The 71,457-nt window shown below is 37.9% G+C and overlaps 5 protein-coding genes and 2 pseudogenes across 8 annotated transcripts in view; 4 read left to right on the top strand and 3 right to left on the bottom strand.

Moving 5' to 3' along the window:
• The window catches only part of LOC141835780 (2-alkenal reductase (NADP(+)-dependent)-like), a 5,241-nt gene extending 3,606 nt beyond the window's left edge, over positions 1–1,635 (top strand). Inside the window, exons 4-5 of the mRNA XM_074723151.1 lie at positions 264–346; positions 898–1,635. Coding sequence (XP_074579252.1) covers positions 264–346; positions 898–1,276 — 462 coding nt within the window. The 3' untranslated portion in view covers positions 1,277–1,635. The remainder of the gene's footprint in view (positions 1–263; positions 347–897) is intronic.
• A 5,045-nt stretch (positions 1,636–6,680) lies between these two features.
• Positions 6,681–11,703, top strand: LOC141835922 (2-alkenal reductase (NADP(+)-dependent)-like). Its single transcript, XM_074723326.1, has 5 exons — positions 6,681–6,965; positions 8,856–9,033; positions 9,928–10,094; positions 10,464–10,546; positions 11,099–11,703. The coding sequence occupies exons 1-5, from the start codon at positions 6,720–6,722 to the stop codon at positions 11,475–11,477; spliced, it is 1,053 nt and encodes a 350-aa protein (XP_074579427.1). The 5' UTR covers positions 6,681–6,719; the 3' UTR covers positions 11,478–11,703.
• A 921-nt stretch (positions 11,704–12,624) lies between these two features.
• Positions 12,625–16,688, top strand: LOC141836375 (pentatricopeptide repeat-containing protein At5g16860-like). Of its 3 annotated transcripts, none has more exons than XR_012602447.1 (2): positions 12,625–12,740; positions 12,975–13,111. XR_012602447.1 is itself a non-coding variant. In XM_074723848.1 (2 exons), the coding sequence occupies exon 2, from the start codon at positions 13,903–13,905 to the stop codon at positions 16,531–16,533; it is 2,631 nt and encodes an 876-aa protein (XP_074579949.1). In that variant the 5' UTR covers positions 12,625–12,740; positions 13,867–13,902; the 3' UTR covers positions 16,534–16,688. The 3 variants fall into 3 exon arrangements, 2 of the variants coding, with proteins under 2 accessions (XP_074579949.1, XP_074579948.1); XM_074723848.1 differs by lacking the exon at positions 12,975–13,111 and adding an exon at positions 13,867–16,688; XM_074723847.1 differs by lacking the exon at positions 12,975–13,111 and adding an exon at positions 13,812–16,688.
• Positions 16,689–40,735: 24,047 nt separating this feature from the next.
• On the top strand, positions 40,736–42,111 carry LOC141835519 (SUPPRESSOR OF GAMMA RESPONSE 1-like; annotated as a pseudogene).
• Positions 42,112–47,770: 5,659 nt separating this feature from the next.
• Positions 47,771–53,324, bottom strand: LOC141835518 (cucumisin-like). Its single transcript, XM_074722929.1, has 9 exons — positions 53,175–53,324; positions 50,369–50,476; positions 50,191–50,297; positions 50,028–50,116; positions 49,716–49,953; positions 49,129–49,636; positions 48,970–49,046; positions 48,587–48,899; positions 47,771–48,526 (listed from the first exon to the last, which is right to left on the bottom strand). Exons 1-9 carry the CDS (start codon positions 53,322–53,324, stop codon positions 47,771–47,773), a joined length of 2,346 nt encoding a protein of 781 aa, XP_074579030.1.
• Positions 53,325–54,947: 1,623 nt separating this feature from the next.
• LOC141835976 (putative protein phosphatase 2C 33) lies at positions 54,948–59,738 on the bottom strand. 2 transcript variants are annotated; one of them, XM_074723394.1, is made up of 6 exons: positions 59,074–59,738; positions 57,373–57,717; positions 57,166–57,283; positions 55,678–55,901; positions 55,250–55,586; positions 54,948–55,180 (listed from the first exon to the last, which is right to left on the bottom strand). In XM_074723394.1, the coding sequence occupies exons 1-6, from the start codon at positions 59,323–59,325 to the stop codon at positions 55,137–55,139; spliced, it is 1,320 nt and encodes a 439-aa protein (XP_074579495.1). In that variant the 5' UTR covers positions 59,326–59,738; the 3' UTR covers positions 54,948–55,136. The 2 variants fall into 2 exon arrangements, with proteins under 2 accessions (XP_074579495.1, XP_074579494.1); XM_074723393.1 differs by having other exon boundaries at positions 54,948–55,586.
• Positions 59,739–64,597: 4,859 nt separating this feature from the next.
• On the bottom strand, positions 64,598–68,415 carry LOC141835504 (uncharacterized; annotated as a pseudogene).
• Between the last annotated feature and the right edge of the window lie 3,042 nt (positions 68,416–71,457).

Here is a 71,457-nt window from a genome sequence, read left to right as displayed (position 1 = left end):
TCAGCTCAGATTAGGAAGGCTATTCCAAACAACTTTTTTATAATAAAAAACTGAATTCAAAGATAAGGGGCTTATGTATATAGAGTACTCGTATTTATTTAATTATCTGTTGTTGAATTTCAATTCTTTCTTACTAGTATCCAACATTTGCAAGGAAAGGACTAGTATGTTGGTTTTACATATTATCATATAATAAATTTCCAAAGATTCATCATCTTATTTGTAAGTTGGCATTTACTTTTCTTTTTCTTATTGTTCATTAGGTTAATCTTCTGAAGACTAAGTTTGGCTTCGATGAGGCTTTTAATTATAAGAAGGAGCCTGATCTGACTAAAACTTTGAAAAGGTTGGCCACTTGTCTAAATATGATTTATTTTTTTGAATGTTATGTACATTAGCTGTTTTGCATAATGCATGATCTGTCATAATTAATACCGACTCTTGAGCCCCTATAAAATGTATGTGAGAATGGAAACTGCAACTGAAGTTCTGTTTCTAGGTGCATCTGAGCCTAATGTGGTGTTATAATGAAAACTAGAACTACAAAAGAATGCTAACTAGGATTATCTCTAAAAATCATCCTCCATTGCACTGAGCAATCTTGGTTCAGTTCACAAGGGTAAGATTAGGTACATTGAACTTTCATAGATTTGGCACAAACTGGAGTTTGTTGCATTTGGACACGACATCATATCTATAAATAGAGATGGGCTACAAAAAGTATAGACAGAATTTTTTCACAGTAACCTCATGGTTCAAGCTTAATAGGTTTGGTTATGGTGTGGCACTGTCTCGTTCAATACACCGGGTTTCCAATTATACATGTCAATTATTCTTTTGTTCTGTTGAAGCTAAAAGCGTCTTTAATTTGTATCCCTGTTATATTATCCTCTGCAGGTACTTCCCAGATGGCATCGATATCTATTTTGAGAATGTAGGTGGTTCAATGCTTGAAGCTGTTCTTTACAACATGAGATTAAAAGGACGAATTGCTGCATGTGGAATGATTTCTCAGTACAACCTTGAGATACCCGAAGGTGTGCACAACTTGTTCCTCATTATTGGCAAGCGCATCCGAATGGAAGGGTTCTTGGTATTCGATCACTATGGCAGCTACCTAGAGTTTGAAGAGAAGGTTGTGCAACAGATAAAGGAAGAGAAAATTAAGTATGTGGAAGACATAGTTGAAGGCCTTGAGAATGCCCCTGCGGCACTCGTAGGCCTCTTCGAAGGCCGAAATGTTGGAAAACAGTTAGTCGTAGTTGCCCGCGAGTAACAGATTCAGAAACTTTGCATTAAGCCAATATGCATGAATTATTGGAAAAATGAACTTTGTGTTTGCTATTAGGTTGGTTAAACCTTCATTGGAAAATAAAGTGTTGAAACTTTGAAGGAAGAGCAGGTTGTTCTCTTCATATATAACTTGTTGCATCTTTTTTTGCAGTTTATGGATCTTGTAGCAAGTGATAAATTAAAATTTGCAACTTGGTTTTGCAATGCCACATTTATTTTTTGTTTCTAGTTTGGCTCTAGTTTTTGATGGAATTGCTCAGATTACTGTCAGCTGGACAACTCATGTATTATATATACTGACAATGTTCTACATAATATTCTAAACTATTTATGTTATAGAAATGATTATATAATATTATTCATTGCTTAGTTTAATCAAATGCTTAATGTATTTAATAAATTGAATAGCATGCTCTGTGTGGTTAATATATATAATATAATAAGTAAATTTTAAATGGCTTGGGACAATAAACAAATGAAAAGTATATATATGTGTATTATTATTGTTATGACTGTGAGGAATAGATAGAGTAGGAGATTTAGGATTTGACATCCTATTGGACCCAACCCTCGTGTTGGCCCTCAGCAGCCGACTCGACGGATAACTCGAGTCGAATCCTTATGAAAACAGACTCTTAGACCCGAGTCGAATCCTCATGAAGACAGACTCCTAGGTCCGAGCCGACTCCTCGTGAGGACCGACTCCCAGGCTCGAGCTGACTCATTGTGAGGCCCTAATTCCTCCCAGTCAGCTTGGTTGCACCAACCTTATGCAGATTCGGCTCGGACTCGATTCAGACAACATTCAACTCAGGTGCCCTGCTTCATTAAATATTACTCTTTCCATCATACAGAAAAGTCATCCTCATGACTACGCATCATTTCTCCTATTCTGCCACCAATTATGGTGCACTAGACTTTTATAAATAAAAAATTTGAGATGTTGGTTGTTAGGCAAAGAGTCTCATGCCACCCATTTTCAGAATTAGTTGAGTGCTAAGCAAGATGCTTGGATTATTAAAGAAATTATGGACATTATATTGGTGTACCCAATGATGTGATTTAATTTTCACAAATTACATAATTAATAAATTAATTTATATTTTACATTATTGAAAAAGTTATTTTTACAAGGCACAAACCTTATCGCTTTTACACAAAGTCAAGTGTTCAGTTCTCCATTACCCACTTGGACTTCGCCCTTGTCAACTTCCTGTTGGACTTTCAACCGCCTAGAGTCTGGCCAATCATGACTCACTTAGACTTCTTATCTCATGCCAACCCCATGTTGGATTTCCGACCGTCAAATGTTTGATCTATTGTGACCTATTTGGACTTTCCATTGTCAAATATCTGGTCAACTTTGACCTACTTGATATTTTACTCAATCACATAATATATTGATCGACTGTTAAGTATCTGGTCAACCTTGACTTACTTGATGTTCGATAACATATTGATTAAACATCTAAATTCAACTCGAGTTAACTGGAACTTGATCAACCTTGACAAGAGATCGATTACACCAACATCTCTTCTACTACCTCCTTCACACCCTCTAGGCATTACTTATCCAAATCAAGCCTTCCTCTTGGTTGCCTCCTTCAATCCACTAGACTATTTCATCTTGGAGGTGACTGATTCTGTCCCACAGAAATTTCTGGCCTACCACACGATAAATTAAGAAAATACGTGACTTTAGACGTGACATCCTAGCTTGCGAGTAGTTCTAGCTCTGCAAGCATCCGAAACTGCATTGCGTGGGTCTCGAACCCCCACCACTTGGTTGACTGCCCAATCCTCCTGCCAACACGCAAAGCTCTTATGGACCTCACATCATGATTTATGACTCTTGATTTAGGTGCTTCCTCCGATCATTCTAAGGTACACAAAGTTAAATTACGGTGTAAAAATTAGGTCGTACATTCTTATCACGATATAGTGCGAGGGGACCATCTAAATAAATATGCCTTAAATAGATTTAGAATTTAAATATTAATATTAAAAGTATATTCTTCTTCAACAAGTTGTATCTTATAGTCATAGATTTATCTATAGTGTTGTGGCTCATGGTACAATTGTCTTCATCTCTAGTCATGTCATTAGCATCTAACCCCAATTTAGAGATATGCTAAAATTTATATAATTTATTATTTATTTTAATAATGATTAATGAATGTAATAATTAATACTCACTTATCCTACACTAACACAAATTATAGGAGCCATATATGGGGCCTTTAACACACATCTTATACACCAACCTCGAGAAATTTATATTATATTATACACTACAAGAAAATTGCCATATACCCACGGTAAAAAACCATAGGTAAAAGCATGAAAACCGTGGGTATAGACCTCAAAAACCTATACCCACGGGCGTCTATGCCTGTCATATTTAATATGCCTTTACCTACGGATTTTTTGCCGTGGATGTAACATATAGTGACGGTATCCATTACTGTCAGAAAATGTTTCGAATTATACCTACGGATTTCATTGCGTCACTATATGTTTTAGTGACAGAACTAAAAACTGTCATAAATAATGACTAGATAATTACCCACAATTTTTTTTCCGTGGGTATAGCTTATAGCGATATGACATTTTTTCTGTAGGTATAAATTATAATCACAATTTTATTACAAAAAATTAAAATTTAGAATTCAATTTATATATTTAAATTTACATAAAAATAACAATCATCTTAAAAAAGACTCCAATTATATTAAAAGTAAATCATATCCTAAAGTTATATGTATCAATATTACAAACAAACGGAATCATGAAAATCTAAAAAAGTACATAACATATTATGCTCCCATAAAGTACATATATATGGTGCATACAAATTACAATTCCAAAATATGATAGACATGAATCACCAACAATCAACAAAATGAGCACTTTCGCTTCTCTGTCCATCCTGACTTTGCATCTCGACCAGCCTCGAAGATTCATCCTCACTTTTATTTGTTTTGGTGAGACCATTGCCCGGCTTTCCAACCTTGCACTTCTTTACCTTGTGCACCCAACCTAGAAGCCCCTCTTGCACATGCTCATAGAAAATAGCTTTTTTGAAGTAACTCCCCATATTTAACACAAACAAAAGTTAGTTAGTTACATTGTTGTTAACAATCTACTAATACTAGATTAAGGGGGCTTCAAGTGTATCGTTGTACCTGGATGACAATAGCATAGAAAGGTAGTGTGTTGTAGCTGCAGCTGCAGAGAAGTTGAATGATGACCCTACATGAAAAAAAATCATATGGATTTAGAGCCAAAAACAAACTATGGCAACTGATCTAAGATGCCAACCATGGGTTATGTGTCAACTGATCTAAGATACCTTAGAATATTTGCAACACAAAAAATCTATGGTATTTCAAAAGAACCTATGGAAAATTCCTGCATAAATTTGCACAATCTTGAAAATTGTATCTAAACCTACTAAAAATGCAAAAGAAAACATTCACTTCTAAAGAAAACCTTTGCGGGAAATACCTTCTAGATAATCTTGCAGGAGAGAACACTCACCACAGGTACTTGTATACTATAAGTAGATGCAACTAGAAGCCTGTTCAATACTATGAAATTCCCACCTTTTCATCAATTTAACTTCCAAAGCTAATGATGTATCAGTCTACGTAGACAGTCAAACAAATGAGGAAATTTAACTTCCAAAGCTAATGATGTATATGCGTAGCTAAAGCTTACCGTGGGTATATGGCAATTTTCTTGTAGTGAATTATTATTTTATTTCAATAAAAAATGAAATTTATCATCTCAACGGCCCCACGACCACATATGAGGAAGTAAATCGAAAAACTACAGTTAACCATGACGGAGATAATATTGCCTCAACTTCGCCCTGAGACAATGTTATTACTTTATTACATTCATGTAGACTAAGTTTATAGATTATTAACAGATATCAGTTCGTTAATATGCTAAGTTTATTATATTAAATGAATAATTTTAAATATATCAATTCGTTAATATACCTGAATAAAAATTATAATATCAATGTTGAAAATATAAAAATTAAATGTATAAGTTCGAGATCAAGACAAATTTAAAATTTAAACTTAAAAAAAATCAAACGGATTTGGGTTAACTTAATTAGCTTACCGAATAAAGTTAATATAAAATTTGGCTCCGCTGGCCTGATCTTGCTTGTTTACAGCATGCCAAATTAATTGGATTAAATGGGGTTTCCATATTGTCGCATTCAATTAATTTGGTCACTTTCGCACATGATAACAAAAATGGAAAAAAAAAAAACAGGGACAACCAAAGAGCGTGTTTAAAGCTGCGGAATTATCAAGATGCATGACTTTCAGATTTTTTTAAGGACATATTTATTTTAAAATTATATTGATTTTTGAAATATAACATCCCAGTAGTATTATTTCTAACCTTCAATTTTACAATACTGGTATTTTTTGAATGCCGTATCATAATGATTAATGAGAGATAGAACGGTCAATTTAAATTGGATCCATCCTGTCAAATAATTTAGATAGATTGAATTAAAATTTGAAATATAACATCACAGTAGTATTATTTCTAAACTTCAATATTACAATAATGGTATTTTTTGAATGTCGTATCATAGTGATTAATGAGAGATAGAACGGTCAATTTAAATTGGGTCCGTCCTTGTCAAATAATTTAGATAGATTGAATTAAAATTTTATCAATCTATTTTAAGATGAATTAAGGTGGATTGATCTGTCTAGGCCTATGGCCCGTCGTATGGATTGATCCGTGACGGACTTGAATTGAGTCGCAGATTGAGAAAATTTGTTTATTTTCTTCAAAATTTAGAATTAAAGTAGAAAATTTAATAAAATAGTGATCTTGATCTATTTAAATTACAATCTAAATTTAAAAAATTTAACTTGATCTATTTAAACTGTAATCCAAATTTAAAATTTTTAATATATATTTTTTAATTTTTTAAGAGACTCGTGAATTGGCTCGCCTAACTCATAATCTATCTTGGATTGAGTTGGATTGGAGATATTTTAATTTATTAAGTTAGTGGATTTGACCCGTTCTTTTTCATCATATAATAAATTTTTAATGGATTAACCTGCTCTATCGTAAATTGATCTGTTTGTTTGATAGCTCTAGAGAGAATAAAATGAGAAACAAATTCACCTTTTGAAAAATCCAAGAGTTAGAAGGGTCTTTTAGGAATTCTTCAATTTTAAGTATTCCATTTGATCATTTGCTGAAAAAAAAATTAATTAAAAGAAAGAAATTAAGTCCCACAAATTTGAACCTTTTTTTCAAAAGGAAATATTTCAGAAGGAAGAGGTAATTTATATATTTGTTACCTGCCAACGCCAGCCGGCGGTGCGTGTATATGTGCGATCGCGATCGAGAGAGAGAGAGAGAGGAAGGTGAGGGGCGCGATGGGGTCGGCGGAGGATGTGGTGGTAGCGAACAAGAAGGTGTTGCTGAAGCATTTCATCGCGGGAGGGGCGCCCAAGGAGACGGATATGGAGCTGGTGACGACGGGCACCATCCGGCTGCGCGTGCCGGAGGGCTCCACCGCATTGATCCTCAAGAACCTCTACCTTTCCTGCGACCCGTACATGCGGATGCGCATGACCAAGCACGAGGAGGCAAGCTACGTCGATGACTTCGTCCCTGGCGAGGTATACGATCGACCGCGTGGCCCACACCGCCTCCCTTTGATGATTGATAATCATTGGAATCGGTTTGGATTTTTTTTAAAAAAATATAATTTATGTTTTTTTGGAGAATCTTGCACAGTGTGTATTCTTTTTATATTTGTAGGGGTAAAAAACGTGTGAAGAGGGGACTATTTTATGGGAAGAGTGCCAGGATCTTATGGATTAGGCACTCTCGGATTCATTTGAAAGGGGTATATATGTTGTTTTGGTATGAGGGGAAATAAACAAAGGGGAAATTCTTAAAAGAGTATGTGCATGGAAGATATTATGGATTCTTAGGGAGTTATATAGTATGTTGTTTTAGCCTGCACCAATTTCAGGGGAGTAAAACATGGACTGTTTAGTTTTGTGAACAAGCTGTTGGATTTTTAGCAAATAGTGTATGCTCTCAGCTCGCTTAGAGTGATAGTTTTTTCTTTGAAAAATTTGGAATTTTTGAATTGTCAGTGATAAGAAGAGGGATTGCTAGATCTCTAAAAGTAGGTGGTAGAACAGCCATGGTGCTCCTATGATAGAATGGGGCCTGAATTTCAAAATTCTTTCTCATAAAGATACCAGTGTTTATCTTGAGTTTTACCCATTTGATCCTCTTTGTTGGCTTGTTTGATGTCTCAGACTGAGTGAGCCTTTTGTGCTTTTACTAAAATAATTGTAGACCTATTCTTTATAAGTCATAGTTTATTGAGAGTATGTTTCTGTCATAGTCAATGGTAATACCCTAGAAATAATGAACCGTTGGAAAGTTGGATCTAATCTGATCCATGTAAAATTAGCTTTGCAGATTTAATTTCCAATGACTTGACAATAGTTCACGTAAAAGAAGTGAAAATTGAACAAAAATGGATGAATTAAGGAGATAAATATTCCAGGTATTTTCTATGATAATCTCTTGTCCTGAATAAATGTGCTAGCTCAAAATTAATGCAATTAATGCAATTGTTTGCTTTATGGACTCGACAAGATGTGAAGTAAAAAAGAATGGTACAGATTGGAGGTGATCATGTGTTTTCATTTCATAAGCATCAGCTTGTAACCGTTTGGACCATATTTCAAATGTAACAATATGCATAAATGATATAGTCCTAAAAAACACTGGATTCAATTTTCCTGTATCTTATAAGTTTCCAATGAATAACCCAATGGTGATAACATAAAAGAAGTTTGCATGTTGGCATGAGCTGCCAACTACAACTACAACCCATTTACATACAAAGACCAATATTTATCTATTTTCTACTAGGAGAAATAGTTCATTAGTGACAGGAGCAGTGGTCAGTTAGACAAGTCTATTTAAGTTTATCATATGAGGCTTTACATTATCATTTCTACATCAATTTTTGTCTTATCCTGTTAATACTAAAATTTCCATCCTTGTTTTCATATTCTTTATAGTCCAGTCAACAAATATCCATCTTCCCCACATTTTGTTTACTTAAATTTTTAGTTTTCCTCTCTCCAACTGTTTTTTTAACTCACACATAAGGATTCCTCCACTATTTTCACATTTCTAGCACAAGAAGAGCTCAGTTTAATTGAGTACATTTAATACCTCTGAAAGCTGCTTAACAACTAGCCATTTTGTTGTAGTGTAATTGTAAGACTTTAATTTTGAAAGGTTGTCTTCTGCTAACTCAGTGAAGCTCATGAGTAAATCATGATGAATGAGAATCAAATCAGTAAATTATAACATAATTCCCTTTTAAGCCCAGGTATGAAATTGTGGTGCAATTTAGATATTGTTCTGCATTAATATCGATTAAGATGAATGATAAATGTAATAGTACTACTACTAATATGCCTTTTGATTAGTTTTCATATCTGGATTTTGACATCGTATTTTTTCTTGTATAGCCAATAACTGGTTTTGGCGTTGGAAAAGTTGTAGACTCCAGCCACCCAGATTTTAAAATTGGTGACTATGTGTGGGGCTTCACTGGTTGGGAAGAGTATAGCCTGATTACAGATCCAAAACTACTATTTAAAATCCATCACACTGAAGTTCCACTTTCTTACTATACTGGTATTCTTGGTAAGTGTTGTTTCTCCATAACTTTAATGGATGTCAGACATTCCATCCTTTTTAATGTGATAACTGCATGTTAATCTGTATGCAACATGTTAATTTAGTAGTAGTCATGAGAAGACAAAAAACTTGTTGATTGCTTTCCAGTTCAATCAAAGTGGTACTAGTCAACTAAATATTGGTTACAAATTTTGTTTTCTCTTATTGTATATACTGTTGTTTTAGATTGGTCTATCCATAAACATAGAATGGAAAAACAACATTCAATGATAGAGAACACTTTCTCACACAATCAATGAACCCTGGAAGTCAAAATTGGAGAACAAAACAAGTGGGTGAAATTGAGCAATCGTCAAAGAAAACTCATGGGAACCTTTTAGAGCCTATATACTGGTGCATTCTAGTCTGCGAATGAAGTATGAAGTCAAAATCTTTTCTCTTTTTCCTCTCAGTTTTCATGCCTGTGCCCTACTTCAAGTCACTTGAGCTAAAGTGCAGAATATTACTTTCCCTTTTTTTTTGGTAGGACATTTGCTTTTCCACAAAGTAGCAACTTTACAAATATTAATCATGTCCATTCTCTTTACAACATCCATAAAGAAGCAGCCTTACTAATATTAATCACGCCCTTTATCTTTTGTGCAACATTAATCATATCCATAAAGACCATGCTACTAGTCCTATGCTAGAAGTTTTAGCTAGCTGCCAAACTAAAAGTCATTACTTTGTCCTTAGGCAGATACTTTAAGCAACAAATTGATATTCTACTAGGAATTTTTTATATGAACTTACTAAAAGGCAAACAATGATGTCACTTCAAGATGAACTACCGTTTTCAGAGTTGAAAATGAACTATCATTTTTCTCGCTTTATTAACAATTCTGCTATTGCAATCTCTAGGTATGCCAGGTCTTACAGCTTATGCTGGATTTTATGACATTTGCTCTCCAAAGAAGGGGGAGCGCGTTTTCATATCAGCTGCATCTGGTGCTGTTGGCCAAATTGTGGGACAATTTGCCAAACAATTGGGTTGCTATGTTGTCGGAAGTGCTGGTTCTGATGAGAAGGTTTGACAAGATTTGGCTTATTTTTTACTTCCATAAGTAAATTAATTTGCAGCTTAGCCCTTTTTAATGCTGAATTATTGATGCATATTCAGATCCAAATACTGCATCAGCTCAGATTAGGAAGGCTATTCCAAACAACTTTTTTATAATAAAAAACTGAATTCAAAGATAAGGGGCTTATGTATATAGAGTACTCGTATTTATTTAATTATCTGTTGTTGAATTTCAATTCTTTCTTACTAGTATCCAACATTTGCAAGGAAAGGACTAGTATGTTGGTTTTACATATTATCATATAATAAATTTCCAAAGATTCATCATCTTATTTGTAAGTTGGCATTTACTTTTCTTTTTCTTATTGTTCATTAGGTTAATCTTCTGAAGACTAAGTTTGGCTTCGATGAGGCTTTTAATTATAAGAAGGAGCCTGATCTGACTAAAACTTTGAAAAGGTTGGCCATTTGTCTAAATATGATTTATTTTTTTTGAATGTTATGTACATTAGCTGTTTTGCATAATGCATGATCTGTCATAATTAATACCGACTCTTGAGCCCCTTTAAAATGTATGTGAGAATGGAAACTGCAACTAAAGTTCTGTTTCTAGGTGCATCTGAGCCTAATGTGGTGTTATAATGAAAACTAGAACTACAAAAGAATGCTAACTAGGATTATCTCTAAAAATCATCCTCCATTGCACTGAGCAATCTTGGTTCAATTCACAAGGGTAAGATTAGGTACATTGAACTTTCATAGATTTGGCACAAACTGGAGTTTGTTGCATTTGGACACGACATCATATCTATAAATAGAGATGGGCTACAAAAAGTATAGACAGAATTTTTTCACAGTAACCTCATGGTTCAAGCTTAATAGGTTTGGTTATGGTGTGGCACTGTCTCGTTCAATACACCGGGTTTCCAATTATACATGTCAATTATTCTTTTGTTCTGTTGAAGCTAAAAGCGTCTTTAATTTGTATCCCTGTTATATTATCCTCTGCAGGTACTTCCCAGATGGCATCGATATCTATTTTGAGAATGTAGGTGGTTCAATGCTTGAAGCTGTTCTTTACAACATGAGATTAAAAGGACGAATTGCTGCATGTGGAATGATTTCTCAGTACAACCTTGAAATACCCGAAGGTGTGCACAACTTGTTCCTCATTATTGGCAAGCGGATCCGAATGGAAGGGTTCTTGGTATTCGATCACTATGGCAGCTACCTAGAGTTTGAAGAGAAGGTTGTGCAACTGATAAAGGAAGAGAAAATTAAGTATGTGGAAGACATAGTTGAAGGCCTTGAGAATGCCCCTGCGGCACTCGTAGGCCTCTTCGAAGGCCGAAATGTTGGAAAACAGTTAGTCGTAGTTGCCCGCGAGTAACAGATTCAGAAACTTTGCATTAAGCCAATATGCATGAATTATTGGAAAAATGAACTTTGTGTTTGCTATTAGGTAGGTTAAACCTTCATTGGAAAATAAAGTGTTGAAACTTTGAAGGAAGAGCAGGTTGTTCTCTTCATATATAACTTGTTGCATCTTTTTTTGCAGTTTATGGATCTTGTAGCAAGTGATAAATTAAAATTTGCAACTTGGTTTTGCAATGTCACATTATTTTTTGTTTCTAGTTTGGCTCTAGTTTTTGATGGAATTGCTCAGATTACTGTCAGCTGGACAACTCATGTATTATATATACTGACAATGTTCTACATAATATTCTAAACTATTTATGTTATAGAAATGATTATATAATATTATTCATTGCTTAGTTTAATCAAATGCTTAATGTATTTAATAAATTGAATAGCATGCTCTGTGTGGTTAATATATATAATATAATAAGTAAATTTTAAATGGCTTGGGACAATAAACAAATGAAAAGTATATATATGTGTTATTATTATTGTTTTGACTGTCGAGGAATAAATCAAACAAAGTAGTTATTTTTGAAATTTCTTATTCATTTTATTGTAATTACTATAATATAAATATTTTTTAACGTTAAATATATTTGACTCGTTATAATAATTACGAAATCGTATCCTCATTTTAATTATAATACTCATTATCGATGTAGAAATTATAATTTAAAATTTAGATAGATTTAATAATATTAAATATCAAAATAGTATATAATAATATTGAAAGATATTTGAATAAATAAAAACACATAAGGTAGATTGGGTCACTCCTTTTAATAAAAAAAATACACTGAACGTCCTTCCTTATTATCTCTCCATGATTTAAAAATAAAGAAGGGTCTTTTTGACTTTTGCACAAAAATAAGTTAAAACTTTGTAGGCATTTTGAAAATTTATCTTCCCATTACCCTGGTACGAGCGAGCGCACACATGACACGCCCAACCGCCGCCGCCTCACGCCGTCACTCACCTCAACTCGCAGCCTCGCCGCCCGCGCGGCGATCACAGTAATCTTTTCCTCCAGCCGCCTCTCCTCACCTCAACTCGCAGCCATCGCCACCGCCTCTCCGGCCATCGCCACCGGCCGTCCCTCCGCCTCCTTCCCCCAACTCCCGGCGTCATATAATCCGCCTGTGGACGACTCCGACCTCTCACGCCATACCCTACCGCAATATTCCTCGAAGACGACGACAAATGACCAGCACCAAAAGGAACAGCCGAACAGGTCTCCTTCCGTCCTTCCCCTCCTTTTTTTCAGTCACTTTTGAGGAAGTGCATTATATCGGACTTGGATGCCTTTAGGTTCATATTGCTTGTCTGTTTATAGGATTATATAGAGAGAACTAGTAGATTTAGTTAGCTTTGTTACAAGGTCTGCAGACCAATTATATTACTTTAACATCTTCTGTAATGACCAGTATGTAACTGTAATTAGTTGGTTACTCCCCTTTTGAGCTAGGTCCATGTGGTTGATTGGTTGCTCTTTCGTTTGGCCTGTTTCTTTTGTTCCTCCATCTCAAGCTTGGCATATGTGGAGACCAATCACGTACCACCACTCCACTCCCAAAGATGCAAGTCAAGTCCGGGTGTCTTTGCTGGAGCTTTAGTGCTTATGTCTTTGGTGAGTGGAACGTTATGGAATACTACATTAGAGTCAATTTTTTTTAATGATTCTTGAAGTTGTGGAATTGTCATTTTACCTTGGTTACCTTGTAGAATCAGAATTGCAGTGACATGGCTTTGAAATCCCAACTACTAGGTCTGCTTTTTCCTCAACCAATTTAATCCTAGAAATTAATCATTTAGACAATCAATTAAACTAGAATTTTGGATAATCAAACTAATAGAAAAAAAAACATTAATTGAATTCAGCTTGACAGGCTTTGATGCTTGTTGAGTGGTTTTACCAGGATAGTATTCTGGCTATGTTGCCAGCATGGCGTGAAATTTTGAACAATTCAATGCTCAATCATTTTGCCTTGAAATTCCAGATAGGTGCAAGTATGAACCAATGGTATTTGCTAGACTGTTTTCTTTTGATGTATATTTCACTGCTATTGTGCTTATTTGTTTAAATATTTTGAACTTATATTAAATTTTTGTTCTACTAGTTCTTTTCTGTTCCTCTTGTTCTTATTGAAGAATTTTCTATTTGAATGGCAATGGGCATGGAGAACTTGCAAAAGTTTGAATTTTTTATTATGTAGTTTGCCTACTTACTTTGATGCAATAGTATATCCATTGTCAATAACACAGCATCAACATATTTGATTTTTTTTTTAATGTTCTTTTCCAGGGAGAAAAGAAGGCTTTTTGCTGATTCATTTTTCATGCTTTTATTTGGACTGCAGTGAGCTATGACTGCTATCTGAGTGGTTAAGGTGTCTATGAGTTTCAGCTGTAGTTATCTTCTCGGCTTCCTCAAGACGTCTTCAAGAAGCAGAATCAGACTCTTCTCAACATTAAACCTTTCAACACTCTCAACAGTGTCTCAGTACGCTTCCTGGTTGAAGGATTGCAAGACGGTGTTCACCACCAGACAACTCCATCAACAGATCATTAGCCTTGGTCTCCTCCATTCATCTCTGCACTTCTCTGTTACTTCACAGTCATCTGCATCATCATTAGGTGTTGGCATTGTAGCTTCATACCTTGCTTGTGGTGCTCTAACTGATGCGCTCGCCTTGTTGGAACGTCTCTCGCCCTCGCCTGTGCTTTGGTGGAATTTGCTTATAAGGCAATATGTGAAGGAAGGCCACCTTGACCATGCCCTGATACTCTGTCGCTGCATGCAGCGTGTGGGAACTAGGCCAGACCATTATACCTTCCCCTTTGCTTTAAAGGCATGTGGAGAGCTACCTTCATACCGACGAGGGATTGTCCTCCATGCAGTTGTTTGTCGCAATGGCTTTGAGTCTAATGTTTTTATTTGCAATTCAATGGTAGCCATGTACTCCCGTTGTGGTGCTCTGGATGAAGCTTCCCATGTGTTTGAAGAAATTCTATCAAGGGGAATAGACGATGTAACATCTTGGAATTCAATGATGGCAGCGCATGTAAAGAGCAATAACCCACAGCTTGCATTAGAATTGTTCTCTGAGATGTCACAAAAGGCTAGTAATATTGAGAGTCTAGGGAGGTCAGATGTCATAAGTCTTGTTAACATTCTTCCTGCTTGTGCCTCCCTGAGGGCACTGTCTCAGGCAAGAGAAATACATGGATATGCTATAAGAACTTGCCTTTTTGTTGATATCTTTGTGGGTAATGCATTAATTGATGTATATGCAAAGTGTGGACTGATGGGTGATGCTTTTAAGGTTTTCAATATCATGGAGATTAAAGATGTAGTTTCTTGGAATGCAATGGTCACCGGATATTCACAGAATGGTGATTTTGACCATGCCAAAGAGCTTTTTGAGAAAATGACTAAGGAGAACATGGCATTGAATGTTGTGACATGGAGTGCAGTAATTTCTGGGTATGCCCAGAGGGGACATGGGCATGAGGCCCTTAAAGTTTTTAGGCAGATGCAATTCTCTGGCTCAGAACCTAATGCTGTTACCATTATTTCTCTTCTCTCTGCATGTGCTTCTGTTGGTGCTATTTCTCAGGGAATGGAGACTCATGCTTATTCGCTTAGAAAATGCCTCCTTATGTGGGATAACAGTTATTGTGATGGGGAGGATCTAATGGTGCAAAATGCGCTGATAGACATGTATTCTAAATGCAAGAATTTTAAATCAGCACACTCATTATTTGATTCTATACCCTTGAATGAGAGGACGGTTGTTACTTGGACTGTCATGATTGGTGGTTTTGCACAACATGGAGATGCCAATGATGCATTAGGGCTCTTCTCTCAGATGTTAACACAGAGTCACTCAGTACCTAATGTTTTCACCATATCTTGTGCTCTTATGGCTTCTGCTCGCCTTTCAGCATTGCGGCTTGGAAAACAAATACATGCTTATGTGATCCGCAACAGCGTCCGGGGCACTATGCTATTTGTAGCCAATTGCCTCATCGACATGTATTCTAAGTGTGGAGATGTCAATGCAGCTCAAACTGTGTTTAATGTGATATTAGATAAAAATTTTGTTTCCTGGACATCCCTAATGACTTGTTATGGGATGCATGGCTATGGTAAAGTTACCCTTCATCTCTTTGAGGAGATGCAAAAGGCAGGGTTTGTTCCTGATGGCATCACTTTCCTAGTTGTGCTCTATGCCTGTAGCCATTCTGGCATGGTTGATGAGGGGTTAGAATACTTTGATAGCATGAGCAAGAAATATGGGGTTACTGCTGAAGCTGAACATTATGCTTGTGTAATTGATTTGTTGGCTCGTGCTGGTCGCTTAGAGAAAGCATGGGAGATGATAAAAACCATGCCAATGGAACCCACATCTGTGGTTTGGGTTGCCTTGCTTAGTGCATGTAGAATCCATTCTAATGTGGAGCTTGGTGAATATGCTCTCCATAAGTTGCTAGAGTTAGAGCCCGGAAATGATGGTGCATACACATTGCTGTCCAACATATATGCAAATGCAGGGCGGTGGAAAGACGTAGCCAGGATCAGATCTCTAATGAAGAAGCAAGGAGTCAAAAAGAGGCCAGGGTGCAGTTGGATTCAGGAAAAGAAAGGAACTGTCACATTCTTTGTTGGAGATAGAGCTCACCTGCGATCTAAAGAGATCTATGGGCTTCTTGCCTCATTGATTGAACGAATCAAAGCCCTTGGCTATGTGCCGCAGACAGATTTTGCATTGCATGACGTGGACGATGAAGAGAGAAGTAACCTTCTATCTGAGCACAGTGAAAAACTTGCTGTTGCATATGGCATCCTCACCACCTCCCCTGGAACTCCCATCCGTATTACAAAAAACCTGCGAATTTGTGGAGATTGCCACAGTGCCATCACCTTCATCTCTATGATTGTTGACCACGAGATCATACTGAGGGATTCAAGTCGTTTCCATCACTTTGAGAAAGGTTCTTGTTCATGTGGTGGTTACTGGTGATTTTTTTATAGATTCTGCTCTAATGGAGCGTATGCATCAATCAGTTTCATTTATATTATTTTCTTTACCCTTCTTGAATGCTTATAGAGACAGAATTATATTTCTTGCCCTGTGGTTGAAAATGCCCTGCTGGATCTAACTTATTGTACTATTTGTACCCTTAAACAAAATACAGAATGATTTTTTTTTTTTACTTTTATTTCTTTTGATTCTTGCTTGAATAAGAATCTTGCACTTTTCTTGTTTGAAACAGAAAACAGAAGCCTTTTCTCTTTAGTAAGAAATAAATTTCACAGTGCTTGTATAAATTCTTGCAAGATTTATGCTATCTACCAACACACAAACATTTAGACCAGAGCTTGGTTGCTTAGATATTTAAACCATGGCTTTTATATATATATATATATTGGTTGCTTAGATATTTAAACCATGGCTTGTTAGCTTCATAAAGCTTCTAGAGTTATTGAACCGCTTGGTGCTCCAAGCAAGTTTATCATCTTAAGGTTTGTATCATGAATATGTAAAATGATATGGAGATCATATTCATTGCATGCTTTGACCAATTGTATTGTTTCCTTGTGTATTCCTATATGAAGTTTTTGTATATGTGTTTTTGGGTATTCCTTTATCATTTCATCCAATAGGAATAGTTCTTCTAATTCTATAAATCTTTTTAGCACGTTTTTCTCTTGAATATGATTTAAAAAAGTTTCGGGTTGTCTGCTATTCCACCAATAAGTAACCCAAGATTCCAGACATTTATTAAAAGAGAAAGAGACCCCCCAGGGCAAAAATACCTTTCTGCAGATTTTTAATTTGCAAACTGTATCAAATCGTATTTGAGAATTGTATCTTGAGCTACTCTTGGGTTTCCAGGTGTCGAGCAATATTCTAATAAACAGCTTTGAATCAGATTTATTTTGTGTTATTCAGATTGGCTGGATACTAGATGTAATCTTTGACTAGATCAACCTAAATCAGCTTTATCTTAGCGATTGTATCCAGTATTCAGTGGCAACATAAGTGTACTTTAGTCCATGACAGTCTGTTGATATGCAGCATAAGGAAGTTGTGCCACCCAAAGTACAAACTTAAGAGGAAGACGAGGTGAGTTTTGATTCTTTTATTATGAATGCTGACAAGATTTTGCACCTTGTAATCTAATTGGTTGCTTTGCTGGTAATTTGCCGGTTAAACCATTGATGATGTAATATAATAGATAAGTGATATTGCATTCAGCTACAATCTTTTGGCAAGGGCTAACATTTACACTATGATTGTTATGACAGTTAATTTTTACAAGCCAGCACATTCTTAACCTCTTTTCATTAGTTGTATACTTTTCATCATCTAATGTTCATTTTGCCACAGGTATTAGAAACACTGCAGTAAAGTTGTTATTTGCCAAGAGTTATTTTCCGGCATTTGGAAAGCATCTGGTACTAATTTGACTGCCTAGTTAAGATGCTTTTGGAAGTCTTTCAGGCTTTGCTTGAAGGATTTCAAGTGACTGATAATCTTTGGTCGTTGTGATAGCTTGGGGACTGATGTTGTACCAGCAAGGCTTAAATCACCAAAGTCATCTAGTTCTTCAGGGTTGAAATCCTATTTAGAAGAAGACTAGAAACTTCTTCTGTCAGATTCATCTATCATTAAGTAGGTTTCATTCTGGCCAAAATCTTTTCATCAGATTTAAGCAAAGTGCTGATGTAGAAATTAGGATATTATGGATAGGCTGAAAGTTTACCTTTCCGTTATTACTGAGGGTAATATCGAGTTTAAGTCTTATATTGTGTTTTTCTTGTAAATAGACAAGAAAACTTTTAGTGAAAAAATCTGGATAGTATATTAGCTAAAGAATTATTTATGCCTTTAATATGTTCCCAATTTATTTTTAATCCTTTGTTTATAATAGTATTTGTGAATTTTATTCATCTTTTGGCACCTAGGCCTTTTCAAAGTCCCTTAGTTTGATGACTATACTTAACAATGAATTCGTAGTCAGTTTTGATAGTGATTTCCTGTTTGTTGCAAATAAAAAGCATGAAAGCATCATGATAGTAGATTACTGCTAAGATCTCATAATCTAATGAGGTTAAGTGCCCTTTTTTCTTGTATTTTCCTGAAGCATAATGACAAAGCGATTCTGAAATTTTTGGATCATATTTTGATTTTTTTCGAAATAAGACTCCTCCCCATCCTATTTCACATCCATTTGTTTCAATAACTAGATAGTCTGAATCGAGCGGTAATGTAAGTACTGGAAGATTTTTAACCAAAGTTTTGATTTATCTGACCAAATCTATATCTTGTTGGTTAAAATATCTTTGTCTAGTTATTGAAGTTTTGTTATATAGAGACCCATTAATTTTTGCTATATTTTTTAAAATAAGGTCTTACATGATTGAGAAGTCCAAGAAAGGATCTAAGAGTTTTTTGTTCTTCCATTTTGTCCGGAAAATCAAGTATTTTAGAAGAGATATGGGGTTGAAGAGAAATCTTTCCTTGTCCAATCTCCTAGAAAGTCTATATGATTAGTGGCTAGTTTCATTTTTTTCTGTAAAACTATCAATCCGTATTTTCAAATAAATTAAAAATTATATGAAGATGTGCATAGTATTCTTCTTTAATTTTAGAGAAGACTAGAATATCGTCAATATAGACACAAATAAAAGTAGATACCCTTCTAAAATATCATCCATTTTTCATTGGAAGATTTGAGGAGCTATTTTAAATCCGAAAAGGCATAACCACCCATTCAAAATGTCCTTCAGGACAAGAGAATGTTGGCCATTCGATAGAGTCAGGATGCATTTTGACCTGTCAAAATTCATATTTCATGCCTAATTTAGAATACCATTTTGAATTCTAGATCTTGTTTAGAAGTTGATCCTTGTTTGGTATTTTATAATCATCTTCCAGACAATTATCATTTAGACGTTTATAACTGAATATCATTCTAGACTTCCTCTTTTTGTTCTGCTCCTGTTACTATAAAGATCGGGCTTCTATGTCTAGATACAAATCTTTGTATGGCGCCAAGATTTAATAATTGGTTGATATGCATAGTACATTTTCAGTTTCCCAAATAGTGTATTTTAGGTCTTGTGCTTTTATGGTGAGATCAAGATTAATGATAGATAACTTATAGTATATCTTATCTCTTTTCTAATATTTGATTGGATTTTCTCCTATAATTTTTAATTTTTTTGTCTAGAAATTAAGGAATCTAAGTTTTTTTGAATTGTTGATTAAGTGAAGTAAATAGGTTGGGTTTACTAGGTCCATAGGGATCTCAGTTTTCTGAGAGCATAATAGATTTTCTAAGTCAAAGTAATCAAGGTCATCAAAGTAATCTTTCATTAGGATATTATCACCAAATATTGCTAGTTTTCCTTCTGGCAGGTTCCAGATGTACATGAACCCTTAATGGGGCAATGACATTCCTCAGTACTAATACTAGGACTCTTACTAGGGGGATCACCACGCTTCCCAATGGATACCTCTGAGGGGTAGTTGGAGAGGATAGGAGCAATAACAGGTGTGGATAAAAACAAAGCATAGTCTTTAGCAAGGAGCAACGCTCGATCTGGGGCGATAGAAAATTGAGCCCAAAGATAAGATGAATATTTTTGTGAGGAAGTGGATGAACCCATAGTTGAGTAAGAGGGAGTGGATGACTAAACGTACCATAGTTTGTGTAAAAACGAAGATGGACGTTTTTAATAAAATTATGACAAGTTTTTATCATCAAATTACGTACTAACTACGGATTGATTAGTGGATTTGATGAAATGTGTTGGAAGGATAGAAGTTAGAGTGTCTTCATCTATAGTAGAATTGGTAGATCCACTGTCAAGAAAAGCATGTAGAGTAAGTTTGTGTCCATGAATATTTACAATACATTGGACCCCAATATCGACTGCATGCCCTATATTACAGATACTTGAGGTTTTAATAAACACCATATCAGTTTCTATGTCAGGATCAAAGATCATCAGTCCTTTCCCTTGTTAGTAGGACGAGGAAAAGTATCTAAAGTCTCGGTTTTAAGGCTAGCTACTTTAGCCTCAAGTATGTTAATTCAAGTTTCTAAAATTGAAACGCTAGTTTCAAGTAGTACATTACACGTATTGCTTCGAACCGTATGAGTTGTAGGAATAGTGATATTAAAAATCTGTTGTAGGCAGAGATTGCAAACTTGTTTTCGATAGAGTTTACAAGTGCCTCTTTTATTTATGGAGTGGTAGAACCCACAAATAAAGCAGGGAGCATTATCTGTTCCTTCTCGAAAGATCTAGTCATGAGAGCAATCTTGTTGATCAAATGTTAAGTCCGTTAGATTTTGGGGTATGAATTGCGAATATATAAGATCAAGATCCTCAGTTGGTATATTGTCGAGTTGAGTAGTCAAAGTGTCTAGTTCTTGTTGGAATTGGGAACTTGTAATCTTGTATTTATCAATTAACCCATAGGGGCTAGTGAGGAAAGAATTGATCAGGGTGTAATTAGAAGATGGAATTTCTTCCATATCATCTACAGAAATAATGGAGTAAATGGAGGAGGGATTTGAGATGTTAGATTGAACTTCTACTAAGTTTAGATTGGTACATGTAACTAATTTTGCTTCTTTGGTATATAAATTTTTCCTATTTAGGCAAGCAGAGCACAAATGACCTAGTTCATTACAGGCGAAACATGTTATAATATTAGCATAAATTTTCTTAGGTTTAAATTTTCTAACATGTTTATCCTTATTAAGATAAGGCTTCTTTGCCTTGCTCTTTCTTAGGTGATAAGTAACTTTGGGCTTGTATTAGGGTCATGGCACGATTGACTGTATTTTTCTTCTATGGATAGTGGTCGTGTCATATTGTTGAGAAGTGTAAATTTGGCTACAGAAATCATATTGTTTCTATATTTGAAGAGGAGTCTTGGCGCAACGATAAAGTTATTGCCATGTGACCTAGAAGTCATGGATTCGAGTTTCAGAAATAGTCTCTTGCAAAGCAGGGTAAGGCTGCGTACAGTAGACTCCTTCCTGGGACTCCGCATCGGCAGGAGCTTTGTGCACCGGGCTGCCCTTTCTGTATTTGAATGCAAGTACATTTTTCTTTTAGCTTATAAGAATGTGTTGTATTCTTACTCCAATGTTATCATAAAGTGGGGGTATATTCATATCTGTCCAAGCTTTGTGTATCTCTTTACCTAAATATCTAGGTAATTTACTAAACAACCTTTCCCTAGAGCGGGGTTATAGTAATTTCCTAAAATTGCTATAAGAGCCAAAAAGACATTACAGAAAGGTTTGATCCAATTCCAACTATAAAGTTGGAGTTGCTCTAAATCCCTCATGGCTTCTTTTTGTCTTAAGTCAAGTCTAGTTTTACTATCTCTAGCCGTTAATAGCCTATGGATTGATATTGTTTCATTGAGATGCTAACCTATGTACTTTGTCTGGTAATTTTAATTTAAAAGCTTCCCAAGCTATCCTGGCTACATCTCTTATTTAGTTTTCTCCTATTTGGATCATGGCCTCACCTGCTTCAATGCCAAGTTCATGTTTGGATTGATAGTCTCTTTTGACTGAGATAATCCACTGCTCTAAGTATGTATCATATAATTGAAAGTCACATTCAGTTATATTTAGTAAGACAGAGTCTTTTTCGAAAAAAGTGATTTTTGATGGCCTTCTTTTACCTATGGTTCTTAGGAAAGGATTATTATTGATATACATAGTTACTTCTTTTCTACGAGAGTGTCCCTGTCCATAATCCATGGTATGCATGGAGCTTTCTGGATAGTGGCCAGTAAAAGGATGTTTAGAAGTAGCAGATAATTCTACTGCATTCATTAGATTAATTTCTGATGGTGCAAAAATACTTATGGTTTTCTTTCTTATATTTTTGTCAGTTATGTTTTGGTCCTCATCAAAATATAATTCTCAATCTTTCTCAAGTTTTTGATGTCTTTTGTCAAATTGTTCACGTTCAACTAAGTCTTCTAGAGTTAGATGAATAGCAACTTCTACCGGTAAATAAATGTATTCATCTAAGTGATCAAAAAAATATTCCTCCTTGGATCTATTCATGAAGTCATAGGCTTTCATGCTGGCCTGTTGAAGTCTATTTTGTCTTTCTAGCTTCAAGTGCCTCTTCACTAATTGTTAAAGTAATTTTAAAGGATATGTATTTTCAATATGCATTAAGTCAAGGCTATTATCCTCTAATTCTTCTTCATTCTAAGAAGTGGAAGACTGATATCTTGAAAATCTAACCGTGAGGCTTTCATTTCTATCTTTATACATTAGATACTCTGTTGGTTTAAGTGTTGGTTCTGTAGTTTCTAAGTTGATATTCCACTGTAATCTCGCTAGAATTTCGGAATCAAAGTTTCTTGGTTTAAGGAAATATATTCCTTTTGAAGTAAGTGCTTCAATCATATTTGTAACTTTGATTTTGAAATAATTATTGATATGATTCATGGGTTCTCAAAAATACAATATCTAATTGAATATTGTTATTTTGAAAGTTTTCGTACCCTCTTTCTTGGACCAAAATTTTAATATGCTTGACAAAATCTTTGATTGTCATACTAAAATTTAGGCAAAGGTAAGTAGTTCCTAAATTGTTATTCATGTCAACTTCTATAAGTCTTATGACTGCCTTTTCTTTATCAGAAAAATGAGAATCATATAATACCAGTAAGACTTCCACCTATTCTTATTCTGGTTAAGCCTCTAAGTCCATACTATTAATCCTAAATGGATGTAATTTTGTTTTCTTTGTTGAAGTAACCTAGCTGACTCTTCAGTCGTTAGGCAAAGCTTTCCTTCTCCACCATCTGGAAGATGAAGAGGTTCTGTCCTATGGTGTCTGAAAACAGATGTAGCCATAGAAAGTATCCCTTATCCATATAACCTTCTGGGATTAAGTGTTGTTAATTGTTCATTTGAAAAGATAGTTAAATCCTGATCAATGTCTATAAGTTCTTCTAATCAATAATTAGAGAAACTATTTTGTCTAGCTAGAAAATTATTTAACTATGTTGAAGTATTTGTTTCATTCCATTCTCTCACAGTGTGAGAAGGGCCGATAAATATTTCTGTTTGAGTCCTTTGGTTACTCATTTTGATGGGTCTTGATTATAAGTTAAAAAGGGGTTGCTTCTTGGAAACGGTATTTCTTGTGGATAACTTTCCGAGACCTTTGTTTATGTTTTCAAGAGTTCAATCCAGTATGTAGAAGTAGTTCTTTGAATTTGTCTCTCAATTTCTAATAGTTTATTTTCTATGAGTGTGAATCTATGATGAAGAGAAGTTATCAAGGCTATTATAGTGTTGTTTTACTGGGTTTGTATTTGATCGCTTTTCCTAGTTAAGTCAACCTTATAATATCCATCTTCCTTAGTTTTCGAATATTGTTTTGTATAATCTAAGGCTTCATCATAATAAGTATTTTCAAATTGTATTTTGTTCATTTATAGCATGAAGAGTTTTAAGTTCTTCATCTATCTGAATTCTATTACTGGTAATCAAACTTTTGATTTGAAGTGATTGAGCTTCTAAGTTCCTTAGTTTGTTTTCTTCAATTAATTTAGAAAGTATCGATATGTCCTTTTTATTAGGAGCACTATCTTATTTGAAAAGACTAATTAAAGAATCTTGAGATTCTTTAAGGCAGTCTAAATTTCTTTTAATCTTGACTAATATCTGGTTTTTAGTTATAGGCTATTAGTGATCTTTTCTTGTATGTGCAAAATGTTCTTTTGTTGTGCTTCCAAAGAACTTCCTAGACTAATAAGTCGGTAATAGAGTTTAGATGTGATTTGTGTGAGTGCAAACAATGATTGTGGATTTTGGTTCTACAGTGACAACCACGCTTATTTTGATCAGAAGTAATTATTCTTCTTGCAGGGTGTTGTAGAGCTAAATCCAAGTAGTCTAATCTTCTATTTTCTTGTAAAGAGTTTGAGGGAATCATAAACTAAAGGTCTTAGAAACAACAAGGCTCTGATACCATTTTTTTTGTTTGTAAAAATGGGTTTGTGGAACAGCGAAACTAGAGGATTTTGAGTAGATTAGTTATCTAAGAGTGACCAAAGAAATAAGCCTAAAAGCTTACCCTAGGTTTTTCTAGATCTTCTCTCGTTAAGGTTCGTTAAATGGAGGAGTGAAATATGTTTGTCTTGTATGAGATAAGGCCAATTTTGAAAGGATGCAATTTTATTTTTACAAATTTTCTTATTTCAGCGAGCCTCACTTATTTAAGGAAATGAGAACAGCCTTGTATTTCTTCTTAGCCTTGGCTATCTTTAGGTTTTGCTTTGGCCTCATGTCTAACTGTTTTACTTTAGCCCGCACAAGTCTTATAAGCAGCAATACCAAGCTGTTATGATCTCGTTCCTTATATAGTTATCGTTCTACTGAGTATACTAGGAGGAGTAAGGAACTAGGATGATAAAGAAATTTATGAAAATAAAATAACAGAGCCTTTCTTGACCTAAAATTTATTAAGTTGTCATGGAAATGCTGGAAAGTAAAATACGATTGGTGTTCCGGTTGAAACCAGCTTCGGGACACGTCACCGGACCTCCTCCCTGTTGGCTCTAAACAGTAGCAGGCGGTGTAGACAACGAGAGCTTTGCGGTCGCCGTAGACTTCACCGGAGTCGATGATGAACGGCAGCAACCTCAAGGATGGCCTGAGAACACAAGGATCGTCAGTAGGAAGGCCAGGGGGGTGCCCTGGCGCGACCACTCCGACGCTCAAGTCAAGGACGGCGAGAGGAAGAAGATGAACAGTGTAATGAACTTGAGCATAAAGAGAAGAGTATTAGTGGAAGAAGCTACCTGTGGAGGAGGGAGTGGTCGTTTGATAGAGAGATGAGTGTGTACCTGTCACGTCATCATTAAAGGAGATCCCATCACAATTAATGAGGTGAAGGAACAATTGAGTTATCTGTCCCATCGTTGCTAGTAACCATCTTGTCATGACCCATGTGGGTGTCAGAAGGATGGCGATAATAAATGAAGGGCGTGGGCCAGTCAGAGAACATGATGGGACATGCCAGGGCACTGTAAGGCGAGTCTGCTGAGGACTCGGATTCGGCAGGATTCGGCGAGGCTCCTGCCGAATGGATGGATTCGGCGAGTTATCTGCCGAATGGGTGTACTTCGTCGGTATACGCCTAAACTACTTGAGGTTACAGACTCAATGAGTTGAACTTGTGCGTTGGGACCAGACTTAGACTCGAGTTCGACCATGATGAGCCCATTGGATTATCCCCCGGAACATAAGCCTCCCCACTAGTCTAGTCGAAGGGAGCGTGAGTCGGACTGACTAGACTGAGTTGGACTCGAGTCTGAGTCAGGTCCGTAGACTCAGCTGATCAAGTGGGAGAGAGTGAAACCTGGAGTCCGAGAGGATAGGGGCGATGATAACCCGTAGGTAGAATACTTTGCAAGTCCGGTGAAGGAGCTGGTACAAATCCAAGATAGTCTTCAAAATGAGACCAGGGGTATGAGGCCGAGAGGGCTGTAGAGAAGCCTTGGAAGAATGGCTGAGAAGCCTTCCTGGAAGGATGGCTGATACGCCTGGAAGGAAGGCTGAGAAGCCTTCCTGGAAGGAAGGATGAGAAGCCTTCCTGGAAGGAAGGATGGCTGAGAAGCCTGGAAGGAAGGCTGAGGAACCTTCCTGGAAGGATGGCTGAGAAGCTTGGAAGGAAGGCTGAGGAGCCTTCCTAGAAGGATGGCTAAGAAGCCTGGAAGGAAGGATGAGAAACCTTCCTGTAAGGATGGCTGAGAAGCCTGGAAGGAAGGCTGAGAAGCCTGGAAGGAAGGCTGAGGAGCCTTCCTGGAAGGATGGATGGTTGAGGAGCCTGGAAGGAAGGATGAGAAGCCTTCCTGGAAGGAAGGCTGAGAAGCCTTCCTGGAAGGATGGCTGTGAAGCCTGGAAGGAAGGATGAGAAGCCTTCCTGGAAGGATGGCTGAGAAGCCTGGAAGGAAGGCTGAGAAGCCTTCCTGGAAGGATGACTGAGAAGTCTGGAAGGAAGGATGGCTGAGAAGCCTGGAAGGAAGGCTGAGAAGCCTTCTTTGAAGGAAGGATGAGAAGCCTTCCTAGAAGGATGGCTGAGACGCCTGGAAGGAAGGCTGAGAAGCCTTCCTGGAAGGAAGGATGAGAAGCCTTCCTGGAAGGATGGCTGAGAAGCCTGGAAGGAAGGATGAGAAGCCTTCCTGGAAGGATGGCTGAGAAGCCTGAAAGGAAGGCTGAGAAGCCTTCCTTAAAGGATGGCTGTGCAGAATGGCCGACTGGCCGAGTAGAGTGGCCGACTGGCCGAATGACTGTGCAGGATGGCCGACTGGCCAAGCAGAGTGGCCGACTGGCCGAATGACTGTGCAGGATGGCCGACTGGCCGAGCAGAGTGGCCGACTGGCCGAATGGCTATGCAGGATGGCCGACTGGCCAAGCAGAGTGGCCGACTGGCCGAATGACTGTGTAGGATGGCCGACTGGCCAAGCAGAGTGGCCGACTGGCCGAATGACTGTGCAGGATGGCCGACTGGCCAAGCAAAGTGGCCGACTGGCCGAATGACTGTGCAGGATGGCCGACTGGCCAAGCAGAGTGGCCGACTGGCCGAATGACTGAGCAGAGTAGCCAACTGACTGAGCAGAATGACCGAATGACTGAGCAGAGTGGCCAACTGACTGAGCAGAATGGCCGAATGACTGAGCAGAGTGGCCAACTGACTGAGCAGAATAACCGAATGACTGAGCAGAGTGGCCAACTGACTGAGCAGAATGACCGAATGATTGAGCAGAGTGGCCAACTGACTGAGCAGAATGGCCGAATGACTGAGCAGAGTGGCCAACTGACTGAGCAGAATGACCGACTGTTTGAGCAAAGTCCCTGTATGAATGAAGGTGAAGCCGAGATGGCGGCAGAGAGACCGAGTGCTCATGAGATTAACTGAGCCACTGACTGAATGAGGCCAAGAGGCCTGTAGAGAGGCTCAGAGGTTGAATTTGAGCTCGATCCCGACTATGTTCGAGTCGGGAGAGTAGTGTCGATGGCGTAGGTCCGAGACCTAAGTTTGTCGATGGAGTAGGTCCGAGACCTAATTATGTCGATAGAGTAGGTCCGAGACTTAGTTATGTCGGTGGAGTAGGTCCGAGACCTATGCAGAGTCGATGGAGTAGGTCCGAGACCTAATTATGTCGGTGGAGTAGGTCCGAGACCTATGCAGAGTCGATGGAGTAGGTCTGAGACCTAATTATGTCGGTGGAGTAGGTCCGAGACCTATGCAGAGTCGATGGAGTAGGTTCGAGACCTAATTATGTCGGTGGAGTAGGTCCGAGACCTAAGTTTGTCTTGATCCGCGACTATGTTCGAGTCGGGAAAGTGTTGAGAATGGCTGAAAAGCCTTAGCACGGGGAGGGCCTGTAGAAGCACCACAGTTATTCAAGTGTAAGAAAAGTAAAATATTTACCGTAACATTTAGCGCTCTTGGCCGCTAAATGTGGTAAGGCTGGAGATGTGTAGCGTTCCATGGCCTGGTGAACCTGGGCCTGGTAGGCTTGGCCCCTGGTGGGCCTCCGCAGATTCGAACAGCTTGAGGATCGGCGCCGGCGGAGCTTTCGCGGAAAGAGAGGGAAGTCGTGAAGGAGAGGCCGGCGCTTCCAGCGGCTGTCCGGAGATCGCGAGGACGGCGGCGGCCACCGCCTTGTCGAAGTCTTACTGCATCATGGTGATGAGGTGAGATGGAGGAGGTTGGGGAGGTTCGTCCGTCGGCATCTCAAATCCGGGCAAAGAGGTTCCCACAGACGGCGCTAAATTATGTTCCGGTTAAAACCAGCTTCGGGACACGTCACCGGACCTCCTCCCTGTTGGCTCTAAACAGTAGCAGGCGGTGTAGACAACGAGAGCTTTGCGGTCGCCGTAGACTTCACCGGAGTCGATGATGAACGGCAGCAACCTCAAGGATGGCCTGAGAACACAAGGATCGTCAGTAGGAAGGCCAGGGGGTGCCCTGGCGCGACCACTCCGACGCTCAAGTCAAGGACGGCGAGAGGAAGAAGATGAACAGTGTAATGAACTTGAGCATAAAGAGAAGAGTATTAGTGGAAGAAGCTACCTGTGGAGGAGGGAGTGGTCGTTTTATAGAGAGATGAGTGTGTACCTGTCACGTCATCATTAAAGGAGATCCCATCACAATTAATGAGGTGAAGGAACAATTGAGTTATCTGTCCCATCGTTGCTAGTAACCATCTTGTCATGGCCCATGTAGGTGTCAGAAGGATGACGATAATAAATGAAGGGTGTGGGCCAGTCAGAGAACATGATGGGACATGCCAGGGCACTGTAAGGCGAGTCTGCTGAGGACTCGGATTCGGCAGGATTCGGTGAGGCTCCTGCCGAATGGAAGGATTCGGCGAGTTATCTGCCGAATGGGTGTACTTCGTCGGTATACGCCTAAACTACTTGAGGTTACAGACTCAATGAGTTGAACTTGTGCGTTGGGACCAGACTTAGACTCGAGTTCGACCATGATGAGCCCATTGGATTATCCCCCGGAACAATTGGTTTTGTTACCTTTGATGAGGCAATTATCTCTATGACTTGCCATGAATTGGTGTTGTACCCAAGGATTAAAATACAAAGCTGTATCACGTGATATGGACAAAATTTTTCGTTCCGCCATGGTATCGGCACCGACACAGCACCGGCACCGCGGTTTCGGCATGAAAACGCCGCCGGAGGCGGCGCGCGGGGCCGGGAGTCGCCTCCGCGCGTGGGCAACGCGCGATCAATTTTTGATTTTTTTTATTTTTTAACTTACGGTTTAATTAAGTTTTAATAATCAACTCCTAGTTATTGTTCGAGATAATTTAAATAGGCTTTAATAAAATCCATAAAATTAGTTTATTATTTTTAAAAAATATTTTATTTTTTATTTTTAAATATTTAGATTAAATATTTTATTTTAGTTAATATATTATATATTTTAAAAATACCGAAACTATACCAGCACGGTACGATACGGTACCGAAACTGTATCGTTCCGGTCCGGGACCGAAACTCCGATACGACTCGATATTTTAAACCTTGGCTATACCTCAAAAGCATTAGAGTGCGTTTGGTTGGGGGTCATCCGTGATTATCTTGGTTATATGATTACCAAGTAATCACATAACCAAGGTTATAAGGAATAAAACATAACCTATGTTGTTTGGTTTAATCCTAGGTAATGAGACAAAACCTTGTTTGTTTGAAGGTTTTAATACATTACTTACTTGAACATTTACTATATTACCCCTAGTTCAATTATAATCATTTTTTACAACTAAATTAATTTAATATTTATATTTTAAAACATTAAATTATTAATTATAATATTAATAATATAGTATAATATATTAATATATAATATTAATATATAATATAATATAATATATTATATATATAATATATATATATATATATATATATATATAATATTAATATTTATAAATTAATTTGATCTTTTTGGCACAATTAATATTTATAAATTAATTTGTTCAATGCAAAAGTTAAAGAGGTTTCCAAACTAAAATTCGCACCATTAAATTTGCACAAACACTACGTTTTGCAGCGAGTTGAATTTCACTAAGAAAACACAAATTAAATGATTCAGAATTTCAACAAGGTGCATCCACTGGAATGCAGAATAAACCACCAGAATCCTGAGTTAACAGGTGCAATCAGTTAAAAAGGTTTGACAAGCATATATAAACCTTTTAAATATATAGTAATTGTACAATGGACGGACGTTCAAGTATTAGTAGTTCCCCTTAATATACTCTTTCAAACTCTGCACTTCCTAGTGTTGCTGTTCTATTATGATTCGAACAACGTCCACTATTGAGATCATGCCAACTAGCCTCTTGTCAATTACTGGGACATGCCGAATGTGATTGTCTGCAAAAACAAAAAAAAAACAACACATGATCAATCATGTGCCTGATATTCTCAATGAGTTATTCAGTATCATGCAAGGAACAATTAGATATTGCCTGTCATTAACTGCATTGCTTTAACAATATTTGTATCTGAGTTCACAGTAATAAGTTTGTTCTATATATATAAATTTGGAAAGATTAACCTACATTGAAACCTACTTACCTACATTGAATTAGTTCATATCAAACTATTAGGACTACACGAACAGGGAGCTGCAAGGTGCATCAAGTTGATGTAAACTATTGTTAGAACTACATATGTAGATATTAAGGCAAAAGAGCACTAGGTATTTGGAACATTACCAGAACTGATTTTCATGAAAAAAATGTCAGGAGAGAAAAAAAGAAACATGATAGAACCACAAACATTACCAGAACTGATATTATTGGAGGACATGAGAGATTGGAGTATACACACACACACATCAAGATTGGAATTTATATTTATGAATAGGCCATCATACTTCCACTCAATTGGTTAAAAAATATCATAAAACCACAAAATTTATCACAAACATATTCAATTTTAGGATCTGTTGAAGACTTGGTAAATATGCTATGTGACAAGTGATCTCTATACTTTGTCTTCTTGTGAAAGATTGAATCTGAAGCAATGCACATGGAAGAGCACAATACTTTGTTTTTTGCTCTCATAAGATACTAGATTTCCTCCTGGAAGAGCACAATACTTCAATGCGGATTGCCTATACAGGAGACCTTGCCAAACTACATCTATGTATCCTAGAATTAGAAGATGGTCATGATCATATTCAAGGAACCTCTTTATGAGCACTTTCTTGAGGTACTGCAGAATCCTTATACCTGTCTCATAATGACAGATCATGAAGAAACTGACAAATCACATTCACAACAAATCATCAAAGTGTAGGTAAACTTGGTCATCAATTATTTGAGCTAAAGAAGCTCATATGTCATAAGAGAGATAGCCATACATTCTGTTTTGTTGTCATAAGACTCACCGTGAGGAGGAGGACGAGGCCGAGGTCAGGAATCGCTGCTAGGGTTTCGCCGGAAGGGGAAGCGTCGGATTTTGCTCGCGGAGGATTTCGCTCGGGGAGGTTTTTGCTCGGGGGAGACGAGGGCTTGCGGAGGTTTTCGCTCGGGGAAGACGAGGCCTCGCGGAGGTTTTTGCTCGGGAGAGACGGAATTGCCGCCGCTAGGTTTTGCTCGGGGGAGACGAGGGCTCGCGGAGGTCTTCGCTCGGGGAAGACGAGGCCTCGCGGAGGTGTTCGCTCGGGGAGGTTTTCGCTCGAGGGTTTTCGCTCGGGAGACGGCTCGCGGAAAATGATGGGTAATTGGGTAAACGAGATGAGGATAACCCCGGAATCCAGCATAACCTAGATTTTTCATGGTTTTTCAATTCCAGGTTGGATGCCTGATATGCTGATGTATGGTGACGTGTCGGGAATAAAACATTACTAGGGAATCCTCGATTAACTAAACCAAACAGGGTTTTATTTGATAACTTTGGATGAATAACCAAGGTAATCATGGATTACCCCTAACCAAACACCCCCTAAGGGTGATCGGTTCGCAGTGGCCAGCCCAGACGTCCAACATCTTTTGATTGCGCTCCCCATTTGGAGAAATTTTTTTGTAAATATGTTGTAGCTGGGGATCGAATCGTAGGTGTCTGGGTGACAACCTGGATGTCCTACCGCGACACCATTGTCCCGGGGACAACAATATACAACAATAATGGATGTGTGAATATGATGACTTTCAAAGCCTAATTATTGCGATTCTAGAATTGACAATGATAGTAGATAGAACGACATCAAGAGCAAAGGCATCTTTTCTTTAGAAACTATAAAATGAGTTTTATAGTTTATAAGAAAGTTATTATGCTTGTACCAATTCACCAAAGTAGAATTCATAATGTGTAGATCTCAAATACCATAACTTGTTTTTTTTTTAAAAAGAAAAGTAGGAAATGAGTAATGGAAAAATAATTAGCTAAAGAAATTTTCATGGATAATAAAATTATTTATATTTTGTTTGGTATTTTGTTTTGAATTAGTTTGTGATATGGAAATGTGTGGTCGGTGTGAAAGATGGGCTTGTGAGTGGTGAGCCGAATTAATTGAAATTAAAAGTTCAATAGATTTGGTTTCTATTACTGTTACAAAATCTATAGATCTGGACCACCTTGTAAATGACAATCTTGTCAAAGCTCATCAAGAAAAGCAACATGTGGCAAAAAAAAAGAAGATCTCAACTACCGAGTGCTTTTGGAATGTCAACGGTTGAGCATCTCTCACCTTCTCCATATCCAATAGAAGAATTTTTACTCAAAATTAATACTAAATTAGAGGATGTCAGTCTAATCCCGATGAGACGCGGATCCTCCGATGTTTAAATCAAATGACAGGAAGAAGGTATTAGATAGTAGAAATGTGTGAGAAAATGAGCATGATGCTACCTTTGGATCATCGTTCTTCTGTTATAACTTTCACCACGTAACGATAATTTTTATATTATTAAATTCTTTGATTGTAACATTTGTTTTTACTCCTCGTTATAGATTCGTTTTCATTCCACAACAACCTTATGGTCTCATCTCTTGGTAATGTCTCATTAACCATTGATCTTTGTCATCATGAATTGCTATTATTTTCGCTGACCACTACTTGGAGGGGCATTTAATAATGATTAATGAATGTAATAATTAATGTTTAACACTTGTCCTACACTAACACAAAAGAAAAAAACAGGGACAACCAAAGGGCGTATTTAAAGCTGCGAAATTACCAAGATGCATGACTTTCAGATTTTTTTAAAGGATATATTTATTTTTTATTTTTGTATAAATTTTAAAATTAGTATTATAGTGATATTGATTTTTGAAATGTAATATTACAGTAGTATTATTTTTAAAATTTAATATTACAATGATGATATTTTTTGAACGTTGTATCACAGTGATTAATGAGAGAGATAAAATGGAAAAAAAAATGCACCTTTTAAAAAATCTAGGAGGACGTTTGATTCAGAGTTATGAAGAGTATCAATAATCTTATTTAATTTAGATTATAATTAATTTTTAAATAATATAATATTATTATCAAGAAATAAATTATAATCTAAGAATAATTTCATTTAATCAATTGCTGAAAAAAAAAGGAAGTAATTGAGTCCACAAATTTGAACCTTTTTTCCTCAGAAGGAAAATTTGCCACGATTTTAATTAGAAGGAAGAGGTAATTTTATATATTTATTACCTGCCAACGGCAGCCGGCTGTGTGCGTGTATAGGTGCGATCGCTGCGATCGCGATCGCGATCGCGAGAGAGAGAAGGTGAGGGGCGCGATGGGGTCGGCGGAGGATGTGGTGGTGGCGAACAAGAAGGTGTTGCTGAAGCATTTCATCGCGGGAGGGGCGCCCAAGGAGACGGATATGGAGCTGGTGACGACGGGCACCATCCGGCTGCGCGTGCCGGAGGGCTCCACCGCATTGATCCTCAAGAACCTCTACCTTTCCTGCGACCCGTACATGCGGATGCGCATGACCAAGCACGAGGAGGCGAGCTACGTCGATGACTTCGTCCCTGGCGAGGTATACGATCGACCGCGTGGCCCACACCAGCTCCCTTTGATGATTGATAATCATTGGAATCGGTTTGGATTTTTTTTTAAAAAAATATAATTTATGTTTTTTTGGAGAATCTTGCACAGTGTGTATTCTTTTTATATATGAAGTTACGGGATATTTGTAGAGGGAAAAACGTGTGAAGAGGGGACTATTTTATGGGAAGAGTGCCAGGATCTTATGGATTAGGCACTCTCCGATTCATTTGAAAGGGGTATGTTGTTTTGGTATGAGGGGAAATAAACAAAGGGGAAATTCTTAAAAGAGTATGTGCATGGAAGATATTCTGGATTCTTAGGGAGTTAGTATGTTGTTTTAGCCTGCACCAATTTCAGGGGAGTAAAACATGGACTGTTTTAGTTTTGTGAACAAGCTGTTGGATTTTTAGCAAATAGTGTATGCTCTCAGCTCGCTTAGAGTGATATTTTTTTTCTTTGAAAAATTTGGAATTTTTGAATTGTCAGTAGTAAGAAGAGGGATTGCTAGATCTCTAAAAGTAGGTGGTAGAACAGCCATGGTGCTCCTATGATAGAATGGGGCCTGAATATCAAAATTCTTTCTCATAAAGATACCAGTGTTTATCTTGAGTTTTACCCATTTGATCCTCTTTGTTGGCTTGTTTGATGTCTCAGACTGAGTGAGCCTTTTGTGCTTTTACTAAAATAATTGTAGACCTATTCTTTATAAGTCATAGTTTATTGAGAGTATGTTTCTGTCATAGTCAATGGTAATCCCCTAAAAATAATGAACCGTTGGATAGTTGGATCAAATCTGATCCATGTAAAATTAGCTTTGCAGATTTAATTTCCAATGACTTGACAATAGTTCACGTAAAAGAAGTGAAAATTGAACAAAAATGGATGAATTAAGGAGATAAATATTCCAGGTATTTTCTATGTGGAACAATCACGCTACTAAATCTGTCTAAATGTCCTGAATCAAATGTTGTTTCCATTTAGAGGGCAAAAAACATGTGTACATGTGCTTCTGGTTTCAGGATCAGCAGGTTGATAATTTCTTAATAGTGATTGCTCAAAATTAATGCAATTGTTTGCTTTATGGACTCGACAAGATGTGAAGTAAAAAAGAATGGTACAGATTGGAGGTGATCATGTGTTTTCATTTCATAAGCATCAGCTTGTAACCGTTTGGACCATATTTCAAATGTAACAATATGCATAAATGATATAGTTCTAAAAAACACTGGATTCAATTTTCCTGTATCTTATAAGTTTCCAATGAATAACCCAATGGTGATAACATAAAAGAAGTTTGCATATTGGCATGAGCTGCCAACTACAACTACAACCCATTTACATACAAAGACCAATATTTATCTATTTTCTACTAGGAGAAATAGTTCATTAGTGACAGGAGCAGTGGTCAGTTAGACAAGTCTATTTAAGTTTATCATATGAGGCTTTACATTATCATTTCTACATCAATTTTTGTCTTATCCTGTTAATACTAAAATTTCCATCCTTGTTTTCATATTCTTTATAGTCCAGTCAACAAATATCCATCTTCCCCACATTTTGTTTCTTTAAATTTTTAGTTTTCCTCTCTCCAACTGTTTTTTTAACTCACACATAAGGATTCCTCCACTATTTTCACATTTCTAGCACAAGAAGAGCTCAGTTTAATTGAGTACATTTAATACCTCTGAAAGCTGCTTAACAACTAGCCATTTTGTTGTAGTGTAATTGTAAGACTTTAATTTTGAAAGGTTGTCTTCTGCTAACTCAGTGAAGCTCATGAGTAAATCATGATGAATGAGAATCAAATCAGTAAATTACAACATAATTCCCTTTTAAGCCTAGGCTATCCTAGTACAAGCGTCCTGGCGTCGGGCCTAAGTGAGCCGTTTCATACAGCACGTGCCGTTCCTACCGGCTCTGTGACGTTAACCTAAAGCTCTAGTTCTCACTTCGCGCAGCTCCGTTCACTCCCCCTGGGGATTCTTCTTTCATACGTAGTCTTTCAAACTTGATTCAATGGTGTCAAGCTCCTTCTGCGCCCCAATCATTCTATTTTCGTTTGTGGAGTCCTTTGAAAGCTTCTTTAATTGAATTCAAAGATCGATAGCTTGAAGCATGCTGTCTTATTACGATGAAAATAGCAGGCCCCGCCTTGAATCACTCCTTTCCGGGTCTAGCAGGCAAGAGGGGAGGTTCGAAGACCTATTATGCTATGCCCCAGTTGCAGCGGTGCCGAGATGCCTTATTAAAATGTTAGGGGATAAAGTACTAGTTCGCTTAGTCAATCTTTTGCCTACATCTCTAGCTGCACAAGGCCAGTATGTGAATACTTGGAGAGTGCAGTACAAGGTAGGTGGTCTTTGCTACTTGGTTTAGTTGCTCGCTCGTAAGCCGGGGATAAGCAGTTCTATCGGAGTCTCGATTCGCGTCAATCTATGCTGGCCGGGCTAAATATGCAAGCATTTTAGGTCCTCCATTTAGGGACCGAAGGCTGTGAAGCATGCTGGAGGTAAGGACCTCTTCTCTCTGACGTAGCCAAACAAAGTGAAAACCATTCGACCGAGGTCGAGATCTAAGCCGGTCTATAGCACAGGTGCTGCAGTGAAAGATTCCGACGTAGCTAGATACCTTGAAGAAAGAGCAAAAAGACTCACTTTGGGTCCATGGCTCCAGTCAAAATGGCCCTTCCCTCCCTTTGCCATTCTTTTTCCAATGAGGAGTCCGACCGATGAACCTTGGGAGCATTCCGGGCAAGATCTATGGCTTCAGCTGCGGCTAAGCGAACTACTTCTATAGAATATATAGAAGTGAATATGAGAGAAAAAGCTCTTCTTTCACATAGTGGGAGGCTGGCCTTCTCTCTTCCCAATGATACCTCTTTCACTCACTTAGTGGACGACCCAGAGGACTAACATAAAGCCCCCTTTTACCTCATCCCGATCCCCCTGAAAAGAGGGTGAAGTAGCAGGCTCCCTCCTAAACCTATTACTGGGGTGGAGTCGAAGCTATGGCACCAGAAAGTGAAAGTGTCAGTCTCGTCCTATGCTCACCAGATGGGGAGTCAAATCACAATCTATAGCTAAAGGTGCAAACTCTCAGGTTAGTTTAAAGTCCTACTCCTTAGTCCATAATAAACAAAGTTCAGTGCCTTCTCTTTTCTTACTCAATCCGCTACCCCCGAACCTACCTATGCTCTGGCCTCTCTCATCCCTGCTCCTAGTTCGGATGCCTTTTTTTCTAGCTTTCATGCTGTCACCCTCATTTTCGAAATTGATCCCAGGTCTCCTCTCTTATCCACTGATCGACTTCAATGTTAGTTTTCCCGTCCCACGCCGTTTGCTGCCTTATTTATTTACTAGTGGGGGGCCTGAAGTTCGCTTTCGATCAAGACATCCTAAAACCTTACTATAGAAGAGGGGGAGTAATGAGGCAGTTCAACCGATGGCAGAGGCCCTTTTCCAGCAACTCTATCTTTGTTAGTCCCACCCTATCTAACTAAGCAAGAAAGTCCTCTCTGAGTTAGGAGGCTCGGCTCAAGCTCAATATGGGTGGTGGGTCAGCTTCAACAGGGAGCGCACAGACATAGACGAATCATACATCAGAGAACCACCACGATCCAGGACAGCCAGTAAGAGACAGAAGAGAGAGAGCACAGATAGGAAACCGAACCGCCCCCCTGCCTCGGATTTTGGGAAAGAAAGCTCTTGGTCTTTCGAACTGCTAAAGTGGATGCGATTCTCCTTCAGTTTGAATGTCCGACCTTCACTATTCCAGAAGGATTCATTAGAAGGTCGTACTTTTTCCGCTTCATATAGTTGCTCGCACAATCAAGTCTTTTTGTTCGTCGAGGAGGCAATAGATTCATCTTGTCATTCCAGATAGACATGAAGGATAAGGCACAGAGCTAGCCCTTCTTTGTAGGAAAAGAATTGAACCTATAAGAATTAGTCAGTCAGTCATCCCTTCCCACCTCCTTTGAATAGTCCGTTTTGACCTCTGTTCTTGAATCGGTTCTATCTGAATCCCTACCTGAGACTGGAAAAGAAACTACGAGCTAGCAAGATGACGAGTCCAGATGACTAATCTACAGCTGTAAGTTTCCTTACATTCTCTAGATTCGATTTAGGAATGAATAGAAGAAGGAGACTATCAAAACATACTATTCACCAACTACAACTGATGAAAAAGAAGCGGGAAAATTAAACTTTTGTCACAACGGGAAGGGAAGAGTTCATTGTTTAGGTCCTACTCTGGGTCTGTAGCTGATAGCGGCGGATCATCAAGAAAAAGAAAGGGTCTTGTACTAGACTTCTTCCCTGAGGCTTGAAAGAAAGTTTAGCACCCAAGAAAATCAAGAGTCCATTTAGAGAAAGCTGAGGCGCAGGCCAAGAGATCATAAAGGGCAAAAGGCAAATTCAAATCGGGGTAGGGGCTACCTCTAAATAATGGAAGTTCCTGGCATTAAAGTAGGTTTAGGGAAGGTCAGCTTCAGGTCAAATAGATTCCTTATTTTCTTTTAATAATAGAATTCTAACCTCAACCTCACTCAAGGGATAGAAAGGGGCGATGAGCTCAGTGGAGGTCTTTCAGAGCCTGATGAAATAGAAAGCCCTAGCTATGAGTGACTCAAATCTAGCCGTGATGCGCGAGGGCCAATATTCAAATGAAAGCAAGGGGAAGGGATGAGAGCAGTCGGAAGAGCAGCTCTCTCAGAAGCAACCAATCCAAGAATTGATGGATTTGGTAGAGTGCCAGTCACAACACTAGAACCAAGTTAGGTGAGCTTGAAGGCATCGGTTGAAGCCCTTAGTTGCAAGGTCTTTGACTGTGCCCAAGAAAGAGATGTGGGACAGGCAAAAAACCAACCCCGCAGTACAACTACAACAGGGGGCCCCTTCATAAGAGAAGTGCCGAGCCTGTGAAGTCAAGTCAACGGAACGGGTATTATGAAACGAGATTTCTTGCTACCTATCGTCTATCATCATGAGAAGCGTCTTCTCATCGTTATGAATTGGATCATGTCTGCTGTGAACAATTGGACTGAAAGCTGACAACAAGCATTCCTTTAGAAAGGTTAGGCACCTAAGAGCAGATTCTTTTCATGTGCAGCAGCTTGTATTCGTATAATAAGAAGAAATGGTCCCACTGACGTTTTGATAAATGCTATTTCCTTTCCTTCTTGCTATGTGCGTGGATATCTTGTCACTAAACCTATTGCCCAAGATCATCCCGAAAGACAGAATTCCGTCCTCTCTTGCAGGCTTAAACAGCCGATCTTTCAACCATTAGAAATTGGAGCTCCTTCATAACTCGAGTCGAATCCTTATGAAATAAACTCTAGACCCGAGTCGAATCCTCATGAAGACAAACTCCTAGGTCCGAGCCGACTCCTCGTGAGGACCGACTCCAGGCTCGAGCTAGAGACTCATTGTGAGGCCCCAATTCCTCCCAGTCAGCTTGGTTGCACCAACCTTATGCAGGATTGCGTCTTCGGACTCGATTCAAACAATATTCAACTCTTGGTGCCCTGCTCCATTAAATATTATTCTTTCCATCATACAGAAAAGTCATCCTCATGACTACCCATCATTTCTCCTAATATATCTCGAGTAATAATAGGTAGCATGAAAAATTATAGCATGAATGTAGCATAACACACTCAATGTATGAATGTGGGTCCCACTGCATGTCAATGGGACCCACTTACATTGAGTGTATCATGCTACATTCATGTTATAATTTTTCATGCTATTTATCATTACTTATATATCTCTACCACCAATTATGGCCCCTACTCTGACAGACACAGTTATATTTTTACCATTAAAGTTATTCAATATATTAGGAATCTGTGTTTTACCATTTAATAATAATAATTCGAGCATTAAAGTTTATACTTAATATGGATTAAAATGCATTTAAAAATTTGTGGTATTAATATGGATGAAAAGTTGTATTATCAATCAATTATAGCTGTGTAAGTTTGTTTCCATATAGATAAATATGTCTATTTATTGAAATGATATTTAGGCGGAAAATTTTTAGGCAGACAATTCTGTTTATATATATATATATATATATATATATATATATATATATATATATATATAGATTATTCATTGGAAATGTAAACATTGTCTAATAAGATAAGTTGATAGTTAGCTCTCTTAATTAATCTTAGATTCTCAGCTCAAAATAAAGTGGGCCCAATTGTGTTAGTTGCATTCTATGAAAATTAAAAATTTTATTAATTTTTTTGATGAATTCATCTAATCCACAATTCAGTTTGGGATTCAACATCAACGGAAAATTAATATTTTGTTAAAGTTTTAAAAATAAAATAAAATAAAATAAAAATTGTTAGCTTGGGAAGCAAGAAAGCAGCCAAGCACCACCGGGTTTTCAAACGACGACGCTCCAAAAATCACGCTTCACCATCGGGCCCACTCGAGGCTCCAGTCGCAAGTCAGGTAACAAAGCGAGTCGGAGTTTCGTCTGCTTCGCGCGCAAGCTCTTGCTTCCCGTTGCGGAGAAAGGGTGTAAACCTCCTGGTCATTTCCTTCGCGTTTCTCTCCCTATTTATTCAGCTCAGTCACTCTGTTTCTCACCTGAGCCAAGCGATGGCAAGGTATGGCTGTTCCTTCTGCTTTCAGTTCTTCTTCTTCTTCTTCTTCTTCTTCTGTATGCTCTCAAATTTTGTGACCTTTGATCATTCATGTGTTTGCAGGGCGTGGCTCGTTACTAGCAGAGGAATCGCAAGGAAAATAAGGAACAGCAGCAGCAGCAGCCGTCAAATCAAACAAGATGCCGACGTCGAAGCCAATATGAAATGCCCTAACTGCAATCACCTCATCGACAACAGTGACGTACGTGAGTTTTCGTCGATGTTCATTCTTCAGAATATTGCTTTCTTTCTCACTGCTGTAGCTTCTTGTACGTACAATGTAGGTTTCCCTGGACTGGCCTGGCTTTCCGGCCGGCGTCAAGTTCGAGCCGTCGGACGCCGAGCTGATGGAGCACTTAGCGGCGAGGATCGGGCTCGACGACTCGAAGACGCCGCACGTCCTCATCGACGAGTTCATTCCCATGCTGGAGGACGGCGCAGGAATCATCCTCAGAATCTCCCAGGTGATCCAGCAATCGAGCTTCTTTTGCAACTCGAATTGAAGTTCACTGACGACTGATATATAACAGGTGCTAAGAAAGATGGAAGCAGCGTTCATTTCTTTCACAGAGTATCGAATGCTTACGCGAGAGGCCCGCGCAAACGGCGAAGGATAAGCCAATCCGATTCGTCGGAGGAACAAGTGAGGTGGCACAAAACAGGCAAGACGAAGCGCGTGTTCCATGACATGAATGGTGTTCAGAAAGGCTGGAAGAAGATCATGGTCCTCTACACGAATAACGCTAAGGGAGCTTCCAGACCTGGCAAAGCTAAGTGGGTCGTGCATCAGTACCACATTGGACCTGAGGAAGATGAACTGGAAGGTCAACTTGTGGTTTCGAAAGTCTTCTACCAACAGTCAGCTGCAACTCACGGCGAGAATGAGTTCGTCGAGGAAAGGGAAATGGTGGGCGTGAGAGGTGATCCGAGAACCCCAAACACAAGCACTCCACAGCCACCTCGGCTCTCGAAGGATTCTCCTAAAGAGGACAATGGAAACTCTTTACAGTTCCTGCTGAATCAAGTGCGTTTTCAGGATGAATCTCGTCCCCTATCATTGCAGTGCCATGAGTACTCTAGAAACAATGATGATATTAGTAGTGTTGCTGCAGAAGCCATTAGCACAGCTCAGGAATTCTCTGATCTCGACAACATATTGATCGATACACCTCCGGACTTTCAACTTACTGTAAGATTTCTGATCGTCTTGTGTTTGAATTGTTCAAAGTTGGGCTATGCTAATTATGGTTTGCTCATGATTTAGGACTTGGAATTTGGTTCTCAAGAAAGCACGATGAGTTGGCTGGACAAATTACTAGACTGATCGACGAGGATGGCTAGCTAGCTTCTGATAACAAAGACAAAGTTGTTTTAATCCATTGAAGGATTGGATCCTGTTTTGTGTTTCTGACAGTTTTTAATTCTCTCATGGTCATCATGTTGTGGATTAATTGGATATAGGATTACTTTTTGTAAGATCAGATTCCAACTTGTGATTGTTTGTATCATTTTAAGTTGTCTGAATCTAGTTTCATGCTTGATATTACACGAAAAATAGGATCATCTTATCGATCTTTGTTACTGTTGGAAATTTGAATGGAAATAAGAAAAGGTAAATGAAGGAGATTTCATTGTGCATAGATTTTAATCTTACATTAGGAGTCTCATGATTTTATTGTTGGTATATATTATTTCACAAACATTAATATTATGAATGTAAGTACGATGAAAGACTCTCTTTTATATATGAGCCTGTGAGAGAAATGCAAATCTAAGGTTCGGATTGCATCGACTCAAGCTGATTCATGTGTAAGTACGATCTGAGCGCGTCAAATGCCAAATTGATGATCGACGAATAATAGCGAATCTGTAACTGATAAAGTAAAATAACTAACCATTAGTGGTCAATAGCTAAGGTTTTGATCTCGACGAGTAAAGAAGAAGAAAGGACACACAACGAGAACAGAAGAATAGAAATCCATCTACTTCGTTCTTTATTTGTTTCTCTGTCGTGCACTCCGCTCGGCGACGATCACCAACGATAGCATTCAGGTATAAGCTTAGTTTGTCGTGACCAACTCTATTTGGTGATGATTCATGATTTTGCTATTGTATCATGAACAACAGACGTTCATTATAATCTCAAAACATAGTTGGAGAAGAACAAATTTGTTTTAAGAAAACTACATCACGTAAGCCTCGGTAACTCATTCGACTAACTCGTCAGTTGAGTTGACAGTCGGGCAAATTCAATTTTCTGATTCGGCACTCGGTTGACTCGAACACGGTGACAAGGCAGCTCAGTTTGACCATATAAGACAGCCCGTTCGATCATACAATGCAGATCAATTTTCCAGGCAACTCAACTATGCCAAATAGTTTATCCTTCCCTATTTAATAGCTTGAGATTATTAACTAGTGCAAATCATCTCGACAAATAAATCTAAATTATTTTTTTATAATTTCAATTCAGCAATTCCTCTCGTAATCTCCAACAAGACTTCCAACAGTTACATACAATAAAAAAAACCGGTACATCATAACCAATCCAAACAAGAAATCAATATGATCAGAAACAAATAGATTAATATACAATAGAAAAACTTCACTGATTAAAAAGAAGGGAAAAAAAAATAACAACATATAGCTGTGCATAGAAAGTAATTGAATCAGTGTTTCCTTGTGCTTTGCTGGTACTTATCCTTGATCCAGTTGAATCCGGTGGAGGTGCCCTCCTTCACCTTCCTGAACCCCGACGTCGCCGCCGCCTTCGTCTTCTCCACTCCCTTCTTCCATCCCCCTCCACCGCCGCCCTTCTTCTCGTTCCCCACCATCGTCGCCAACCTGTCCTGCTCACTGTAACCCCATGGATCTGCCACTACTGACGTCCCAATTGAGCTATGCTTCTCCATCGATTATGTTTATGATGAACAAAAAGATAGATATATAGATAGGTGGATGCTGTCTCGGTGAATTAAGAGGAAAGGAAGGGCCAAGTTTCCTTATATGAATGAGTCAATGCAATGAATTCCTTTTTGAAGGTTCTTGTTTATCATGCTCGTGAAGTTAATTCTGGTTTAATTAGGTTTTGATTTCAGGGTTGTAATGTTACAGTATTGCCCATGGATTTGCATTGAAGTCACGGTAGATTTGGTCCTTTAACCGGAGGATTGGGAAGGCGAAATGTGGAACCGGATTTGACTTTCCTCTTACGCTAGATTTGATTTCTGCTTTTTGACTAGATTTGTTTCTAGAAGGGGAATAGATTGACCAGGCGCCGGATTGGATTGGGGTTGTTTATCTGTCACGATTTCTTGGAACTTCTAAATTTAGTTTACATTAAATAAATTTCGTTTGACCATGCCAAAATATATGGGCATTTTTTTAGTAACGGTTAGTCTGATACGCCATCGATGCGTGTTTGCTAAGTCCGATTTGTTGTTTGAGAAAGGAAAAAAACAATGGTGAAAATAGTTTTAAAATTATTGGCATCCTATGTCAATTAATATATGCATCTTAAACAACAAGTTGCTCGCTCATCAAGTGAGCAAATATTAAAGCCTCTCGGAGAGCCCGGTGGTTTGGTCTATATAAACATCTTATGAATAAAGATGATTTTTGAAATTTCATCTCTTGTTAAACCACTATTTCCGTGATATTAGGATGTTATATTAAGATTCACATATGCTTCTCATCTACGAATTTATTTGATGGACGTTGGTTTGTGGAGTTGGACCGTCCACCTCCAGAATTAATCGAATCAAAGATGATTCTCATACAATAAGGATTTAAATTTCATGTTAAACCATTAATGATATTAGGATGTCATGTCAGGATTCATCTACGCTTTTCAGATTTATTTGGTGGACGTTGGTTTGTGAAGTTGGACAGTCCATCTCCAGAATTAATCGAATCATAAGAATTGAATATCTGCATCTTTAAGTATGAGTAAAAATTAAAAAAAAAAGTTATTGTATTTTAGATTTACTTGATTGGTGAACTAGGAAAAAGATTATTTTAAAAAATAATCTTGTAAAACTTAAATATCTGAATTATGAAAAAAAAATTAAACTTTTTTTCTAAACATCATGGACTGATGGACATCCTCCTTAATTTAACTCTTATGATTCCGTTAAAATAATGATTTTTTTCTTTTAAATTCTAATCTAAGTTGCAATACATTTTGTTTCCCTAAAAAAAGTGATTGTGTCTCCAAATATTTATTTTGTCATTATTTTTTCATTTTTATGTATTTGTGTAGGGTTGTCTATTATTTATATAAAAGCAATTTTGAACTGCTTAAACTTATAGACATTCTAAGTATAAATTTTCAATCCTCTTCACATTGATTGTGTGTGTGTGTTTTTTTAGAGTTTTTTAGGTGTTCACTCCATCTAGATTAAATTTCACCAAAAAAATTGCATTGTTCTATGTCTTTATTTTTTTTTAATTTTGATTAATTTATATCCATATACAAGTTTTGATTGTTCAAAATTCATAAAATACTTGCTTGTACACTTGGGAGCCACTTGAGTTGTTCTATAACTTCATTAATTTTTCAATTTTAACTAGTTTAGATACATGTAAACATTTTGATCCCATGTAGTAAATCTAAACTATTCAAAATTCAAAACACTCTATTATGCTCCTTGAAACCTTTTGAATCATTATATGTCTTTATTATTATTATTTTTTTGAAAAATGATCAGTTTAGGTTTATGTATCAATTTTAATCAAAATTATTATATGAATCTAAACTTATAATGTTATCTCTATTGTGTTCCTTAGAGCCTTTGGAGTCACCCTATGTCTTTGTTTTTCAATTTTGACTAATTTAAGTCTTTGTATCAATTTTGATCAAAATTGTTATATGAACCTAAAGTTGTTTAATTCCAAAGATGACCTCTCTTTCATGTCCCTAAAGCCTTTAGAGTCATCATATATCTTTGTTTTTTTTTTTTTTTGACTAGTTTAGGTCTTTAGTGGAATGATAACTAGCCATGGGACTAATAGTAAGTGTCATATACAATTATTGCATGACATGCCTTTTTAATTAGAAGAATCTAAGAAAATAACCAAGTGTTTGTAATAACTGTTGGTGCAATTGAGCTCTTGTCAAGGTTCGTCAAATTTAGTTGATCAAATTTGAGTTGATTTAAGTTGAATTTTGATATTTGATTAATATATTAGTTGAACGTCATATAAGTCAAGGTTGATCGGAAATTTGACAGTCAATATGTTGGTTGGCAAGAAAAAAGTCTAAGTGGGTTACAGTTGATCAGACATTTGGCGGTCGGAAGTCCAACAGGAAGTTAGCATGAGGCGTAAAGTTCTAGCAAGTTAAGGTTAATCAAATGCTAGACAATAAGAAAGTCTCGATAGGTCAAGGTTGATTGATGTTAGACAACGATAAAGTCTCAGTAGATTAAGATTGATTGGATGCTAGGCAATAAAAAATTCTTGGCAGGTCAAGGTTGACTGGATGTTAAGCAAAGAAAATTTTGATAGGTTGAAGTCAATCAGATACTAGACAAGATAAGAATTTAGTAAAACTGAAACATGAATATTAGTCAATCGATATGATGTATTGATCGATCGATAGACTTTAAACCTCGAAATTAGAGTTTGAAGTATTTTTAGAGTTTTACTACAGTAATATGTGAACAGTAAGATACTACAATAATTATAAATATTAATTATTATAGTAGTAATCGATGATGACATTATAGCAACAAATAAAAGTTTTAGAAATCAATTGAAAAACTAGATCGATCATAATCAGTCAACTAATGGAGTGTATCAGTCTACTAATGACACTGTTCAAGCGAACAGAGAGTTCAGAACTTGAATGGTGGGATTCAATTGATTAGATTAGGCTGATCATGATAGCGACTGATGTTGAGATGGGTAAAGTCGTTGAGTTAACATATATGTTAAAGTAATATTCAAATCTTGAATCAATTGACATGATGGCTAAGATCAACTGATTGACAGAAATCAATCTCAACCTAAAGGTTATAAAAAAAGGGTTTCGAGGAGATTTTCGCAATCATTTTGAAGGTTTTGAAACAAAGTACTGGTACATTTCTGGACCAACAAGAGGTAAAATCAAGCAATCAACAATAAGCAACACCAAGTTCAATTTGTGTAAACTTATTAGTTTAAATTGTATTTTGATTTTGATTTTATCTTTGTATTTATTTGTATCTTGATCCAAAACAGGTTGAAAGAGACTTTTCCACCTCCGAAGGTATTTGAAAATGAGAAGGATAGTGATAACGGTTCGTTAATACTAGACCTTGGATGTAGCCATCTTGGGAGACAGTGAACCAAGTAAAATAGTTTGTGTTGTGCTTGTGTCTCTCTTATGTATTATTATTTATTTATTTGTAATAACAAATTATAGACAATTACACGAAATTTAAAAAAAAAGTGAATGAAGTTATTCACCCTCTATCTTACACGGATCCTAACAATAACTTAAACAAAATAAGGCTATAATACTTGTCATACATGCTAATTGAGTATTAGAATCCTAAAATTAAAAATGATAGATTACAAAATTCAAGCTCTAGTGCCAAGAACATTAAACATTTCTACAAAGAAGATATAGAAATTTTAACATTATAAGGAGGAGGCAGATGTTTAACGATGATAAAATTAGTTCAAGTACTCACAAACAATGTATAAAAATAAGGTCAAAATATTATCTTATTATAGTGCATATTCCATATGATTATAATGTTAAAACATATAAGCCCTTTAGATTAGCAATCCTAGCTAGACTTAAAGAAAGTATTTAAGAAAGTTAGTGAAAAACAATTTTTATTAATTCTTTCAGAAAATAAAAAACATGAACCCAAGCAATTAATACATGGATGGGAGACGAACTGAATTAAGCCAACAAGTATTCTGTCTTATTAATCTCCATCATCATCTTCAAAGTACGACATTAATTAATTAATTATCTCCTTAATTAATTAACCATCAATTAATCTTTTGAGTAATCCGTGAAGACCGTAACAACGCTCCTGACGCGGTGCTTCCCATCCGACCACGTCACCGACGCCGACACAATCCCGTTGACCTCCAACGGCCCTCCCCAAACGGTCACCGCAAATTCCTTCCGCTCGTTCAACCTCCTGAACCGCAGCACGCCGGGCGTCACCGTCACCCTCAGTCCTCCACCTGCGTCGACCGTCGCCGCGTACCGCGCGGTCGCGGCGTCGCCGACGTTGGTGACCGTCCTGTTAAACCCGGCCGCGAAGCTTTGGTTCTCCGGGACGTAGTAAGCCATGGACGGGTAGTTGAGATCGCCGGGGGATCCTTTGGTCCCCGGGCAGCTGCCGAGGACGTCGCCGGTGATGAGCCGGATCTGGGTCTCGTTGTACCCTTGGTCGCACAGCATTTTAACGTAGTCTGCCTCCGCTGCGTCGTAGATCAATCCCGGATCCCGCGCCGCCACCGGGTTCACTTGGCCTGAGCCGTAGGCGAGCTCCGCATCAGGGTGCAGAGAAGGGTTCATCGGCGAAGCTGTAGTGATCAATGCAGACATGATGGCCGCCGGAGACCACAGAGGATGGAAGGACTTGACGTAGGCAGCAGCTCCGGTAACATGGGGGCAAGCCATGGAAGTTCCCGAGATGATGTTGTAGTCGACTCGGCGTGGATCGTACTGGTACACCGACATGGATGCTGCACCTGACCACCCGGCCAAGATGTCGACTCCCGGAGCACTGAGATCAGGCTGCACCGGAATATTCCATTACAGGGAACAGATCAGGAACCATAGAACAAATTCCATTACCTTCAAAATGGCTGGTGTTATGGTATTTGGGCCTCTCGACGAGAAGGAAGCCACCACCGGAGCCTTGGAGTCGTGGACTGCTTCGCTTTTGCGTATATCAGCTAAAGCATCCCTGTCGATGTAATGAATGAGTTGGTCGCCGACGGTGCTGTTTACTACCAACGCCGGCAGTGGAAATGCTATTGAGAAATCGGTAAGATTGAAGAAGATGACGGCTCCTTTAGCTCCGGCGTTCAGAGGCCCTGATCCATCAGTCATTTGCCCGCACACGACTATCTTCCCTTTCACCATCTTCGCCTCCAATCGATCGCAACTGCGCATGCCATCGATCGTACGTGTTCGATGAAACAATCATTGGCTAATGATTAGCATTCATGTGTTACCTTGGAGAGCTTGCGTTTCCAAAGTAGGTTATTGGATAGAGCTTCTTGTCCGAGTCAAACGTGTTGATGGAAGCTCCCTGACGAACAAAAATGGCAGAGCAGAGGAAGAGATTTTATAGTCTTGTCGAAGAAGCTGGCAATCGCAGAGTGATCACTCACCTCGATGTAGTTGGAGTTTTTCAGGATCAGCTTGTCTATGATGTGGCGATCGGTGGAGCTGGCGGCGGACACCAGCATCCAGGGGGCCACGTTGCTGACGGTTCCTCTTCCGGGGCCGGCGTTGCCGCCGGCGGCGGACGTGAGGATCCCCTTCTTCATGGCGTGGAAGGCGCCGATGGCGATCGGGTCTTCGAAATAGTCGTCGGCGGAGTAGCTGCCGAGAGAGGCGGAGATGACGTCGACCCCGTCGGCGATCGCGTCGTCGAAGGCGGCCAAGATGTCGGCGCCGAAGCAGCCGAAGGACCAGCAGACTTTGTATACGGCGAGCCGGGCGGAAGGCACCGCGCCGCGGGCGACGCCTCCGGCCACGCCGTAGAGGCTCGCGGGGACCTCCCGGCCGGCGGCGGTGGAGGCCGTGTGGGTGCCGTGGCCTTCGAAGTCCCGCGGCGTGGCTTCGTACCCGCCGCCGCCGCCAAAGTGGTTGTAGTACCGCGCGCCGATGACTTTGCTACAATCAATCTCAGTAAAATCTTTACTAAATCTAGAAGAAATCTTCATCGCGAATCTACACGAGAACTATCCCATACTTATTGCAGACAAAATTCACACAGCGGCCTTTCCATTTCGGCGGCGGCGGGCCGAATCCCGCGTCGCTGAAAGCCTTCGACTCCGGCCAGATGCCGGTGTCGATCATGCCGACGACGACGTCGCTCTCTGCCGACGGCACTCGTCTCACGTTCTGATAAAACCCCAAGAAATCCCAAGACCTCGTCGTCAGCGGCTTCAGGATTTTGCTCTCGAACACCGAAACCACTCCTTCCACGCCTGCACGCAAACGATCGATCGATTAACTGCACTACGATCACCATTAACCGCCACCATTCAACTAATTTAGTTACCTGCAAGTTTTCCTTTCTCCTTCGCGGTGAGATTAGCGGCGAGTCCGGCGAAGCTGGTGTAGCTGTACACCAGCGACTCCCTCGATGAACTGCACCAATTCCTGCTTAATCAATCAATCTGCAAACTAATTTAACATGCAATTAACACTTGATTAATTATTACCATCCCTCGAGTACTTGATCGAGGATTCTGAGATAGTTAGCCTCGGCGAACCAACCCTGCGTCGTCGCCGGCGGCGGTGGCTGATGCCCCATGTACACTACATACACCTGGATCAGATTACATCGCCGTTAATTGTGCAAACCATCAGTATTATGCCTAATCAAATCTTAATCTTCACCTTTCTTTCTCCATTAGCCTCAGCAGCAGCAGCAGAGGCGATCAGGAGAGCTGCTGCGAAGGCGAGGAGAGGGAGCATGCAAAGGGAATTACGCCATGACATAATTACCTAAACTAATTAAGTCTGTGATCATTGATCAAGGTGAGCGATCGATAGGGTGAGAATGTGCACTTTATATTAATTACACGTTTAATGGCCCCAGAAATGAAGCAAGCACTTGATATTTTTTTTCTATACTTCAGCATTAGCAAAAAGGTAAAATCTGTTATCTCAGGGTATACGATCGAAATTGTTACCATCGAGATTCGATCTTTATCCACTTCAATAAGTCTGTCATGTAATAATCAACTCAATCATATCTTAAAAATTGATATTTTTTTCTATACTAATTGTTATAATTGTAATTATTAAAATTATATGATGATGATGATGATGCATGCATGATATAGGGCTTCGACTGGCCTTATAAGAATAGTCTTCCAAACTATTAAATGAACGATTAATGTCAACTCGAGCGAATTATCATCCTGCTCATATTGCCTTGCATGATTTTTTTTATTAATTGAAAAATCAGCAACTAACAGTTGACCAAATTCAATTGCATCATGTTAGAAGGAAAAGTGTGTTTAAGTTTATGTCAATCAGTTTAACTAGAAGGAAAAACAGGGTGTTGAACAAGTACTCTTATCTGTCGTCAAAATGATTAATTAATTAGAAGCTTTTGATTTTGACCGATCGATTCATCATTGTTAATTATTTAAAAATTAAAATTGATCATATATTTTAAAAGTTCACGATTTGGAACAAGCCTGTCGACCATCTTTTGTCTCCATAGCTACGCAATGCATTTAATGTTATTGCTGTGGAATTTTATTGTTGGAAATCATGATCATTTGAGTAAGTTTAGGTTCGGTTTTAAGATTTAGAATGTGATTTCGGAGGTTGTGATGCATGGTAAATGGAAGTAGAACACAATTCATTTTTCAATTGTTGATTTGATTTTTGGGCATTTAGGATTTAAATTTTTGAACTTTGATTGATTAATTGAGTTGTGTTACTTTTAAATAGGTGTTGAAGAAAATAATTTCGAGGATCGATAAATCGTTGTTTAACTCAACTAGAACTAAGGACTAATGTTGAAATTCATATCGACTTCATATCACCTATTTTGAAGTCTCATTTCCGTAGTAGATCAATTTGTTAATATACCATCACATTACAGAAACTTAGGGGGTGTCACACTAATCATATCAACTTGATATCACCTGCTTTGAAGTGCAGTAGATCAATTCGTTAACATATCATCAAGTCATTTTTTATTAACATTATGAGGCTCTTACTGTTAATATACCACTAAATCATTTTTTATTAACATAATAACATCAGGCTCTTATTGCAACCGATCAAAATTGATGAATCTACTACTTAATTTTTGATACCAACAATTAAAAAGATTCTTCTCTTACTTGCCGCATCAAAAATTAAATCAGAGGGAGGCTTTTCATAAAAATAAGCAGTTGAAATGAGATTTGTAATATGAATATCTTTAAGCTTTGCAAAGATGTAGAGGGCATTCTAAGATTTCATTTTTTAAGTACCATGACCAAAATGAACTCTAGCCTCCATCATCTTTTTCTTGTTATTTTTTCAAGATAAATCCACACAATCACTCACAATTCCCACCAACATTTTTATCGCCTCGATCGAGTCCATCGAACTCCTCCGATCCCTGATCTTCAAGCAAAGCCTGATCCAAGAACCACCTCGATCCAAGCCTTTGTCTCTTCAGTCCACTAAGCTCCTCCTCGATCGAGCTCCAAGCACAACAATTCAATCCAAACCTCTAACTCATTCTACAACTCCAAATCCAATACTCAATCTCAATGCATTGAGTCCATGGAACTCTCCTCCTAATCTCCAAGCAAACTAGCAGCTACAAACTCTGAAAGAGCCCACAGCCATCGTAGCTGCTGCTGCAATCTCTGGCTTGGCTATGAATCACTTGTGATGGCTGTGAACTCATGGCCAGACCATGAATAGCTCACAATTGCTCACAGTGGCAGCAAGCTAGTAGCTAGCTAGCGTGGCTACAAATTGTGGTTGTTGTGATCGAGCTTACACTGTTACACAAGTCCGAGCTAGCTAACAGCCTGGCTGTGAATCACACCCTACCTGCAATCTCCGGAATGGATATTGATCCAGTCCGAGATCAAAAATGAAGGAACCACCAAGAATGAGGCTGGTGATGGGTTGGAGATCTTCTCTATGAATATTACAGGGCTGGAAATCCACAGAAAGATCTCTGCAACAGTAAAAAAAAAATAAAATGGAGGTTAAAATGAACTTTTGCCCAGCCACTCCGACGCTTAAGTCAAACTTTGATGATTACAACAATCAAGAAGGAAAAAGACATGAAAGAAGTCAGGAAGTGACTAGATTTGTGTGCGTCTGACTTTCAATTTTAATTCTCTTTAATTGTTGCAAAAATCCTCCTAGGCCTATGGATTTTCAACTTGGTGATATCCGTAGAAAAGTATTAGAATATAATCAAAATTTCACATTGAAAATATATGAAAAAAAAATTATGAGTTTATAAGATGGAAGATATCTCCATTGGTATGAAACTTTTTAGGTAAAGTTCAAAAATAAAATCATGAGGATTTAGATTCAAAGTAAACAATATTATACTATTGTGGAGATATGTGGATTCCATTGATTCTAATAAGAAGATCTCCGACCATCACCAACCTTTGGTGATGGTTCCCTCATCCTTGATCTCAGACCAAAATGAAAGACACAGAATTACCTTTTCTCCCCTGTGGGCAAGGACATAACTGAGGATTGGGTGAGGTATTTGATTCTGAGGAGGTGGATTTAGAGCCTTCTTATCTTGCAGAGTGGGGGCGGATATTTGTGTGTTGGCCTCACCTCTTCGAGTGAATTGAGCCTCCTCCATGTTAATATATTTCTCGGCTCGTCCAAGAAGGCTATCAAAGTTAGAGGTCTTTTCACCAATAATCTAAAGAAGAAGTCTCTCTCTAACCATAATTAGAAGAAGACACTCGTCAAAATCTCGAAAGTGGTGGCAGGGGCGTCGAGGACGACCTGATTGAATCACTCGAGGGCGACCCATTTGAATTTGCCAAAGAAAGAAATGGAACCGGATGGAAGTCGATTAAACCATCTGTATGTCGATCCCAATAGAGTTGTCAGCAAAACTCGACACTTGGCATCATCTGTATATTGATGCAACAAGAAGATATTTTCGAATCTGCACAAGTAGCCTTTCTAGTCTGAGGACCCCGTGTGCTCCTCCAGTTGTGATTGTCAGAAATGAAACGGCAATTCCTCTTTATCTTGAAAGAAGTGGTGCCCAGTCGGGGTGCTTTGCCCTTATTAAGCTTTCTGATTGGCGGCTCCCAATCTCTAGATTCCCAAGACTGCTCCTCCTGAGCCGATGCCTTGTCAAGTGTTATAGTCGGAATTGGAGGTGCTTTTAGAGGAACCATCAATACTTGCACCGAAGCTGAGGGTATTTCGGTTGGAGTCAAAGATACTCTGGCAGGAGCAGGAGTTGGCAGAGTATGCCATTGCAGTATCCCTTCCACAATAGTCACGACAAGTTGATTGAAGTCTTTCCTTCCACATCATGGTGATGATTTCACCCTGACCCTTCTCGCCAGTGAAGTCATGATTCTCTTGAGTTCTTCCAGTGTCTCTCATCTCAACGTCTCAGCTCGGATTTCCTACAGATAGTGTTAATTTGATCTGGTTTGAGATCAAGGGTGAGGGAACCACCAAGGATGAGGATACTCACAGATTAGAGATATTCTCTGTGGATATCACCGAGATGGAAATCCACCGGCCTAGGAGAATCTCTACAACAATCAAAGAGAATTAGAATGGAGATCAAGGCGCACACAAATCCAGTCATTTCCTTATTTCTTTCTTGTCTTGTTTCCTTCTTGATTGCTCCGATCATCAAGTATGACTTGTGCATCTGAGTGATTGCGCAAAGATCCACCATGATTTATATTCTAACTCTCTTTGACTGTTATAGAGATCCTCCTAGACCTGTGGATTTCCATCCCAGTGATATCCACAGAGAAGATCTCTAACCCATCACCAACCTTATCTTTGATGGTTTCCTCATCCTTAATCTCGGACCAGATCAGATACGAATCACTTGCAACGGCTACGAACTCATCGCCAGCCCATGAATTGCTGGCATCTACGCCGCAAATTGCTCATAGTGGCCGCAAGCTAACGGCCTAGCTACGATCTACGGTCGTTAGATAGGGAGCAAAATAACTGTCAGACTCCTAACATGGCTCAGATGGAAATCCAAATGAAAAGTTCCATATCATTCCCTTCAAGTTGTACCAATCACAAAGTGCAACATTTCTCATGAAACTTTCTGGTTGTAGGCCAATGCATTCAGCGGACAACCACTATCTGGCTATTTCAGAATCTTATCTTCATCCTTCCGATGATGTATGAAGTTTGCAACTATATCAGCTAGTATCATCAAATCAATCCTTAGTGACTTTGTAAAAGAATTTCAGTCTAAACAAACTGTTAAAGACTTCAAAAAATAGCATAGTCCGAACAATTATTACGAATGAATGAATTAGAACAAAGCTGTCCATGTTTGGATAAAAGGAAACTAATCGAATGCTTATGCAATGATATGCAAATGAGAGAGCACCTAGACGCGCTAAAAAAAGTCCGTGCTGCTCGTATGGTGATGATAATGCGGGTCGACTTCTCAAGCTAGTTTTTGAGACTTGGTACTTGTTGACTGCTTGTTCCCTGCACCAACCCTGGGCAATGACAACAAGGTATCCACTCGAGAGACACCCTGTTGGATCGACCAATTACCTCCATCCATCGAGCTGACATTGACATCAGAGACCGATGGAACAGTGTCAACACCGTCGTGGGAAGTTGAACTGGAAGGTCCTTGCTTGTTGCCATCAGTTGTGCAGCGAGTCAATGGTTCGCCAACTTGGGTATGGATGGAGACGTCGGTGGAAATGTTAGATGTCTGAGATTGAAGAAAGAGACAAACTACCGCACAATCGTCGGTTCGTGAAGTTGGATATTTAAGCTTCCAGGCCTTCACAGCTGACTCAACAAGACAGCGAGCAGTAGAAGCCCTAGCTGGAGCAGATGCGACTATATCTACCACTTCTTTGTTGGAGAGCACATCCCAGACCTGTTATAATCAGCTAGAAAAGTTCAATCGTTCTAAACTTGAAACACGCAGGTGATGTAAAATTGAAAAGAAAATGATGTCCATATCTCACCCCGTCAGTAGCCAAGACGATGAACTCATCTCTTTCTGTGATTTGCCGATATGAAATGTCAGGTACGGAAATCAAACCGTAATCTTTTAAGCAAAAATCCCCCAATGCCCGTGCCATAGCCAAGCCTGGAACATCATTGTTAGGCAGCCAAACTCGAGCCACATCGGGCTCATCCTTAAGAGCAAAAACTCTGCCCCTACACAGCCTTATTCTTTCTGCTTCGTCTGTAAAAACAATGCATTTCTCGCTGTTTAAAGATTTATTTAACATCATTCAAGGAATAAGTAAAATAAATAAATTACAAGAGAAATCAATAAAGCATTTAGGTGTTCACATCTTTTTGAAAAGCTACTTATCTGAAGCGAAAGGTTCACATGATGCAGGGAAATAGAAGAGTGCTTATTTAGCTTAAGGTAAAGAAGGAAAACATGAAGGATCACATAAAGCTGACAAGGTGAATAATTCTTAAAATTAGATTAGAAAAACATTCTGAATTTTCTACAGAAAATGAAGAGTTTGGAAGCAGACGGATGAAAGAAAAAACCAACTGTTGTTAAGAGAAGCATGGAAGAGATCAAGTAAGCGATATTAGAACAAGGGACAGTGTGTAAATGCAGTGTGCAGAATATAGGAAATGTCCATATAGCTGAAAGCAATTAGCTGGATGGTTTCTTCCTATTGTTACATGTTGTGATGGGGTTTTAAGGAAAAAACAAAAAGAACATGTAGCTCATCATAGCTTGCAGAAATCCAGTGTAGTGTATGGAAAAATAGAAAAGAAGCAAAGGAAAATACTCAGAAAATCCTCAAGCAAAACAATCACATTAAGCATGAATTGTTCCCTCTCCTAGTTGTTGTAGACTTCCAGATATCAGATGACATGTTTCTCTACAATGATGTGGAATGTCATAACCTAGCTCTTGCAAGGATAACCATATATAGCAAGTCTTGTTAATAGTAAACAAACATAGGGAAATCCAGTATGTATGCTGACAAATTTAACAATTCTTGAATTATCATTTCTTCCAGTCAGCTAAACAGAGCATTTCAATTTCCTAGAAAATGCCATTAGACTTTGTCTCTAAATCTTCAACTAAATATCTGCTATACATGTTCTCATGTTATATTAGGAGATGATAAAAATACTCTAGATCCATAATTCTAACAAAACTTAAGTCCTGAAACAAGGATGAACTGCCGCATGATGGGAAACACAATTATCTCTTGTAGTTCCACCATTGACCATAGAAATCACAGATGAACTAATTCTGATGAAATTTGTTGCAACTTATAAAGGTCAGAAGACAGACATTTAGTTCATTAAGTCCAAAATATTTGTGCAAAACATTTGTTCAATTTTGAGAAGAGAAAAGAAAATCTCAAAAAGAAAAAAAAACACGCTTAATACATATAACCTGATATATTGAAACTGAAAAGTACACTTTTATGTGCTGGCAGTTATGAAGAAAAAAGGATTGAAATCCATACTTGGAAGATTGGGTTTAAGATCCACAGTCAATTGAACTGCAACTAAGGAGTTATCTTGGTCTCTGGTTCCAAGTACTGCTCTTGAATCTCCAACATTTCCGATATAAAGTTGTTGGCCCTAGAAGCATGCATTCAGATGATGCTAATTCAATCCAAATAATGAATGAATATTCAGCAATTGAAAGGTGTCAATGACTAAACTCTAACCTGCTTGATCAATGTGACTGCTGTTGTGCCACTGTAAAAACAATCAATATCAGGATGTTGTCTTAGTTCTTTATCCATTAGTCTAAAAGCCTTGAGAAACGATTCTTTCAGTGTCTTAAAGATCTGAGAGTCATCATCATTTTCTTCAAAGTTGATGGAAGCCCTATTATCCTCTTTGAGGGATAGAGTTGAACTTGCTTCTGAAGTGTTACATTCCTCACTTTCCCAAGTTGCAGTCAGCTTTAAAGGGAGAACATCTCTGACTTTTTTAGCAACTATATGGCCATATGGACCATGACCATCGAAAACCCCACAAAAAACAGTGTCATTTCTTGAGCCAAAATTCTGAACAGGAAGGTGGAATTTAATCAGAATAAGTAGTCTAGCATCACAAAACTGTCTAAATCAGAAAGAAGACAATGCAAATGGATAGCAAAAAACGTGATAATGGTAATGCATATACCAAATATGCCAAACAAGAATTTGGGAAATTTTGTGGAAGAAAAGAAAAGTAAAAAAATTGGCTTCTCCTAAAGAAACTGAGATCTATGTTGTTATTTTGAACAGCTTCAATCATTGAATATCAGAACCCTTATCTCAGAAAAGGGAGACTGAATATTCTAAATCAAAATAGATCAAGAGGTTCTGTTGTCAATCTACATTGTATTTCAGCATGTATAGGACAATCTTCAGGAAGTCATTAACTGTGAGAATTCTTGGAGTCAATAATGGAATCAACTAAAGCATTGATGTTTTTTCAATTAAACTTTATGCACTTTATTTTTATTTTTTTGAAAGAGAAAAGTACATTTATCACAGTTGGATTACATGTTCACAATGAACAATACAAAACTAAACATCCCACAAGAAAGAAAAAAATATTTTATATTATAAAGAAGCAAGATCTGGTTAAAACATAACATTTTCCATGCAGGTCATAAATTGATCAAGGTATTTTATCAGAAAGAACATTAACAAATACATCATTCTTTCTCTTGAAATTATTGGAGTGGGCAATGATTGGCATCAGGCAGTCTGATGAGTCCATGGATACAGGAGACAAGCTGGAATTACGCCAGCCTGACTCATTCTACATACATATACATATACCAACCCTATCAGATATTATATCATCCTGACCGCTTATTATGTCTACCAATTTGGTCTTCTGATGATTTGATCTCCACTCTTTATGTTGAAGTATATTGTGGCATTGTCCATGAGAACAACGAGAGCTCCTTTCTATGAGCTTGTATGGCTGTGGACAGATGTAGTGCAGTGATAAAGCACTTAGGGGAATAAATAAGGGGAATTTCAATAGGGATGAATATCACCTGGATTATAAAATAATAATAATAATAATAATAATAACCCATGTCTCGCTCAACAATACACACGGCCGTAAGATGATCTAAAGCAACAAAGGAAAGATCAAACACTTTCTCCTTTAATTAATAAAACTTGCGACGTTCTATCTTTTAATTGCTGCAACATATCTGAATAATTATGAGAATGAAACCAAAAGAGTACGCCTAAACTGGAGCCCTGGAAAAACAACATGATGTTCTGCTGCATTTCACTATATAAACAGTCGCTAAGCATCAACAGATAGAAACACTGCATTATGTTCTGCTGCATTTCTCTATATAAAAGTCGTTAAGCGTCAACAGATAGAAATGATGAGAAGGTGACAGATCAAACCTCCCAAACGATCATGGCGTCCTGGTTGGTTCCCTTCTTTCCCTGTTGGGTGAAGAGCGAAGCGACAGCACTGGCCCCGTTCAGGAACATCCTCCCGGGGATCCTATGGACCTGCTCCTCCCTCCTGGACGAGCTCCTCTGGGGCCTCCTCCGGGACCCTCTGCGGCTCCTCCTCGTGCCGGACGCCGGCGAAGAAGGCGAGGAAGGGGTGGAGGAGTTGCTACGCCCATCCGCCGAAAGACAGGACCCCATCCGGAGGGCCCTGACGACGCCGAGTAAGCAATCCAGACCAGCAACGCAGCCCGACTCACCACCACCACCACCACGCTGCCTCTCTAGCCGATCCGTCGGGTCCCCGCCGCCAACTCCTCCCTCCTCAACGGATCACAAACGAACACGGCAACCCAATCCCAGTCAGCATCGCTCGTGAGGCCTCCCCTCCCCACCGACACAATTTTCCGCCAGCAAGGTATCCGATCCTGCTACTTTCTCCTTCCGTGTCCGCGATCAAGATCACTCGAAAAGAAAAGGAGGAAGAAGGATCGAGAAAAGCTCATCTCATCTCATCTGGGACGAGATGGATTACAAAAAGGGCGAATCGGATCCGCGAGAACAAAAAGAAGATGAGATCGCCGAGGTCATTTTTAGACGCGGTGCTTTCGGAATTGGATAAAGCCAAAAGGTGAAACGAGAGAAAGCAGCAGTGTCTTAATTTATCGGCAACGCCTCCAACGGAGAATCTATTTATTGATTTAATTTTATGATTAATGAGGAGTCCTCCAGTCCAGTAAAAATAAAATAGCTGCATTATTACCGGTCAGGTTGACTTTGACTAAGTCAAAGTTTTGAAGGAATGAGAGGGATTAATTTTAGGGTTTCTCTTTGTTATGTTATTTCTTAATTTTTGTTAATATATATATATATATATAATATTGATATGTTGTGTATCTTTTTGTGCACCTACGATGCACAACAGAGGTGTCGGGGCATCCGGATCACTTTCGGACATCCGGATTAGAAACAGTATCATTTTTAAATTTTATTATTATTTTTTATTTATATGAAGCTATTTGGAATTTTAATTTTAGGATATGAGGATTGGATTATAGTATTGAATAAAAAAAAATTTTAATGAAAAAAATTTAGATGCTTAAAATGGAATACCAACTCATGGTAGAGCGAGCCAATTCATTAGAAACCCCTCATATGGTGCGACGAAATAGGTCGACCATCAACTTAAGGTTAGAAAATCTCAACCCAATCCAAGATGAGTTGCGGAGTAAACAGGTCAACCTACGAACCTATCAAAAAATTAAAAAATTTTAAAAATTTTAAATTTAAATTATAGTTTAAATTGGTCTAAGTTAAACTTTTTAAGTTTGAATTACGATTTAGATAGATCAAGTTCACTAATCCATTGAATGTTTTACTTTAATTTTAAAATTTGAAAAGAAATTAAGTTTTTTAAATTTGCAAGTCAACCCAAACCTATCACAAGTCAACCTACACAATTGCGAGCCTAGTGGATCAATCCATTTGAATCCACTTTAAAATGAAATGATAAAATTTAAACTCAATCCACCTAAATTATTTGACGAGACGGGTCAATCTAACGGTCCTAACCCAAATTGATGGCTATACTCACAAGGTATGCGGGATAAGGACTGCAGGATAACAATTGCGCACGCCCTGTTAGCATCTAAAATTTTTTTAATGCTTAATATTATAGCTCAACTCCTAGATTCTAAAGGCACAATCTTAAATAACTTCGATGTAAGTAAATTCAGATGTTCAAAAGTAAAAAGTAATCCAGACGCCCGGACACCTCTGTCAAAACATAAGCTGCCCCTAGTTGTCTAGCCTATGAGGCAACCTCATGCATTGCCCCTCATAGCTTGAATGAGTACAAGTGAATTTGTGCATTTGCTAATTGGCATTGGATCCAAAAAGAAAACCACACGACAAAAGTTCTCTCACAACATTTAATTGATTGAAAAACAATTATGCTAACACATGGATTGAACAACAAGATGATGAAGAACATAATGATGAGGAGTGAGTGCTATACAGCTCAACCCTTTTCATTAAGATTTAGCACTGGAGTGAGTGATCTGTTTTGTATGTTATTGTCTTGATGGTAACAGAGAAGAAGACCCTTTAGGACATTTCCTGTAGGATATGAGTAGGAGACAAAGCAACAAGATCAGCTTGCCTTTAAAAAAAACAAATTAAAAAATGGTTAAACCATGTGTTTGAAATTGGACAGAGCAAATCATTCAAAATGATCATTCAAAAAAGAGTTAGGAATTGATCCCGATCAATAATTATCATTTTAAAGCCATGGCCGAAGAATATGTATTTTTTCTTTTGAAGACAAATACTGGCAAAGAAGGGATGATGTGAGATGAATGTGTTTTTTTTTATAATTTAAGTATTTAATTATTACAATTTAATTAATTTTAAAAATGATCCATCTAACATTAAGAAAAAATTTTATTGATCATTAGAATAAGTAAAAAATATAGATAAATCATGATAGATAATTCAATATCATAAAATTTTCAAACTTCTCAAATATAATATATCATAGGTGAAATTTAGGGGGCGTTTGGTTGGCGCATTTTCCGTTTTCATTTTCTATTTTCCAGAAAATGAAAACGAAAAACGCGTTTGGTATGTGTTTTCATTTTCATTTTCTGGAAAATAGAAATCCATTTTCTAAGAAAATAGAAAACGACTTTTGATCGTTTTCCAAACCTCCAGCTTAAAATCAGAAAATGGGAAAACGCACGTTTTCCACTTTGCCCGACCTCTTCTCCCTCACCCCTCCTCCTCTTCGCCTCCAACCCCTCCCGCACCGCCTCCGAGCACCTCAAGCGCGGAACGTGCCCTAATTTCTCCTCCCCCTCCTCCTTCGCCGCTCCGCCTCTTGCTTCTCCTCCTCCGCCGCCGCCACACCCCAAGCCCATCTCTGCCATTGCCCCCTGCGTTTCCTCCTCCGCAGCCGGCCCTAACGGCCGAAAGCGTTCCTCCCCCTCCGTCACCACCAGCTCTTCGCTTGCCCCCTTACGCGTCGCCGTCGTTGATCCTGCTCGGTTCTCTTCCTCGCCGAACACCCCCGTCGCGGGTAGCAGCGGCGATTTTTTTTTAAGTTAGGCTTTAATCAAATTTTAATAATTAACTCCTAGCTATAGTTGGGATAGTTTAAAACTAATGGAAACAATTAACTCTAGATTACCGAACCAAGTTAACTTTAGATTATCGAACCAAATGCATTTTTCAATTTTCTTTTCTAGAAAACAGAAAATAGTATATCATACCAAACGCATTTTCTATTTTCTGAAAACTAGATCAGAAAATGGAAAACTAGAAATAGAAAATGGAAAACAGAAAATGGAAAACATTTTCCAAACCAAACACCCCCTTAAATTTTCGTTATCTAAGAAATCCGTCTTTTTCTTATCACCGCACCATAATTAGAGGGCAAGATGAATATGTTTTATTCTTTGAATGTTAGTTGAAATTGTATTCTGCTCCCAATTAATAGATTAAATAAACCAGCCAGAGGGAATAAATACAGGTTAAAAATTAAAAGGAGATTTTAAAGTATACAAATCATCACAAGGGTATTTTTTAATAAAAATAAAAATAAATATCCCATCAAATGATACGATAGTAATTACTATATAATTAATACAATATTAAAAAATTAATTATTTCACTTTAATTAAAAATATTATATAATGTTAAAAAACTCTTTATCAATTTTACTAAAATTATTAAATTTTATTAAAATCATTTTAAATTTATCAAAAACATTAAAAAAAATAGATTATAATTGTTATATAATTATAAAATAAAGTTACTCGTCACAATAGATTCCCGTCACAAATTTTGTGACAGGAATACTGGACCGTTCGATTTTAAAGTTAAGATTAAATCCAGACCGTAGATTGAATGGATAATTGCGATGATCTGGATTTAATCTTCTATTTTAAAATCGAACGGTTCATATTTCCGTCATAAATTTGTGACGGAAATCTGTTGTGACAAGGATTACCTCTCATAATTATAACAACTATTGAATAACTACTATAATACTATAATAATATTATATTAATTATTATAATATTATAATAACTATAACATAACAATTATACGTTGTAATAGTAGCTAATAAGAGTATTTTTGAAACAAATAATATAATGGAAATCTTTTTAATTTTTTTTAAAAGATATAAATTTGAGATGTCCTTTTAATTTTTATCCATAAATAAATGTTGATTTTTTAAATAAAATTATATCACTTTAAAAAATAGATTTAAGTGCACATAAGCAAAGGTGTATAAAAAATGTGTAGTAGAAACATTAAAAAATAAAAAGAATACATAATTTATAACAAGAAGAATAAATATCTTAAAGAATGTAACTCTCCATCTAAAATACATAATTTATACATTTAAAATACATAATCTATATAATAACAAGTCTTATGAAGTCTTATCCTAAACTCTATTTCCTACTATATCATATTTATATTTAAATAAATTTTATCTTATTTTATTATTACTAATCAAATATTTTTTTGTTTGTTATCTTTGTCTTTTTTATGTGTACATTTATGATGTTTTACACATTTGTTATAGTTTCATATCATTTAAGTCGTCTTAAATGCATAAACTTCAAAATTTTCTCTCATTAGATCAACTCGATTTTTTCTCTAATATTTTTATTTTTTATATGTCTATACATCTACCTTAACATTTTCATCTCTGTAATTCTCATTTTCTACTCATGTATTTGAGTCATAGTCCAACATTCAACTCTATATAAAATAGCAAGTCTAACCATCCTTTTGTAAAATTTTTCTTTCAATCTTAGAAGTACTTTATTATCACAAAGAACACCTTACACCCTTTTCCATTTCAACCATCCAATTGTATTCTATGTAAGACATCTTTTTCAATCTCTTTATTCTTTTATAAAAATAATTCAATTACAAAATACACAATCTATCTTTTACAAAATATAAAATAGAAAAAAAAAAAGATCATATGAAATGAGGAAGATAGATAGTAACAAAACTAGAGAAAATAGAACAATGCTCAATGAAATAAAAATTTTGAGATCTATGAGTTGCATTTGAGAGGAACCCTCCAGAACCTACATGGAATTTCCAACGGATAAAATTGTCAAACTGCTTATCCATAACCTTGGGCAACCAAAATTCTTGAATCTTGGTCGCCCAACATTCAAGGGATACCCATTGGATAATGGATACTCATCTTATCCATGAAACAACAAACTTTGGTCAACCAACATTAGATAAAATATATGTGGGAAATTTAAATTTCGAAAAGTCAAAGCCACTAATGTTTAGTCGACCAAACTTCAATCTTTGTCAATCAACTTTATTAGAAATTGGTGCAAATGAATTGAACCTTTCTAAAGTCACATGCATGAAGTTTTTTCTCCCAGTGTGCAACACCTCTGGCACTGCAATGAGACTAGGAACTATAGCTGAGAGGCAATGCTCAGCTCCATTTTAATTTTTTACATCACTTAATATACACAGATTAATGAAGACTTCAGTACCAGAATCAAAGATCAATTTGGACATAGCGTTACACATTCACCAATTTAATCGAGTTGCTGTTTCATTAGCTATAAAGTATCTACTGTACAAAGCACAAGAAATTGCAAGGAATTCGGCCCACAAATATCGTCGAGTACTAGGGGGAAAAAGGGCAGACAAGCCAGGAAAAAGTTTCACAGGCTTGCGTGACTACATGAACCAAAGAAAAGAAAGCATCTACTTACATTCATTGATTTCAACATTTGAAAGAAGTCCTCCACTCAAAAAGATTTTTGGTCACTTTTTGATCCAACACTTCTTTGATGGCTGGGAATTTGCCTGATGTAGGAGACGTTAATTGGAGGAACTATCAGAGCTAGCTGGTACAACTGCAAATTTTCCTAAAAATTACCATATAAATTGGTTAACTAATGGTACAAAATAGAATGAAATATCACAAGATAGCAACTTCCACGATATTAATATTGACGCTTTCAATCCCGGTAACAAGATAATTGTACAAAGAGGATTAGTAATGCAATACATTCATACAAATATATCTACATTTTATCTATTGGCTATTTGGACTTCTTTGTTTAGGTTGCAGCAGTAGCCGTAGCCTACATACCATATTTAAGTTTCCATGAAATTAAAAAAAAAGTTTGATTTAGTAATCAAAGCATTTTTTAAAAAAAATGTTTATTCTTTTAATGTATTTCATTATGTATTGGCTGTGCAAGAATAATAGAAGGCTTCTCTTTTGTAATTGTAGGATTTTCAAATTAGAATAGCTGATGAATCACAGTTTTATTGGGAAACTATGAAACCTTGAACGACAGATGTGGCTTAGGAATCCTATGCACATGTATTATAGATTATTGTAAGCAAAACAAACTATTGTATTATAGATTGGAGCACTGATGATAACTTGGAGCTCATTTATGGTAATTCAACATTGTTAAAAAACAATCTAACAAATTCTGTAAGTTGGATGATCGCCCCCCAATCCCCAATATAAAGGAGGAAAATATCAATCTATCTATGGTTCACTGAAATGAAATGTAAAGGTGGAAAATATGTTGAGATGAAGACATGCCACATTGTAGCAGAACATATATACAACTTGGAAGGGAATGTTGAAAGATAGTCATGCCATATTGACACACATAATATCTACAAAAGGGCAATTATCAGCTATGAAAGGTAATGTATTAAACAGTATAACGAGTCAGCTGTAAGACTTAAGGAATTGCTGTAGTGATAACTCAGACATTAACTATTTGCAGTTAGAAATAACAAAAAAAAAATTTCTTTATGCTACCTTTGAAGATGGAGGTAAAAGAGCATCATATGTATTTTCTCAAAACTCTATAGCTTTTCAGATTTCCTGTAATTGACATGATATTTCCTCTAGTTGTCATAGATTGCAAGTCTCCTTTTCCTTTTTCTCTGCTGAAAAGTTAAAATTTTCTCTTCCTTCTTGAATCACTTTTAGCTTATTCCTCAAGAACTCAACTTCATTTTCAAGTTTAGATCTTACATTATTGATTACAGGCATAGAAATCCTCCTCATGTCTAACAGTGGAACTCCATTACTTACAACATCAACTGATTGGCCCACTGTTATCACATCTGAGCTCCTTCTGTGTATGTTTGTATCTAATGGATTTAGACTTGTGTTTAAATTTTCAGTCAAGCAGTGCACTTCACTTTCTGAAGATGATTCTTACGGCCCACCACTTCTGTGTGATCTGCTCAATACCATCTGAGGAGTATTTAACTGTCCCATATTTCCCTCTCTATTCATGTCTATTTAATCATCAATTACATGCACATCAAGAACACTTGCTTCAGTATCGACCTGAAATGAGATGGAACCTACTTCATCTGCATGTAGACTTTTCCTCATGCATAAATCATTTAATGAAACTCCAACCTCAGATTTCCTATCTTGTGTTTTATCTTCTTTATCACGTAGATAAATAAAAGGAGCATGGAAAACATTATGTTGTGCCTCAATTAACCTAGACGAGCTAGAACCATTTCCATAGCTAGACCCATGGCTTTGGATTGAAGGTAGAAAATTTTCTATTGTTAACATGCCTTTTTCCTGCACATGGCAATCATTCGTATCAATTGGCAAATCAGAATGTTGCTCCTCAGCATTGCACTGATTACCTACATTGCTTGAATGTTGTAACTCTTCAGTCATAGTTGATTCTTTTACAAGTTCTGCAGAGGATTTCTGTCTAGAAGCCACCAAAAACTCTATTTCATCATGTTGTACTTCATCACGAAACCTTTCATTCTTTTTGATGGATTCATAGACCGTTTTTAGCATGAGTTCGGTATCATCAAATGAACCAATTGAAGTACCAGTTTTGTTGTCAATTAACTCCACTGCACTAGACGGATCACTCCCTGATATCTGCTTAGCACCAGCAGCACTGACAATCATTTGTTGGTATGCCTCAACTTCTTTCTGCAATGCATGCTTCTCTCTTTCTTGCCGCACAATGATCTCCTTAAGAATCTCCATTTCTTCTTCATCATATGCAGATTTCTCTTTTGCCATGGTCTTGTATTGCCGAGCTTCCATTTGAATTGCTGATTTCTCCTCCTGGAGTCTGAGTATCATGGCCATTGCTTCATCAGCTGCACTTGCAGCAGCGCTCCTCTCTTTTTCCAGATCCTGATAAAGGGCAGCTCGGGCAGACCTTTCTTCTTTGAGTGCTTGTCTCAGTTCTCTTATTACATCACAATCATTTTTCTCTTCATCACAAAATCTCCCAATGCCATTAGACAAGACCTTAGCCGTAGTTTGCAATGCATTCGTAGAACTGACTTCTTCAGCCACAGCATTCTGGTGACCTAGAAATAATTTAAGCAATGTTGACACTTAAGCAGCAATAGGTTGTTGAATAGTTGAAGCTGAACTATAATTATATGAAATTGTAAGGATGGAAGTGGAGATCACAATTCTGTACCTGAAAAAAGATAATTGGTTCCAGGAATCGCATTTGCAGTGCTCTGTACCAGAGGAAGAGGGTCGTTGATGCTCAAAGGAGTGACAATGATCATTTCCCCTTTTGATCCTCCTCCGCCGGAGAAGGTAAGGCAGACAAAGAAGCGCTTTTGATGGAAATATTCTTCTTCTGTCGTCTCCATCGTTTGAGTGCATTCGATGACCTCTCTTGTCGGAGGACCGCCTTCCCCTTTACATCGGCAAAATCCTTATCTCCGTAGTTTGAAGAATCTCCTCTATCTGCCAAATGATAATTCAGAAGGCTCAGGTTCTTGGAATCTCGTGCACGCGATTGGGACACCGAGCCGCAAGACTCCTCACCTCGGTCCATCTCTAACATCCCGCCGCCGGCGGAACCACCTCCACTATCCTCACCAGCACGATTGATGATTCGGAAATTGTCGCACCTTCCAACACGGGAGGCTCTCGATTCGCCCGTGCAGACGGAATCAAAAACGCCTCCGATCTTTCCGACAGGGTAGTCAAGGAGGAACCGCTGGAGGCAGCCGAGAGTAGGCTGCTGCTCCTGACGCTGACGCTGACGCTGACGGCGGCGGTCGATGAGGACGAGGTCACAGGAGCAAGGGGCGGAAAGTCCGACGAGGGATAGGACCTTGGAAACGAAGAAGGCGAAGGAGGCTGCGCAGAGGAAGAGATAGACGAGGGCGAGGTCGACGAAAGAGGCGACCAGGCCGCGGAGCGTCCAGCGGTGGTGGCTCGCCCGGCACGCCTCCATCGGCGCCAGATTCACGACACATATGAACCCTTGGCATCTATGGCTGGTATGTTTTGGTTTCATTTTAAAAAATTATAGTGGTTGATTGATTGAGAAATGAAAGTTAATAATTGTCTTTATTGTTGTAGGTTCTAACAATATGCTTTAGGATTCAATGTGGAAAGGATCTGGGTAAATACTAGGATAACTTGGATGCTGTATCCTTTAAATATCTTGGAGTAGCATCCTTTACATATTAATTTTCTTGAGGTTGTATGTATTTGACTATCTTGATTTTCCTTCCATTTTACAGATTCGAAGGTATGAGGAAGTTATCAAATTCTGTTAGCAAACTATGGAACATGTTGAAGGTATGAAGAATTCTGTTATCAAATTCTACTGACAGGAACTTGATTTTCCTTTACATATCTTGATTTTCCTTCCATTTTACAGATTCGAAGGTATGAGGAAGTTATCAAATTCTGTTATCAAATTCTGTTAGCAAACTATCAAATTCTGGCACCTCTTTTTTAAAAATTTTCTTTCAACAAACAAGCATCCTTGATGTTACTCTAGAGACATGAAGTTTTCTGTCAATTTTTCGCAGATTTTCTATCCAAGCGCAAAATTGTATGGAGGAGTGATCATGACTGATGGTTGTATCAAGTTACTTGTTATATTTTCTTTGCCAGTATTACATCGGAGACTCGACTTGGTTGTTTAACATTATTAGTTTGATTAGTATCTTGTTTTGTTGAATGGTTAATGCATTGAACCTGTGTTTGGATGATCACCATAAAACTCAATCGTATTGCATTTTCTAGTTTTGTTTTGTTTGTAATGAACTGTGAAAAGTATCAGAGTTGGATACATTCTGGCTAGCCTGCTACAACTTTCAAGACTGCTTATGAGAATAAGCAAGGTAAGAGTATCATGCACTGAAACTGTGTTTCTTAAGTTCTTCGGAAGAGTATACAAATGGAGGGGGTTATGATCCAACAGGGTATAGTAATTTTTACGTCTTAACTCCCTCATATTTCCTTGCAGGAAGATTGCTCCTACTCTCTTGTTAGATATTCCACATGATTCACTGATAATGGATAAAGAAATATTTGGTCCTTTGCTTCCAATTATCACTGTAAGAGGCCCTGTATACTTCAACGATCTTATATACCTCAATGTTTCTTTCTCACTTTTGTTGGAAATCCAGTTGATATAATACAACAATGATAACAAGTCATAAATCCTAACTGTTCAAGGTTGTTGTTTCGTAGATATATGCTATGTTTTCTGATAACCATTATGTACTTCTTTACACAGTTTGACAAGATAGAACAGTATCTGCAGCCTATCTCTTCACGAAAGACAAGAAGTTAGAAGAGAAATTCGTCAAAACTGTATCTGCAGGTGGCATTCTCATCAATGACACCGGCCTACACGTAAGTTCTCATATATTGCCATTGAATTCATACTCTATGCACCTCTGTTTCTTCAATTTACTGCTATGGTTAGCATCAGATTGACTAATTAGCAAACCGAATTAATAGAAAATGTGTACAGTTACCATGCTGTTGACTAATGCATCATGTTGTTGGCATTTCATTCTGCTATAAACCTTATTTGGACATCTCAATTTAGAACCTTCAAGTGTAGAACAAACTGTGTACAGTTACCATGCTTATATCTAAGATTATGATGAGCCAACATTTTACTTTCATGTTGCTTGTACATGTGAAGTATCTTTTTCCCTTGCATTAACCAACTCTTTAATGGACAAGAAACTGATTTCATTGTTAAATTTCTTTATTATCATCAGGACCTGGAGGAAAAATCAAGTTGGAAAGGCAATTGGCTTCATGTTACCGGACCGGCAGATGCACTTGCACTGGTCGCAGGGCCTGAACCCAATTCACTTGGCTCAGGGCCAAGGTTGCTGTTATCACCTGGATATGATAATGGATCTTTATCGAGAAATGAACTGCCAGAGCAATTTCCAGGGCCGGACAGTGGAAGCCTCAGGGATGTCGAGCACCTCAACTAGTTCCGAGTTGGCATTGACAATGACTCATTGAGCTACGAACGGATTGTGCTGGATTGATCCCTATAGGGTTTCCGGCGGTTTATTTTCATTGCTACTGGAAAACTGCACTTGTATACCAAGTCAGATTTTTTGATAGGTTTAGTGGAGGAATCCTCACGGCATTTTTGTCGTCGTAAATGTAAGATCGCATGTGTTATTTTTATTTTAGTAATTTCTTGTTTTCTTGGATAAACTGATTTTAGCTGATTATTGTTGAACGCCCTACTATGATTTGGCATCTCAATTGGATCCAGAAAACATAAGATCCAGTTAACTGGGAATAGATATGGAATGAAAAAAAATGACGCAATTGGATCTGCATGATTTCGCAAAATCTTATTAAGATTTATATTGCTTAAACAGATTGACAAGGTTGTATATTCTACTGATGACTGATAATTACATCGTTGCATGGCAAAATTTTATGCGATTTTCTACCAAATTTTCACCAATGTTTGTTCTACTAAGATTTTCTTTTTTTTTCATAACACGAAAGTAAAATTTATTGCGAAGTCCAAGGGAGCATTTAGGATCAATTTACTCTGAAGAATGAATGGAAGAGTAATGGATCATTTTCAAAGAAAAAGATTGATCGTATAAAATGAAACACCCGTGCATCGTATATCACTTTATTTAATATGGCGTAATAGAACCAAGCAAGCCACACCCCAAATGCATTTAGGCTCAATTGCAACTAAGGTTCAATTTCTAGTATCACAAATCTGTCAATTTCATTCAATTTAATTATTTACATACCAGATAACTGACAGTTATTTACATACCAGATCAACTCAAATAGTTTTCATCCTATAATTCCCTTCCACTTAACTTGTTTGCCACCGAAAGCATAAACATATAGCAATTACTTACCTCTAAATATAAACCTATGGTACTTAGAATCTACATGGTTCAAACAAGTGTTCAATAGCTTGCGTAAAGAAAAGGCTCGAATTTTACCACATCAAGATCCATTTACATATAGAATAATTC

Source organism: Curcuma longa, chromosome 10, assembly GCF_044706935.1.
Source record: "Curcuma longa cultivar G26 ecotype Majalengka, Jawa Barat chromosome 10, ITB_CL_G26_1.1, whole genome shotgun sequence".
In the NCBI taxonomy this organism is placed as follows: Eukaryota; Viridiplantae; Streptophyta; class Magnoliopsida; order Zingiberales; family Zingiberaceae; genus Curcuma; species Curcuma longa.
The sequence above is the reverse complement of the archived record's forward strand: the minus strand, read 5'-3'. Positions and strand labels throughout refer to the sequence as shown.

Excerpts from the sequence above, each read along its gene's own strand:
- LOC141835922 (XM_074723326.1), top strand. The coding sequence starts at position 6,720 with ATGGGGTCGGCGGAGGATGTGGTGGTAGCGAACAAGAAGGTGTTGCTG. Across the intron at positions 6,966-8,855 it reads ATGACTTCGTCCCTGGCGAG|CCAATAACTGGTTTTGGCGT; the intron begins GTATACGATCGA and ends TTTCTTGTATAG. Across the intron at positions 9,034-9,927 it reads TTACTATACTGGTATTCTTG|GTATGCCAGGTCTTACAGCT; the intron begins GTAAGTGTTGTT and ends TGCAATCTCTAG.
- LOC141836375 (XM_074723848.1), top strand. The coding sequence starts at position 13,903 with ATGAGTTTCAGCTGTAGTTATCTTCTCGGCTTCCTCAAGACGTCTTCA.
- LOC141835518 (XM_074722929.1), bottom strand. The coding sequence starts at position 53,324 with ATGGAGGAGGCTCAATTCACTCGAAGAGGTGAGGCCAACACACAAATA. Across the intron at positions 50,117-50,190 it reads GATCAAGTACTCGAGGGATG|TTCATCGAGGGAGTCGCTGG; the intron begins GTAATAATTAAT and ends GAATTGGTGCAG. Across the intron at positions 49,954-50,027 it reads GGAGAAAGGAAAACTTGCAG|GCGTGGAAGGAGTGGTTTCG; the intron begins GTAACTAAATTA and ends GTTTGCGTGCAG.
- LOC141835976 (XM_074723393.1), bottom strand. The coding sequence starts at position 59,325 with ATGGGGTCCTGTCTTTCGGCGGATGGGCGTAGCAACTCCTCCACCCCT. Across the intron at positions 57,718-59,073 it reads ACGCCATGATCGTTTGGGAG|AATTTTGGCTCAAGAAATGA; the intron begins GTTTGATCTGTC and ends CTTCCTGTTCAG. Across the intron at positions 57,284-57,372 it reads CAGTCACATTGATCAAGCAG|GGCCAACAACTTTATATCGG; the intron begins GTTAGAGTTTAG and ends GCATGCTTCTAG.